Genomic DNA, 72,089 nt, shown 5'->3' with positions numbered 1-72,089 from the left:
ACACATTGCATCTTATTTAATCCTCACCATCATTACATGAGGTCTAGGTTTGTTGGGGTTTTTTTTCCAGGATTTATTTATTTATACATACAAGAACCAGGGTATAGGCCAGAAATTTGGGGGAGGGAGTGAGAGGATTCACCAGAGACAGAGTGGGGAGCAGAACAGGCAGACTAACAAAATACACTGCTGAGGGGAGCAGCAGGCGAGTCAGGAGAGGTCTGCTGTGCCATGTGGGTTGCTCCCTGGCCAGGGATCGAACTCGTGCTGCAGTGGCTGCGGACAGCTTCACAGGTTGCATCTTAACCCCTTGCGCCACCAGGGAGGCCCCGAGGTCTAGGTGTTATTGACCCCATGCTGCTGGGCCCCCTTTCCTACCTCACGTGAGCTTATCCACTGAAGGGCTCATCTAGCTGATAAGACTTGAGTTTGACCTAGGTGCTCTCCTCTAGGGCTGTGGTTCCTGGGCCAGCTCCCTCCTATTGCATTAGGCCTTATATCTTCTAGGCTAGCTTTAGGGGTCTTGAGAAATCATTCTCCTGATGCGGCAGGAAGAAGCCCCTTGGGTGGGCTGGGTGGGGAAGGGGATGATGGGTTTTTTTCTATCAGTCTGTTCCTCCTCAGAGAAACTGGACCCACCCGAGTCTCCCAGGGTAGCCTGAATTAGTATCTGTTCTAGAAACTTGACCAAATATTCTCTCTTTCTTGCCAGCATAGAGGATCCAGTGGACATGATGGGCCAAGCCCTCCACTTGTGTTCTCAATCCCCACGTCTCCCTCTCTGGCACAGCCTTGACTCCCTCTCTCTGCGTCCTCCTCCCGCGGACTGCAGCTGTGGTGGAGCAGAGAGCCCAGATACGAGTCAGGAGCCTGGGAAGCAGATCGGCTCTGTCACTTACCAATGTGTGACTCTAGACAGGGCCTTTCACCCAACGAGGCTTCCAGTTTGATTTCCCCCCACTCTTGCCACTTTTGCTCTATCCAGTCTTATCTCCTGCCTGAGGAGTATTTAACAAAGTCATTCACCAGGTGGCTGGACACACAAGACACTCCTGGGGGAAGCTCGTGTACACGGGCCCTGTTCGCAAGCATCTGCTGTCTCCTGGGACAGGGAAAACAGGCAACTACGTGACAGTGTCCTGAGACCTGCAATCCCAGAAGTCAAAGGCTCTGCGACAGCATGAGGAAAGGCATCTCCTCCGGCCTCGGATGCCTGCAAAGGCCGCACAGGCAGCAACGTGAAGCCGAGGGCCTGGGTGGGTAGGAATCAGCCCTCTGAAGAGGGGAAGAGGCTTTCAGGCACAGGAGCAGCTGGCACCAAGATGCAAAGATGAAATCGTCAAAGGTCTAAGACCTCTCAGAAATCTTGGCCATATGTTTCGAAATAAATTATCAGAAAAAAGAGCATTCATGCAATAATAGCAATGATTTATCATTTCGGTTTTTATTGTGCAGTTTTAATCATGTTGGGAAAAGTTTTAAGAAAAGCCTTCTTGCCTTAAAATGTTAATGGCTTGTCTGTCAGCTTCAAAAGAAGAAAAATTGCTAATGAGAAAATTGTGCAGTCAGTGTGAACTCACTAGAAGAGGCGGTGAAGTCTCATCAGATCCTGGGGCTTGGGCATGTCCTTCTCTCTCCTCAGAACCTGCTCAAAGTTACCAAGAGGACAAAATCATGATGAAGACCAAGCTGACTTGCAGAATCCAGTGGAATCTCGAGCCAGTGTGATACTAACAGACTGAGGAGGATAGATGACTTTCCAAAATTGTACATGGAATAAGAATTCCTTCTACCCCATAATGATACATCCACCGGTCCCATCCAATTTATTCCTCCCATGGTAATAAGCAGGGCCATTAACAGAAAAAGCAGAAAGAGAAGAACTGGATGAGTCAGGGCGGGGGGGACTGCATCTCTCTGGGAACTCCATCCTGCTCCTTTCTTCTTCTTGGGCCTTTTGGCATCTTGGCATTTAGCAATTAGCCATCCTAGGCAGACCCAGCCACACAGCAATGTCCAAGAAGCAGCTCCATGATGAACGGGCAGCACAGAGGAGTCTGTCAACAGACAATGCCCATGACCATGGTCTCTAAGCTTGGCTGTAGGAGCTTTAATAAACCCAAAGCCTAGATTTGAGATCACTAAACTCAGAATCTTTGAGACTGGGACACAGACAACAGTGTTTTTAAAAAATGAGATACATTTTATATCTTTGAAATTTGTAGATCTTAACACATCTTAATGTGTTTTTTTAAAAATTTATTTATTTATGCATGCAAGAGCTGGGGTACAGGCCAGAGGTGTGGGGGAATGAGAAGATTCACCAGAGACAGAGTGGGGAACAGAACAGGCAGACTGATGAAATACACTGCTGAGGGGAGCAGTGGACGAGTCAGGAGAGGTCTGCTGTGCCACGTGGGTTGCTCCGTGGCCAGCCAGGAATCGAACTCGTGCTGCAGAGCCTGAGAATTGCCCCATAGGTTGCGTCTTAAACCTTGCACCACCAGGGAAGCACTTAATGTGGTTTTGACAAACGTGCACTTATGGAGACTGCAACCCTATCAAGAAGGGGACATCTCCAATTCCAGAAACTTCCCTCTTTCCCCTTCCTAATCAACCCCTCCCCACAGCCCTTAGAGGTCAGGATGCAACCATTGTTCTGAAATTTTCTACCTTTGATTAGTTTTACTTGTTCTAGAATTGCATATAGACAGAATGATACTGTTGCAGAAATAAATTCTAACCTTTTACCCAGGCAAGGGAAGAACAAGTGGTATTTCAGGAATAGTGAGGTCAGGAGAAGCTTTATTACTCATGCATGAGGTCTCAGACCTGAGTAGCCCTGTAAGGTCTGAGCACCCACCTAGAGACAAAGGGTCACTTTCATACATAACCATCTTACATTGAGAACTTCGGTGAGTGATCACAAAAGTTCTTGATAAAAGGGGGAAAATTGCAGATATCTGCGGATGGCCTGGAAGATCAATCAGCCTGGCCAGTTGGAGATCAATCAGCCTGGTCAGATGGTCCGACCATGTTAAAATGTCACCTCCTTTAGATGTGCTTATTAGGGAAGCAAACTTGTTATTTGCAATTGCATTGGATTGTTTACTGCACCAGGCCTAAGACACTTTAGTAGGAAACAGGAAAGATTTTATTTGCTTAGCAGTTCCCTTTCAATCAACACGAACACTTTTGTGTCTGGCTCCTTTTACTTAGCATAATGCTTTTGAGACACATCGATGTTTTGAACACATCAGTGAGCCATTTCTTTTTTTAAAAAAATATTTTATTTTATATAATTCTTATGTCATTTTTCACTTTTACAGAATGTATGCGTTTTCATTTTGGTTATATTCCCCATACAATTGCACCCCCCTTATTTTGACCCTAATCCTTCCTCTCCCCCCACCCCATTTCTTTTCTGTTGCCTACATCTCCTCCACTGTTTGGCTGTATACCATTTATTTCCCCATTCAGCAGCTGACTTTGGTTGTTTCCAGCTTGTTGTGATCCTGAATAAAGCCTCTATAAACATTCACATGTAAGTCTTTGTCAGGACATATGCTTTTATTTCTCTTGATTAAATATCCAGGAGTGGGATTGCTTCCATCAAAAATACACTCATGTGTCATTTGACCAAGAAATGTGTCCTCAGGCAATTTCATCATTGTGTCAGCGTATAGAGTGAATTACACAAACCTAGGTGGTACAGCCTACTACACACCTTGGCTACATGGTAAAACCGTCATATATGTGATTTGTCTTTGACCAAACATTATTAGCAATGCCTGACTCTGTGTTTAACTTAGTAAGGGCCTTGCAAACTATTTTCCAAATTCCAACTATCCCATTTTACATTTCTACCAGCAAGGGATGAGAGTTCCCATTGCTCCACATCCTTGTCTCCATTGGTATTTTCAGTTTGTATTTTTACTGAACTTTTTATTTTAAAACAGTTTCAGATTTCAAGAAAAGACGCAAAATTTATGATAAAGTGAATCCTCATATATCACGCAATCCACTTTCTCATATTATTAACATCTTACATTAGAATGGTACATTTGTTAAGGTTAATGAACCATTATTGGTACAAAAGTTCATTCTTTATTTTGTTCTCTTTAGTTTTTACCTTTTTCTTTTCCAGGAGTTCACTCACAACACCACATCACATCTCATTATCAGCTCCCTTAAGCACAGCTTTCTGGGGTCTCTAGCATGTCTCTTTAATATGGTTTTTCAGAAATCCAGTATGTCAATGCTATAAGACTGTGAAAATCTCCGTTGATCTCATGATCCTCCAGTATCTGTGTCCTGCCAGGTCTCTCAGAGTCTTACTTTGTATGTGGACAGCTCAATGCCCAACAAAAGACTTAAGGGAACTCCATGAATATTTCACATCAGTATTTTTAAAACCCCCTAAATGATTCCAATGTATATTTAAAGTTAAGAACTATTGAGCAACATCTAATCCTGTTGAAGCAAAAAACAAACAAAAAAACACCCTGGTACCAAAGGAGAATTTGCAGAAGCTTTCTGCAAGGAGGTCTGCCCCAAGATAAAGTCATGAAAGATGTTGGATTTAATCTGGGAGATGTGAACAGAATCTAAGATAAATCGGAGACTAGTGTATTTCCTCTCCCTTAAAATGTTTGCTCTTACTGTTTGAAAACATTCCTATAACCTAAACTAAATAACTAAAGTGGTATCTGTTCAAGAAGAATTCCTGGTGCACTGAAGCCATCAGGTAGAGAAAATTAGATTAGTCAGATTCCAAACTCAGCCTTTAAAGAGAAATAAGTTTGCATTCCTGTCCTCAAAGCAGTTCCTTGCCCAGTTGAAATTTCAGTGTATCTTTAGCTAAATAAAATACATTTCATTTTGTGATAGGTCCATGGAATGACAAGGATATATTCAAAGTGACTTTAGGAACAGATATTTCTAACTTTGGTTCTGAAAAGCTTTAAAGAGGAATAACTTTTGAACTGGTTTCTTTTAAGAATATATTTAAGAATATAGTATTTTGGGCCTCCCAGGTGGCGCACGGGTTGGAGATAGCGCTGTCAAGCTGTTACCAGCCACTGCAGCAAGAGTTCGATCCCTGGCCGGCCAGGGAGCTAATCCACATGGCACAGCAGACCTCTCCTGACTCACCCATTGCTCCCCTCAGCAGCGTATTTCAGTGGCTCTGCCTCTTCTGCTCCCCACTCTGTCTCTGGTGAATCCTCTTACCTCCTGTGCCTCTGGTCTACACCCAAGTTCTTGTATGTATAAATAAATAGATCTTTTTTTTAAAGAATATAATATTTTGAATATATTGAAAAAAATTTTGGGGAATCCCAGTGTAGCAGGCAAAAGAAAAAAACAATATTGTATGAACAGACTCCATCCTATCACTTTTTCAGGAATCCTTCTGCATGAAGTTAAATGCAGCCTTTTATTTTTTATTAATTTTTTTAATTTAAAAAATATTTATTTATACAAGCACCGGGTATAGTCAGAAGCGCGGTTGGGTGAGAGAACTCACCAGAGCCAGAGCAGGGAGCAAGGAGCAGGACAGACTGACATACACTGCTGAGGGGAACAGCAGGAAAGGTCTGCGCACCATGTGGGACCCTTGCCCAGGGGGCGGGAATCAAACTGGCGCTGCAGAGGCTGTGGACAGCTTCGCAACCCAGGGCTCAACTGCTGAGCCACCACCACTGGGGTGGTCCTAAAGGCAGCCTTTTAACACCCAATGATGACCAGGTAAAGAATGTAACAATGAGTACCCAGTCTTGCGTCAGTGCGGTGCTTTCTCTAGAAAGGAAGAGATTAAACCTGCATTGCCTTCCTCTAGCACCAGCATAACTTTAGGTCCAGACAGCTTAGAAACAGAAGCTCCTCCTATCAAGAATAATTACATTCTTAATGCCAATGACTCGCTTTTCCTACCTTTATAAACTAAATTCAAACTTGTGCTTATTGGAACAGCTCACACAGAGTAAAATCTGTCTAACTGCTTCTTGGGTTCAAATCTTCACTTTACTAATACACTAAATTCTTTGTCTAGCTACCTTGAAACTTTATTCCCGGTTAACAATAACAATGGTGAAGAAGGAGGCAAAGAGAAAAAGGGCAGAGTATTCTAGGTAAAGAGAACATAAGCAAGGAAGAATAAATAAAACACGAGGAAATTTGGGAAGTTGAGTGTGGAATGAGGTAAAAGCGTAGTTTATAGAACGGCAGATAAAATGCCTTTTTGTCATTTTTGGAATCTGTGGGTTTGGAGAGCGGGGTCCTTGTGTTAGGGGGAAAAGGATGTCCCAAAGCAAATTCCATATAGGCTTTGTGGACTCCACCCCCACCCCAGGTCAAAGCCAAAGACACTGGGAACTCCAAATCCCATCACCACCAAAGGGAAGGTGGCTGGGACCTGAGGGTGGGGTTAAGCAGCCAGGTGGATACAAAAGGCAGACACGTGGGCTTTGGGGGGCTCTCCATTTTGGCTCTCCGCCAGCTCACAGCGTCCGGCCAGCTCTGGGAGTGACTTTGGATTTCCAGGTCTTCGGATCGGGTAGGACGCATTAAAGACTTTATTTCCCTATTTTCTCCCTGAGTTGTATATTTTCCTTATTTCTTTTTCTCTTGTAAATAAACCTTTTATTAACCCTTTTGCGTGTCTGTAGTAGAGTATTCATAAGTCCCTTTAAAGCGCGCGGGTGAGGCCCCACAGCCAGGAACCCATGTTAGGGGGTGGAGTCCACAAAGCCTATATGGAATTTGCTTTGGGACATCCTTTTCCCCCTAACAATTGGGCTCCCTCTGGGAAAGGTTTCACCAGAGCTCCCATTTCAGTGACACGCGGCAAGTGCCCCAGGTGAGTTTCTCCACGAGCCAGAGACATTAGTTATATTTAAAGAGTAGGTTTATTAAGGAAAGGGACATAAGAATGAAGGACACTGGAATAGACACAAGTAGGCAGGAAGAGCTGCCCTGAAAGGGACAGGTTTGCTGAGAGAGACCCTCAGGGCGGCCTCCGCTGAGGGAGGTCAGTGGAGAGAAGTCCCAGCACGTACAGGTCACGGGAAGGCAGGAAGCTGTTGCCCTGCAGAGAGAGTTGGTGAAAAGAATCAGCCTGTGCGGGGACTGCACTGATATAGTCCTCTTCTGTTTGGGAGGGGCCACTCCTTATGAGGATTCAGTTAGTTGCTGATTTTGGGTAACTATGCAGAATCTGAAAGGAACCAGAGATTCCACAACGGGCTCAATCTCCATATCTTTACCCTTGGGCCTGTGCTCTAGACACTCCCTACAGCAGTCTGATACCTGCTTGGATCCCATGCTTTGTAATCTGGGCATTGACTCCTAAGGAAATTGGTTTGTATAGCTGGGTCAATGGCTATGCTAATCCCTTCTACCCCCACCTCCAGCTCTTGGCATTTTGTTTTAATATGTGATCTTTTTTTTATAGAGGCATGTTTATTTATTTATTTATTTGTTTGTTTGTTTGTTTATACATGCACTGGGTACAGTCAGAAGCGCGGGAGGGTGAGAGAATTCACCAGAGCCAGAGCGGGGAGCAGAGCAGGCAGAAGGACCGAAGTACACTGCTGAGGGGAGCAGCGGGCGGCAGGAGAGGTCTGCGCGCCATGTGGGACCCTCCTCTTGTGGCCAGGGAGCAGCCGGGGATTGAACCTGTGCCGCAGAGGCCGCGGGCAGCTTTGTAACCCAGCGCTCAACCACCGGGGAGGCCCCAGCTCTTGGCATTTTGTGAACTAGGTTTCAGGTCCTGTGCCCACCTCCCCTTCAGTCTTTTTCTATTCCTGTCCCCCATTACCTTCCCCCTCCCCCCCATCAGGTGAGATGAATTAAATTTTGAAAATAAGACAATTATGTATAAACACTTCCTGCTGATTTGTAATGGCTCTCATCTTAATTGGGGCTGGAGGCAATCCTTAGCAGAAGTGTAACAAATGTGTATCATAGTGGGGGAATCTAAATGGACAGTGTACCGGAACGGAGATGTCTGACTTATGAATCTAAATTGAAGAATGTGATTTCACTTGTTACACATGACTTTTTAGCATGAAACTTAGGGAGACACCTTTATACACATGGTGGTCCTCCCCATTGCTTTGTATATGGAGACACTACAGAAAGGCAGAATCACTGCCTCACTGGGAAGCTTATGGATCAGAGACACTTGGCCAGCTGTGATTTAGAGATCTCCCCACGGCCAGAAACCACAAGTCTGAGGTTGCCATTCACTATACATCATCCTTTTGAGAATAGTCCTTTCATTTCTCTTACTCTCAGTTCCCTCCTCTCTGAAATGGGCACAGCCAAAGCCTGCTTGCCCTGGTGTCCCCTGAGAGTCTCAGGAAAGACCAAATGACCTACTTTGTGTGGAAAAGCCCTATAAGGTTTACAGCTCCATTGTGATGCAAAGAGTTATTATTACTAATAATAAACAAGAAGAATGTGTGACAATGACCAGAATTTCCTGTTGAGACAACAACTTCACGAAACCATTAAAAAAGGTAGGATGTTTGTCCACATCTCCACAATGAGAGTTATGTGCTGGTATTGTTTCAAGGGTCTCCAGGGAATCAAGGGTTTCGTAGCAATACAGACAGAGCCAATTTGTCCTAAAGATTTTTGCTCTTTAAAATCTGTTCAATAACATTTTGTGTCTTCCTAAGATTTTCCTACAATCCTGCCATATCTGATGAGAAGCAGGGAGTATTCAAGTTGAATTTTCCCTCTCCAGCTAGTATCTTTCCACATGCTGGGAATTCAGGTCTAGAACACTCTTCTCTAAGGCACCCCTCAGGCACCATGCTGGGGCCCCCAGGAACATTTATTTCCTTAATGACCTTAGAAGTTTCTTCTACTTAGCAAGAAAAAAGCGAAATGAGAGCCTGACAAACCATTCTGCTGGGGCCCCTTTGTTCCCCTTTTATTGGTTCAGGGTAAGAGGGTCACATGTGGATACCAGTTGGCATTTTTGTAAATTTATTAAAGAAGTGAGTGTGGGCAAAGGCCTCAAGGGTAGACACACTTTCTGTCAAAAATGCAATAGATTCTAGTTGGACGCATGGTGCCTGGTGGTGCCTGTGATGACTGTGGGCTGTCGTGTTCATTTCCTACCATCCTACACAGTAGCCCACTGCCCTGGCCATACCCTGCCACAGAGCCTGTGGGTTCTGGTCCCAGTTGGTAAGCCAAAAGCTTGCATTAAACTGATTCTCTTTCCACATTTTCACTAAAATGATCAAACTACTCTTGTAGTAGGGAAGGTCTGCATTGCTACCAGAAACTTAGAAAGAGTTCACTATTTGGCCGAGATTTTACAAAGTTTTCTCAAATTTTAATGTGTCCATGAATCACCTGGGTATCTTATTAAAATGTAGAATCTAATTCAATATGTCTGGAATGAGAACTGTCAGAGTAGAAAGGAAATGCCCCCAGACCTCTCTGGGTTCTTTTGTACTTGTGGAGTAATTAAATTAATATCAACTTGTTAAGGGGAAAAGGATGTCGTAAAGCTAATTCCATACAGGCTTTGCGGACTCCACCCCCACCCCAGGCCAAAGCCAAAAGACACTGGGAACTCCAAATCCCATCACCACCAAAGGGAAGGTGGCTGGGACCTGAGGGTGGGGTTAAGCAGCCAGGTGTGGTATAAAGCCAGACACATGGGCTTTGGAGGGGTTCCCCATTTTGGCTCCCCGCCAGCTCGCAGCCTCCGGCCAGCTCGGAGAGTGCCTTTGGGTTTCCAGGTCAGATCGGGTAGGACGCATTAAAGACTTTATTTCCCTATTTTCTCCCTGATTTGTACATTTCCTCAATTCCCTTTCCCTTGTAAATAAACATTTTATTATCCTTTTGTGTGTGCCTGTAGTGGAGTATTAATAAGTCCCTTGTAAGCGCGCGGGTGAGGACCCACAGCCAGGCAACCCGTTTTATTTTATATCGGGGTTGCCCTATAACAAACTCCATAGGTGAAATATCAGTAGGAGAGAAAAAATTTTAACTGTATATAGGGAATCTTCATAGATATGGATTCCAAATGGCAAAATGGGGGTTTATATCCTGAGGACTGGTATAGGGACCTGCAGCTTTAAGGAGAAAGAAGAGGGACTGACATGAGGAGAGGGTGACTCATATGATAACAGTAGCAGTTGCTCTGCTGTCAGATGTTTGCCATATAAACAGGTTTCTCTAATAAGATAAGGCTATTTCTGGTAATTACCCTCATTCTGGGTAAGACCCCCAATTTTCATTCTTCTAGGTAGTTAAAGGAGCGGTATAAGTTTCTTTTGAGACAGCAAGGCCTTGATTGACCTCATGTCAAAATAATCCACATGCCAAAGTGACATGCTTTGGTAAGGCCAGTTCTAAACATCTTGGGGAGGGCTATCCTTCAGGCCCAATAATTTGCATTTCTAATGAACTTTGGAAGCTGATATTGACACCCTATTTCCTGACAACCACAGTTTGAAGAACAAGAAATCAGGAGACAATTGAGTGAATTTTTTAGAATGCAAAGCAAATTGATAAAGACTTAAGAATGGTGAAAAAAAAAATTGAGAGAGCCCAGAGCTCTCATGGAGGTTCTATAACAAGAGAACAGAGGAGAGGGAAAAAATTATATGCATGTTTCAATTTTAGATAAGCGCATTCATGTAATTCATCATATCAGTATAGCAAAACAGAAAGATCACATAATTATTTTGGCAAATCAGCACAGAAAAGTTCAAAAATGGTCCTAACGGCTGCATAGGTAGATGATAGCAGGACAGGCAGATAGATATATAGATGCTAACACTACTGTTTCCGGATCAATGAGAAAATGATATATGGGGTACAACTTGCTAACACTATGAAAAAAATAAAATTAGATACCTATCTATTTAGGTGCCTACATACCCTTCTCAAATACTAGATGAATTAATGCTATAAGTGTAAAAATAAAACCATAAAAATATGACAAATATGTGTATGTGTTCACATGACCTTGAGTTTGCAAGGACTTTTAAACCTGCTAACAAAGATGGAACCAAAACCAAACATATAAATTGATTTGATTTTTTTAATTTTATTTATTTATTATTTTTTAAAGATTTATTTATTTATTTATTTATTTATTTATACATGCACTGGGTACAGTCAGAAGTGCGGGAAGGTGAGAGAATTCACCAGAGCCAGAGCGGGGGGCAGAGCAGGCAGAAGGACCGAAGTTCACTGCTGAGGGGAGCAGCGGGTGGCAGGCGAGGTCTGCGCACCATGTGGGACCCTCCTCCAGTGGCCGGGGAGCAGCTGGGGATCGAACCGGCGCTGCAGAGGCTGCGGGCAGCTTCACAACCCAGCGCTCAACCGCTGCGCCACCAGCGAGGCCCGATTTGGTTTTTTTTTAAGATTTATTTTATTTATTTATGTATATAAGAACTGGGGTGTAGGCCAGAGGTGCAGAGGGTGAGAGGATTCACCAGAGACAGAGTGGGGAACAAAACAGGCAGATTAACTGAAATACACTGCTGAGGGGAGCAGTGGCAAGACAGGAGAGGTCTGCTGCACCATGTGGGTCAGCTCCCTGGCCGGGGCTCTAACTTAGGCCACAGTGGCTGGATAGCTTGATAGCACTGAGACTTTAACCCTCCCTGTGCCATCAGGGAGGCCCCACAAATTGATATGGTTCTTAATTTTAAGGGTATGCATAATTCTTTTAAAAAGGCCAAAATTGAACTGGAATCATGAAGTGAGTAGGATCAGGAGCAGACTCGGCTAGACTAGCTTAGATCTTCATTAGGATGACTAAGAGGAGTTGGTAGATGACAACAAATTCACCCCATCATTTTGTCTGTAGGCTAACATCAGTTAGGGTCAACGTGGATGAAACTTGGAAGCACTGTGCTAAATGAAGTCAGGCCTATAGGCCACATGTCATGTGATTCCTTTTTTATGAAACGTTCAGAACAGGCAAATTCATAGAGACAAAAAGCAGATTAGTGGTTGCCAGGGACTGGGGAAGAGAAAATGGGGAGGAACTGCAAATGTACAGAGGATTTCTTTTGAGGATGATAAAAATGTTCTGTAATTAGAGAGTGGTCATGGTTGCATAACTTTGTGAATATACCAAAAACCATTGAATTGCCACTTTACAATTTTTACAAAGGCAAGATTTATGATAGGTGATTAATACTTCAATTTTTTTTTAAGTATAGGCTGCAGCTCACTATGATGAGTGTGTTCAGTTCTCAACTAATCCTGAAGTTGTCTCTAAAGACTGATGAATTAAAAGAACTCCCTTCAGGCATCTTTGAGACATGGTGCCTGAACAAAACTAACTCAAGGGATCTTCACATCCTGATGGCAGGTTGGGTTAACCAGGGACGTGCTTCCACACTGCCGGATGCAGGACCCAAACAAGGGCCTCTCCCATTTGGATGAGCCAACCTGCCACCCACCATCAGGTTAGATTTAGTGTACCCCCTCCAACAACTCAAAAAAACCCCTCTGCTTTTAGTTTACAAATTTGACCAAATATATGCTGAACCTCCAGTGGGTGAATTTAGCCATCTGTGGTTACAGAGCATTTCTGAATTTGGTTTCTAAACTATGGCCTTGAACTCACAAGCACTGGGATCCTCTCCCAGAACTCTATCCACATCATTTTCCAGCAACCTGGGTCAGTGGGCCTTGTGTCAATCTGTTATCATGTAAGTTACAGACATGGCTTCTTAGAGCCAAAAGGAACCTTAGAGATTAATTATTCTAACCACCCCAACTCCCTCCTCCTACAGTCATTATTTAAATGGATGAAGTCCAGAAAGAAAAAGGAACCATTCCTAAATCATCCAACAAATAAGTGAAGAAACTAGAATGAAATTAAATTTCTGGGTCCCAGTTCTCAAAGCACATGTGGCTGCATATCCAATTATTTCTGTTGCAATATTGGCCTTAGAAACACCACTTGCAATTAAGTAGTCTCCCACACAGTGAAAAGCAAATGCAATGGCACAAGACCACAGCAGAACAAGGGACTTAACTCCTTCGGGATGTTCCTGACAATGCCAGCAACTTGAAAGCCACACTCAGGCCCTTCAGGCAGACACTGCGGAAAACGTGCACCTTCCCCAAGTTTCCTATGATTAAGTGAACTCAGCCGTGTTCAAGGCTGCAGATGGAATTAGTAGGAGGGACCCAACTGTCTGCAGAGCCATTTTTATAGCCTCATAAATTACTGTGGCAGAAAGGAAGCATCTTTCTCCTAGTCTCCCTTTTCATGCAGCAGTTACTCCTATGATGTCAGACACTCTGTGGTTCATTTCATTCATTCATTCATTCATTCAACCAATATTTCCATATATCTATTATGTACATGACCCTGTGCCAGGCATTCAGACATAGAAATGGGTCAAGTATAAACCTGCCTTCAAGGAACTCCTGGTCTATTGGGAGATAGCCCTAACTGAAGGGGAAGGGAAGAATCACACCACTATGGAGACACAGAGGAGGTCAGGATTCTGGTTCAGGGGTTAGGGAAGCCTTCACAATGTTTATGACAATTAAGCTGCATCTGTGAATTTTTCAGATGGCAGAGGAGAGGGAAAACTTCTCACCTAGGAAGAGGTGAGCAAATGCCAAAACATGATGGTCCCTGAAATGTTTGGGAAGGGGAGAGGATAAGGGTCTCTGGAACATGGCATCTGGAGCTGTATTATGTTGGTCTGTGCCCACTGAGTCTCCATCAATAAAATGGGGTCTCTTGGGGTAAAACCAGGGACTGTGCATTATCCCATCATCCCCTTCTGAATTTCCAGCCTCTGGCACAGTGCTCAGCACCTAACCAGAGCTCGGCACATTTTTTCCAAGTAAATGAATAAGTGAAAGGAAGAGCAAAGGAGCTTTATGTGCTAACTCTCTGGCAGACAATGTACTGAGTGCTTTACATCCATCAGATGATGTCAAACTCACATCACCCTTATGTGTGTGGTATTATTATTATTTTTTTAAAGATGTATTTATTTATGCAAACAAGAACTGGGGTACAGACCAGAGGTTTGGGGGTGAGAAGATTCACCAGAGACAGAGTGGGGAACAGAATGGGCAGACTGACTGAAATACACTGCTGAGGGGAGCAGCAGGTGAGTCAGGAGAGGTCTGCTCCACTATGTGGGTCACCTGGCTGCGGATTGCTTCATAGTGCTACGTCTTAACCTCTTGCGCCACCAGGAAGACCCACGTTCATTGTTATTATTATTATTGCCCTTTAACAGAGCAGATAACCAAGGCACAGAAGCACGAAATCATTTGTCCAACATCACACAACTAGTAAGAGGCCTGGCTTCAAGGCCAAATATCTGCCAGACAAACGTTCTCTCCTATTTGTGAATGACCCTTGAACTCTGTCTCTGTTGCAACTCTAGGAGCATGTGTCTAATCCCCAGAGTTCACTCCTTTTTCACCCATAGTTTTACTTTGGCCTATCCCAGTGGTCCTGTGTATCTGATGCCATATTCTCCTCTCTGTAACAGTAGCTGTGTCTGGACTTTTCTCGCATAAATGCTTCTCTTTCACTGCAGTGGGGATGAAAGTGGGGGTCAGTCACAGAGGGTCTTGACTGCCAGGCTGGATTCAATCTTAGAGATGATGACAGATTTAACATCAGTCACCAAATGATTCAGGAAGCCCGTGTCCTAGGTGCTTCCAATACTGCCCAGGGAAATGAGCCTCCCATGGATTTAGAAGGCAGGATGGATTTTCTGGGGAGAGAAAAATAGAACAGAAAACTCTTTTGCTCTATGTCAAGGGTGCAAAGCCACATATCAGACAAGTGGTAAGTAAGGCAAAAGCCCTAATGGGTTAAAGTTTTCTCCATGGAATAGTCTCAAGCATCTGGCTCACTTCTATGCCCTAAATTTGGAATTAGATATCCACTTCCTCCTAATCAAGATAAGTCCTGGGTCAAGATTCCAAGCAATTGTGCTAGATCATTTAATGGCCTTCCTCTTGGAAACCGTGAGCCAGCCATAGGGAAATTCTCTGGTCAAGGCAAAGAATAAAGGTCAACACCATGTCGCATCCTGATGCCTTTTACAGACTCCAGGAGCCATCAGAGAAATCAATTCCAGTCAAAGGAGTTGTGAAATTTTTTTAAAAAGTGGAGCCAACATTTTAAGATTCTTCAGGTCATGGAAAATATACACTAGGACATGAAAACAACATGGAGTGTCTCCAATTACAAAATTTAATTCTCATTGTTGTCTAAATAAAACCAGGCCAATTCAATCAGGGGGCTGTGTTCCTTAACCCACCATAAAATGATCTGTTATGAAGTATTAATGGAAAAAACACTATTACGAGTTATTTCTACTTTTCCCGGCTGCCCACAATTTTGTTATTAACCATGCGTTCTTTTTCAAAGATTTTCCACCCAACTCTAAAAGCAATACACATTTACTGCTGAAATTTTGTAAAATAAAGAGAAAAACAAAGAGATAAAAATCAACACAACCCTCCATTAACAAGTCACACACTTATACAGAGTGACAGAGTGAGGCTACACTGTCTATAGAATCTTGTTTGCTTTTCGTTTAGCACTTATCAGTAGCATCATTCTATTTGCCTTCACATATGTCATTTTTTTTTTTATCAGTTACATCAGATTGTTCAAGGTGAGTGTGCCATGATTAATTTAACTAGCCACCAGCTTGTGGACAGCCAGGTTATTTCAGTTTTTTGATTTTATAAATGAATATGCAGAACATCCTTATACAAATACCTTTGTCCTAATCTCTGTGGGTTTCTGTGGAATTACTAAGCCGTGGGACATGAAAAATTTAAGTTACTTGATAGATAGATATTGCCAAATTGCCTTCTATTTATTCCACACATGTTAACAGGGTACCCAAATAACAAGCAGAGTCCTGGGCAGTGGGGGTCCAGCAGCGAATAAGAGATAAAGGAGTAAGTGATTCTTTGACCCTGAGTAGGTGCTTCCACCCTCCTGAGCCTCAGTTTCCCTACCTGAGATACGGATATAAGTCCTCTTATACTTCACCCCAATGTCACGTTGATCAAATAAAATAATAGAAATAAGTGTTTCCTAAATTGTAGAATGCAACTCAGACACAAGAGTACAAGATTATCACTAGTGGTCAAAGAGGGCACATCCGCAGTAACCCCATACGGAATCACCTGAGCGCCAAGCTAGAGGTCAATGGACCCATAAATTTAGGAGGTGCAGATTCACTAATTATGCAGATTCACGTAGACATATCCCAGCATATTTTATGCAGGAAAAAATGTTTCTCTCTGTCATAATTGTCACTCTCTCCTCACTGTCGCTTCATCAGGGCTCTCAGATTAAGTCCAAGCCCCCAAAACCTGCTCTCGAGCTTGAAATGTTTACTTCTCAAGGGTAGCTGCCCCCCACTCCCACCCAGATCACCCTCCCCGCAGCAGAGAATCAAATCCTCTGCCAAAGTCCGGGATTCCTGACTGAGATGTGGGCCCAATGGAGCACCTCCAAAGAGATATGAGAGTGAAACAAGCCAGTCACAGAGGCACATACTGGGTGACGCCACTTCTATGACACAGCCAGAGTCACTACATTCATAGGCAGAAAGTACAATGATGGTTGCCAGAGGGCAGAGAGTTTCAGTTCTGTAAGATGAAAAGACTTGGAGATGGATAGTGTTCATGTTTGCACAACATGAATGTGCTTAACACCATTGACACATACACTTTAAAAATGTGCGTTTTAGGGGCTTCTCCGGTGGCACAGCGGTTGAGCGCTGGGTTGCGAAGCTGCCCGCAGCCTGTGCTGCGCCGGTTCAATCCCCGGCTGCTCCCCGGCCACGGAGGAGGGTCCCACATGGCACGCAGACCTCTCCTGCTGCCCGCTGCTCCCCTCAGCAGTGTACTTTGGTCCTTCTGCCTGCTCTGCTCCCCGCTCTGGCTCTGGTGAATTCTCTCACCCTCCCACGCTTCTGACTGTACCCAGTGCTTGTATAAATAAATAAACAAATAAATCTTTCAAAAAAAAATACAGATATGTTTTAAAAAAAAAAATGTGCGTTTTACCATCATCATCATCCTACTGATAATAAAGAGGTATTGAGGCAGTTCAGGGTAATGTAGTTATAACTTTGTCTAACCACAGACTGTACCACAACTAGAGTGAAGATTACTGTGAGCTGTAGACTGTGGGGAATAGTGATGCGAGTTCCATGACTGTCATAGATGTCCCTCCAAGATGCAGAAGGTGGACAGTGGGAGCTGTTCTATGTCGAGGGAGAGGCTATCTGGGAATTCTCTGTACTTCCTGCTCAATTTTGTTGTGAACCCAAAACTTGTTCTAAAAACTCAAATCCAATTTTATAATAACGAGAAGAATAATAAAGAGGTGTTGAGGACGTTTGTGGTACTTGTCTGAGTTCCCTGGCAATCACCCCACAGAGGGAACTTACTGTCTCCGCCCCCCACCACAAACACACACACACACACACACACACACACACGCATGAACACATAGCCCTGCCCAATCTTCTCCAGCCACATCAGCCAGGAGAGCTGGTTCCAGTCATTTAGCCCGTTTGGGTTTCACTCTGGAACTTTTAATGTTCAAATGAATATTTCTTCTTGCTGTGAAGCCGTTTCTCATCCCATTTAGCTCTTACATAAGATACTTTGGATCTGATATACAGGGGAACAAATTACCAATTTTCCTCATTTTGAATGAACTAAAAATAACGATCCTCTCAATTTCCTGGAGCACATAAAGACTATTTGGAAAGGACAAAGGAAAGAAAGACATGGAATATAAAAAAAGGAATTGACGTTCCTTTGACAAAGGAACTGATGTTCAAAACTTGACTCGTTCCCTCAGCGGCTGTGTGACCTTGGGCAAGTCCCTGTCAGTCCCTGGGCCTAGGCACCTCATCGACCAAATAAGAGGACTACACTGGAATTTCTGACCTCTGAGATCTCTTCAACTCTGACTCCTTACTTTTCTGAGAAGCAAGACGGGTGTTGAGGAATCTTCTTTCACCAGTTATCTAGTAGAGGAATCATTTTTATTATTCCAAAATTTCTCCAAATTAATTGTGATGTGATCGGTGTGGTAAGAAATCACTGAAGTCATCCTTCCTCCTATTCCTGGTCTAGTGTCCAGAAATAGTCAAGTGCATTCACAATCTCCACTTCCTCATTCCCTCCGACTCCCCTGCAGTCTGGTTGCTGACTCCCCACTCCTTTAAAACTGTTCTTGTCAAGATCACCATAACCTCTGTGGCTGAATCAGCAGACATTTATCATCTTGATCTTCCTCCCTCAACTTCTCAGAAACATTTCTTTCTTTTTATTTTTAAGATTTCTATTTATTTGTACATACAAGAACTGGGGAAGAGGCCAGAGGCACAGGGGGTGAGAAGATTCACCAGAGACAGAGTGAGGAGCAGAACAGGTGGATCTACTGAAATATAATGCTGAGGGGAGCAGCGGGCAAGACAGGAGAGGTCTGCCGTGCCATGTGGGGCAGCTCCCTGGCCAGGGATAGAACTCATGTTGCAGTGGCTGGTGAGAGCTTGATAGCGCTGAGACTTTAACCCCTGTGCCACCAGGGAAGACTGACCCTCTTCTCTTTCTTAAGACTCTCTCCTCCCTGGGACAAAAAGGGAAAATAACTTTGCCCTCCCAGAGCTCCCGAGTGTCAACACCAGGATTTGTACCCACAAAGTTGGTGTGAAAGCCTGGAACCTCAGTGCTGAAGGCACCACATCATTTGTAGTGAATCACCTTCTCATTGTGGACATTTTTCTGCCAAAGTCTAAATTCTCTGGGTAATTCCTTCTCTCACTCAACAATTACTTGTCAAGAGCCAGGCACAGTAGCAGGCAGTGGGGATATAGCAAGACCTGCCCTCCTGCATTTATAATTCCGTGGAAGGTCAGGCATTAAACAGGTAAGTATTTATACACTTACTAGTAACTTCTATAGTAACTAACATGGTGCGGTCTTTGAGGAAAAGCACCAGGTGCTATGAGGCATGAGAACAGGAATGGGGTAGCAGGGAGTGACAGAATGCCAGCAAATGCCACTTAGGAAGAACGACATTAATGGTAAGATCTGAAGGAGGGGAAAGAGTCAATAGAAGTGGGTGGAAAGTGTGAGTATGCCCCAGACAGAGGAACCAGCCCCTGTGGGGGTTGGCATGGGGCTGGGGATAGGGGCTTGGGGGAGGCAGTGTTTTGAAAGGGGAACCTGGGAATTTGGCATTGCCAACAGCACCTTGCTTTCACCCTACAATGTTTTGGAGTGAATTTGTGAAAGCAGCTAACCCTCCCACCCAAACCCCTAGCTATCCCTCAGCACCACCACTGAGGCCAAGTTCAAGGAGGTCACGGCTGGGCCACTGAAGGGCCTGAAAGGGTGAGGAGAGCAGGGTGTTGGGTGGCACATCAGGTAGAACTGACACCTACAGATGCTACCCCAAGGAGGCATATAATTCATGCTTTAGAAAAAAACATGCTACTGAGCTGTAGAGACTGGTGGGCAGGAGAGGGCCAAAGGGTAGCTCATGGAGGCCAGTTCTTTCGTGCTGACCCTGTTTATTTTCAACAGGCATAGATTTGGAACTACCTCGCCACAGAAGAAGGACAAAAACCCTCTGTCCCAGATGCTCTGTAGAGATTGGGAGCTCCTAAATCATGAAGTCCACAAAGGGCCCTCAGAGGGACCCTTCTCAGTGCACACATGAGGGAACAGAGGCTGGGAGGTGATGGACCTGCCCCTGCAGGGCCACACAGCCAGCAATTGGCACAGTAGGACTCTAACCTCGCCTGTCTGTCTCCGGAGTCCTCCTCACTTTGTTCAAGAAGTGCCCTTAGCTGTCCCCGCACCCTCTCACCACAGGCCAAACCACTTTGTTTTACAGATGAGAAAACTGAGGCCCTGGGCCCTGGAGGCCCTTCTCTGCCCCTTCATCCTCCCCAAGCTACCTCTTGGTTGGTGGTAGAAAAGAAAGTGCCCCCGAAATAAAGACCATTACTACTGTGAACATAACCATATCCCTGTCACTGGGAGCAGCCCAAGGCCATGTGAGGAAAGCTGCCTGCCCTGGAGCAGCTGCTGTGGGAGCTGAAGCATTTGCCCCCTCCCAGGAACATAAAATTCAGGAACGCGCTAGGCAGGAGCTCGTGGGAACAGTCCTGTGCTCCCCTCTCCAGGGGCCGCCTCAGTCACTGGTTATGCTCCCAGCAAAATTCTTGTAGAACATCTGTATTGTGCAGGGAACTGGTCCTGGGGCCAGCTGCCACAAGGGGCTGGGCCAGCGTCCACCCATTCAGGGGCTGTCAACTCTGACCCCACAGAAACCATGTTTCTCTGGGTCCCCATTCTGACCCTGGAAATCTGGAGTGAGTTAGGGGGAATTTAGACAGATGTTGCTCTCTCCAGTTTCCTGTGGAAATTAAGTGAAACCAGGAGACAATCTCATTCAGAGGAGATGAGATATGTGAGGAAAACGGAAGAAATAAATACATGAGGTGTTTGTTTGCAAAGCAGTTGTTTCTTCCTTGCTCAGGGCTCCTCAGAAGGAAGTTAACCTCTAGCAGGGCACTTAACAGCAAAGCATGTCCTTGGCCAGGCCCTTCTTCCACCCCTCACCCCCACCCTGGCCCCCATCCTCAGTACCCAGCATACTGAGCCTGGAATTCCCACCTTGGGGGCTCTTGCACACTTCTGAACTTTTGCACAGGGTTTTCCCTTCCTTACCTTCTCTTTCTGAGGAACGTCTACTCAATCCTCATGGATCAGATACCTCCTTCTCACCTTCCCAAACAGAAGTGGTGGTTACTCCTCTGTTACCACCCAGCACCTTATAAACCCCTCTACAGTGACCTGGTTAGACAGATTTGGAGGAGAGTTGGCTATTATATCTGTCTTCTCTGCTAATCTTCAGCAAATGCTGTGCCTTAATCTTCTCTGTACTCACAGTGCCAAGAAGAAGACCTGGTACAGAGGACGAACCCAAAACATGTTGGAGGATTGGATGAGGGAAGGAAGACATGGAAGAAAGGAAGGAAAGAAGTAGAAAGAAAAGTTTCTTGTAAATGCAAATTCTTTACTCTTTCCAATTGATTTCAGTTAACACCTGCCTCATAGAATTAACTGTCTCAACAAAACTCTTTCATTAGGGCCTCCCTGGTGGTGTAAGGGGTTCAGTACTGCACTATGAAGCAATCCGCAGCCTCGGCAGCACGAGTTTGATCCCCGGCTGGCCAGGGAGCAACCCACATGGCACAGCAGACCTCTCCTGGCTCGCCCGCTGCTTTCCTCGGCAGTGTGCTTCGGTCAGTCTGCTTGTTCTGTTCCCCACTCTGTCTCTGGTGAATCCTCTCACCTGTACCCCAGCTGTTGTATGCATAAATAGATAAATCTTAAAAAAAAAAAAAAAAACTAAACCCTCTACCATTAGGCTGGACTAAGGCTGAGCTGAACAACATAAATAATATCAGCTTGAAAGAGATGGAAGTTCATTTCTCATTCATGTGAAAGCCGTACTAAATATGGGGAGGCTACCCTTGAAAGACATCAGGGGCCCAGACCTTTTCCATCTTGTTGCTCTGCCATCCCAGGGTACTGTGAGGTCCAGAATGCCTACCACCATATTCACAGGCACAGGGGAGCCAAAGGGCAAGGGGAAGCACATTCCTCCCTGGATTTCAAGTATATCACCCCTCAACCTCCAGGGCTATACCTAATGCAAAGCAGGCAGAATTTATGACCTTGCGCTGAGTACCAATGTGCCAAGGTATAAGTTCTATTTTTATGAAAAGGGGAAAATAATAGATTTTGGAAGCAGCCAAAAATCATTTCCAAACTAATAACTAACAGAAAAAGTTTTTTATATTTTGAAGCCTTAGCATCCTCTCATTTTCATTGTAGAGTTGAACTTCTCAACAAATCTGTGTGGAAAATGAGACTCAAGGATGGAAAAGCCTTTCAGCAAGGGCATGAAACCTGAACACAGGACAGAAACCTGAACAGGGTGAACCTGGGATTTTAGTTAAAACTCTCCCAAGTACTAAAAGAAGGAAAACAGAAGCTATGGCTAGATGGTTGTTTAAAGGGAACAGATCTGGAGATCAAGGCTGAGCCCTGACCCAGCGTAGCTGTGGTGATATATGTCTGTCCCTGGTGCCATGTAATCAAGGCTAACATCTGGAACAAACCCGGTGAGTGGTCTGCTTTCCCTGCCTGGCCAGGCTGCCCTGGGATGCCATGTTCTTGGGTTTAGGAACACTAAAAAGCAGAAGACTGTCTGGAGCTGAGAAGGGCTGGGAAGGGTCTAGATGCCCCATCCTGTGCAGGAAGAACCAGCTGTACTTTGCAGAGAAGGGGAAATCTAGATTCACATTTACATAGACCATGCCACCAAGTGGGGCAAAAGAGAAACTGAGACCACACCCCTGAAGAGGACACCTCTTTGTGGGTTGTTCCATGTCAGGCAAGAGAAGACATAGGGGCTTCCCTGTGGCTCAAGGGGTTAAGTCTCAGCATTATCAAACTATTACCAGCCACCACCACATGAGTTTGATCTCCGACCAGGCAGCTGACCCATATGGCGCAGCAGACCTCTTCTGACTCTCCCACTGCTCCCCTCAGCAGTGTATTTCAGTAGATCTGCCTGTTCTGCTCCCCACTCTGTCTCTGGTGAATCCTCTCACCCCCCCACATCTCTGGCCTGTACCCCAGTTCTTGTATGCATAAATAAATAAATCTTAAAAAAAAAAAAGAGAGGTCAGGCTGGAACTGAGGCAGTAGTAGCAGGATGGGATGAGGGGTACTGCTTAAACAGAGCCCAGGTCTGAAAGCCTCTCAACACTTGTTGAATGTGGGGATTGGGTCTAAAGGTGAACCCAGGTTTCGCCAAAGTTTCTGCCAGGTTTTGGTCACAACAGGTTGAAAACCCACTCAAAATGATCTTTAAAAAGTATTGGTTAGTAACACTGAACAGAGTGGGTGGAACTCACTCACTTTTGGTACATTTGAAAGCAGAGGCTCAAACCACATCACTATTGTAGTCTCTCTCCATCTCTTGGCTGAGATATTCTGCACTGGCTCTACTCTTGATAGCTCTTCCTGCATTGTTACCAGACGGCCCCCAACCTTATGGTCACAAAATGGCTGCCAGCACCTTGCTGAGCTATATCCTTCCAGGTTTAAAGCCAATAGAAAGAAACCAGGCCTGGTCTGCAGGCATTCCCATGAAAGTTCTGAGGTGCTCTCTGATTGGACCAGCTTAGGTCACATGCTCATCTATGAAACAGATGCTTATGGTTGTACTAGTTGACTTAGACCTGATTCATCAGTTTTGATGGAGCCATGTAGGGCACAGAGACTAAGAGGTGAAGTGGTATATCCCAAAGAAACACTGGGATTCTTGTCAGAGTAAACAGAAATAGATGTCACATTTTTCCAGCTTTGTGAATAGCCTGGGAGGGCAAACAGCAGATTAGGGAGGAAAAGAGGCATCAGATTAAAATGTTTTCTGTTTACAGGGTTGATGGGATGATGGGAGGGAAATGTTCTTTCCTTAGCAGGGGTAAGGCTGGAGAAAGATCTGGGAGTTGTCAGTGTGTAGGTGGTGAGAGAGGCTTAAGACAGCAATAACACTGTGAACTTGGAACCATTCTGGTCTCCCTGCCTCAGAACAGCTCATCTGATCTATGACAGGCAGTGGAGCAGCCCCTTAATCCTGAAGTGAGCAGCACCCAGCCTCTGTGTTACAGTACTACCTCTCTCTTTTGTCTGTTTGTACCTTCTGCTCCCTTAGTTGGTATCAGGAATTAAATATTGATATGATCTGAACCATTGATATGATCTGAGACTTAACCTTGGTGACAGGTCTCAATGACTAAGCCAGGGTCCTGTGGGGCTGACCAGCATGTGCTGAGAATCACAGGTCAACAATTTACTAGGAGAAAGATGGACAAACAGCTCCAAATGTTCTCCCATTCATTTATGCAGTGGCACCTATGACAGCTCTAGGAGGGCACCCAGATTGGATTGTGAAAAGTTGCTCGGTAGCCACCTAAGCCTTGTGGCATGACCTGTATCTGTGTCCTGGTGGTTTCACAAGGATAGTAAATGTCTCGGTGTCCCTATAAGCAAGCATGGTCTCTAACTTCATTATTTTTCACCTAGTGGCTCCTGGGCCACAGCTATTATAAAAAGCTCTAACAAAGTGCCCACCTGACATCTACTTGCTCCTCCTTCCTTCCTCTCAAAACCTTGAGTTTGTTTAGGATGGTCATGTGCCAGCAAGAAAAAGTTCACTTCTTACCTCCTTTGCATCTAAGAAATGTCATGACACAGGACTGGACCATGAGATTGTGTTCATGTGGATTATTACTCAACAAATCAGTCTCCTCCTCTGCACCTTGGATGGGGTGTAAGGACTTACCCACTGGTGTTGCTGGGCTCAGCTATGTGACTTCTGTTGGAATGCTAACAGTAAAAGGAAAAGCAGAGATCTTCAATGTGCTTGCAAAATTTGGCCTGCTTTTTGCTTTGATGATTCCCCTTGACAAGAGCCTTCCCTGAGTGGCCACTGCTTGCTCAGCCTGGGTCCCAGAACTAGTACCCCCCAGCTGACCTAGAACCAAGGCCAGATGATGCAAGCCTGACCAGCCCAGGTCAACTTGTTCCACTGAGCATGGGGTGGTTGTTACAGAGCATAACTGACCAATACAGAGATGGGAAAGAGATTCTGGGAAAGCTCTTAATAGGGACTGATGCTTATTAAAAGTTAGTAGGTCTTTTGCCATTTACCTTTTCCTTCTCGTTTAGTGAAGACAAACTGAATGCTTGTAAGCCACCTTACAATCACAGGGTGACAAGGAACCACTGAACATGGCTACATGGAAAGACCGCAAGAACTTCCATCCCTAATAGCACCACGAAGCCCCCATATCAGGCCTGAGTACCCGACTCGAGATGTCCTCTTTTGGAAGAAAGAGAAAACCTCCAATTGAACCAGACCATTGTTTTCAGGTTTCTGATACTTGCAGCCGAATAGAGTTCCTAACTGATAGATGCAGGTAACTGTCCCGTGGAAGCCACACCTGTGTTTGAGGTGGCTTGGGGAGCTCAAGAGTGTCCCATTGAGTCCCCAGGGAATGCGGTTCTTAAGCATGTTGCTGTGGAAGACCAGAGACGCTGAGGAGTCCGGGGTGAAATGCGGAAGCCAGAGGCCATGAGTGGAGAGAATGCGCATGGGAGGCAGGGACAGTCCGGGACAGTCCAGTCCAGCTGCAGCAGTGAGATGTAGGAGCACGAGGAAGAACACTTTTGAAGGGATTTTCAAGGGATTTCAAGCAAACAAGAGGGCCTTGACCTTGCCAGGGGAGGTTCAGTGCAGGATTGGGGAAGAAGCCAACCCACACAGCGTGAGAGAATCCCAGCCCTCTGTGGCTCGCTGGTGGGGGATGGACACCCGAGGAAGATGATGCAATGGGAGGAAACCACTGCCCTGCGGGGCCAGCTGCGGTCTTGTCTGGTTGCGAACACCATTTCTGCTCCTTGCCTCTGGGGCAAGTCTGAACTCTTCAGCTTGGCGGCCAATGGCTCCAAGAGGTGCACCCAGCCTGGACCTGGCCTCCCGTCCCCATCCTCCTCCCCCACTCCACTTTCCAGAAATATTGCTCAGCTTTCCAAGATGGCACAGATGGCACCCCTCCCCTCCATGCTAACGACGAGATGAGACTTCCTCCGGCTCCTCCCATCGCCCCGAATTGCCCGGAATCACAATGACCTGGGTCCCCTGGTTCCCGCTCCCAGGGTGGGGACAGTGTCTGCGTTGCCTGGCACATGTAGCCTTGATCACTGGTCGCAGACATGAGTTCCCAGGTCAGGGCGTCCTGTGGGTATCTTCGGCTCCATGTCCAGCCCCGTCCACCCGCACACAGCCTACTTTCGAGAACTCTGGAAGGAAGCTGAACAATCAGCAGAGAATTCGAGGGCTTTCTTCCCCTCTCCCCTCTGGAGCCTTCCCAGAGAGCAGCTGCTTCCTTTCTCTCATTTTTAGAACAAGAAGACACAATTGTGACCAAGTTTAGAAAACAACCAAAAATTAAAATAAAATACAACCCATATTTTACAATCCATTCTGACAGCTCCACCCACCAAAAGAAATGTCTCTCCTGAGCCATGTGGGTGAGGGAGCAGCAGCAGCAAGGCAGACAGTCATGGACAGATGTGGGTTTAGAGACTGGTGGGGGGAAGGGACTCCCTCAAAAGACAGGCAACCCCTCCATAGCAATAACTGGTTGGGATGACGAGACCCCAGGGGAAGGGTGGGGCCAAGCATAGGGCAGAGGGGTCCAAATTCCAGAAAGCATCTTCTTGATGTCTTGTTTCTGCCAAGAGCTGGAGAGGAAGGATGCTTCTGGAAGCCACCTCCAAGACCAACCACAGTGTATGGGCCTCTCCTTACTTAACATGAAGCTACTTTTAGCACATTGTTCTGCTGTGTTTTGTGAGGAACAGAGAGACCCAGGGAACCAAACAAACAGCGTCGTCCACCTTACACAAAAACAATAGCAACCAGGTACTAGAGGAGGGGGGCTATGTGCCAGGCAATATTAGAAGGGTTTTTCAAAATATTCTTGCCAGGAATTCTACATGAGTCATGTTGCCTCAGAGAGATTGTCATCAACAAAAGGAAAGGTCTCTGTGGGGCAGCATCAAGGAGATGAATCTGTTAGAAAGAAATGTAAAGTTTTGCTTTGCAAATATGGCATTCAAGAGGCAGTTTTAGGAAAACTATCAGGAAAGCTGGTTGTATTAGTAAAGATAAAGAGGCCTCATTGAGGGAGGTGATAATCTCACTGAACTCAGTTCCCACCTGCCCAAATGGGACACATTCTCTCTGATCCTGATTATTCTCCTCTAGATTGGAGCTGGAAAACACCTCCTTTTTAAGGCTGTCGACAAGGTTAAGATCTCTCAGTGCAACCTGTTGCTTGTAGTGCACCCATACAGAGAGTAACGGTCATAGTTGTTTAAATGTTGGCACTTAAAATGAAGTTGAGGTTTCATCCCAGAAGTGGGAAGAATCTGGGGTTACATATTGTCTTCATGTATCTGAACCCCTGATGTGGGCAGAAGAAGACTAATTTTTCATCTCAGAACCATAATCACTTGGCAATGGCTAATACTGAGCCAATTTCAGCCAAATAAAAGAAATTACAATAAAGAAAAAAGATGGTGCTGGCTGGTCACTGAACACTTTATTTTTTCCTTTCTTTTTATTCTTGTGTGGTTTCCAAATTTTCAACTGAACATATAATAATCTGGGAAAAAATTAAATGATAAAGAGAAAAAAAAAAAGCCATGTATCAGGAGTACTGCGGTAGGGACAGGAGATCTGATTTGAGGTTTAACCAATGTGAATGTCATTTCCAAACTTCAAAAAACTGAAGTCCATCCCCAGCAGAGGCAAAACAGCAAGAATATCCTTGCCCTTGACATCAGAGGACAGAACAAGTACTCTGACAAAGTACCACTGAGTCCAGTGCAGGAGTGCAGATCCCAATTGCTTCCCCAGAAAGTGACACCCAAGGTTTTGATGACCCCATGAGGTGAGGTGGGGAAGCCATTTCCCTAGCACGGAGGCCAGTCAGGTCTCCCTCTCTGGGTAACTCACCAGCAGAATATAGCAAAGTTCAGCCTTCCTTGAACTTTTTTTTAAAGATTCATTTTTTAATTTATTTGTGCATACAAGAGCTGGGGGTGTAGGCCAGAAGTGTGTGGGGGGTGAGAGGAATCACCAGAGACAGAGTGGGGGGCAGAACAGGCAGATTTACTGAAATCCACTGCTGAGGGGAGCAGCGGGCGAGACAGGAGAGGTCTGCAGTGGCATATGTGGGTTGCTCCCTGGCCGGGGATCGAACTCATGCTGCAGTGGCTACTGATAGCTTCCTAGTGCTGAGACTTAATTCTTTGCACCAGCAGGGAAGCCCTTCCCTGAACTTTTAATTCAGAAAACAACCTTGACTTGTGTTTTAAGAAGCAGGACGAGGAGGCAGGGGCAGGTGATGGGATGGACCTTGGAACTAACTGGTAGCACAGATGTGGATTCTGGTCCCAGGCCCGTCTCCCCTTGCCCTGCAATACTGGGCAAGCCCCTTCCTTCCCTGGGCCTTGGGGTCCCCATTTACAGATTCAAGAATTTGAAAAGGAGTTCTATGCTATTTTCCAGTTCAGAATCAGCATCTGTGAGCCACAAGCCCTTGGCGATACTTTCTCGAAGTCTCCATGGCCCAATGGACCTCAGAAGTCCTTCAGCCCCATTGTTCCGCCCCTGCCTTTAATGAAGCCACATCTGGAGTGTATCTCCTCTGATCCCTGTTTTGTGCAGTTCCTCACAGCTGGATCCCTGTAAATCAATTTGTTCTGCAGACAAATTCCCAGAAATGTCCAGAAGCATACCCAGAAAAGGCAATTTTATTTCCCTGCAGTTTCTGGTTCCAGAAGGAGTGAGCTGAGCCCAGTCCACTTCGGGATGGGGTGCCTGAGTCTTGCAAGCCTCATGGCTGACTAGGGTTGCAGAGCAGCCCGGTTCTTACTACTGTCCCCAACCTGAGGGCACAGGAGTCTTTGGTCCCCCTCCCAGCCCCTTCCAGGGAGCAGTAGCCCCACTCAACAGGGAGAAAATGGACTAAAATGACCCCCAAGTCCCCTGCTGCTCTTGGCTTCAACATCTTCCAGAGATGAACTAATTACGAGCGTAGAGTTGAAAAGTTAATTTCTCAGCAGATGGAGGGGAACAGAGGACTGGGGACCCTCCAAGGACTTTGTTTGCTCATTTGCTCTGCCAAAAGGCAGCCAACGGCACAGAATCCAGGATTTTGATGAAGAGCAGCCATTCCACAGGCAGGGTTCCAGGAGTCTCCCTATTGTTTCTGACGGCTGCTGTGGTCTGCAGGATCTCTCTGGGATAGAACAGCTCAGAATCTTTGGTCACTAAATGGCCCCTGAGCCTCTATTCTGTTGAGTTCTCTGTGCTCCCAGTTTACCCATCTCATCTCATTTAACCTTCACGAACACCAAGAGTTAGGAACCAGCACTACCTCTATTTTACAGATGAGGAATTGTGGCTCAGGGGGGTTAAATAGCTTGTCCAGATTCACACAGCTGGCAAGTGATTGATCAGAATTTATATCCAGGTCTATCCTTCTGCAAATTCTGACTTCTTTTACATGTATCCTGCGGAATAAAGCCAAACCCAAGTCCTTAATTGATTCCCTATTAACAAGAATTTGGACTCAGATTCCATTTGGGAGAATTGTTAGGGATAATTTTAACCAAATGCACTTAGCTTAAATGCATGTCCTTAGCTTAAAAAGCCTACTAATGTTCAAGGTTTATAATAAAATCACCAGTCCCCTGTCCCAGCCCTTCCCTCTCCACCCATGCTCAGACCCAGCCCCCAAAAGGAGACTGTACCGTCAGTATTTCCAGCTACTTTTTCCAGTGTTTGCCTCTGTATTTCAAATAACACATTAAGTCCGCTTTCTTGTGATTTTTCACTTTTTTCACTTTCAGACCATTCTTATTGACTTCCTGTTATGGAAAATAAAGTTTCTTTTACATCATTTCTCTTGCTCTTACACACACACACACACACACACACACACACACTGCCCCTCTTCACTGACCCACAACCTACCAATGTCATTTTATGTCCTCAGAGCACGGGCCAGCCTAAGCTAGCTGAGAGCTCCCTGCAGGGATGCAGGATGGAGTGCTGAACTTTGATTAAATGCAGCGCATCCTGGATCATCATCCCCTCCAAGAACTTCAGCAAAAACCACATCCCAAAACAATGATTTGAAGCAACTAGACTGGCTAGCAGTGGGGGAAGAAGGGGCAAGAAAGATTCACAAATGTATGGGTCTCCTTTTGAATCTCACAGGGGCAGAGAGAGCACGCACACTGGGTGGCCTCAGAGGGGATCCAGAGCAATAGTGGAAGCTGCAGGAAAGGATTTTAGCTTCATAAGAAAGAAAGAAAAGGGGTGGCCTGTGGAGGGGGGAGCATTACAAGGGGAGGCCCCTCACCCCTTGGTAGGGGTAAGATGGGATTCCCACAGGAAGAGGGAGTTGAACACATGACTTCTCAAGGCCCTTCAAATTCTATAACCCAATAATTTGCTTCCTTTTATAACAGTTGGCAATTGGAATCCACAGAGCTTTGCAATCACTCTTCAGTTAATAACTTGAGCTGCCTGACAGACACACCCTCTGGCCATTTCTTTTTAGGATGCTGAAATAACTGCCTTAAAATTTTGATGAGCAATCAGTTTCACTGACCCTTGACTTGTAAAAGAAGGCTTGGGATGATTCACAGAGGAATCATGGCTTGCAGATGGGACAGAATTCTTAATCCCAAGGGTTTAAGTGCTCTGAAGACAGATAAGTGCCGGATGGAGCAACTGCAGATGATCTGGCCACAGACCGGGGCCTCCCTGACTTTGCAGCAAGATTCTTAAGGGAAAAAAAAACAACAAAGAAATGCACCCCCCCCCCGCCCCCCACCGCCTTCCCATTCTTGCTTCTTTTTAAAGAGTGTGGGTGTGGGCAGAATGGACTTGCACTGGACACATGCAATGGAAAAGGCTGGAAGCCCAGCAGGTCCGTGCTGGAGCTCCATCCTGTCCTGCTTCCTGACGTGGCACTTTTGAAAAAAACGTTCTTGCCCAGACATGTGAATCAGCTGTGACCTCCGGTGCTCTCCAAGTGGGAAAGTCTCCTGTTAATTCTCATGCCGTCACTGGCAGCTTGGTGTAACTGGACTAAGAGTGAAGGGAGGGGCTGTGGTCACAGAACAAGAGCTGCGTGACTCCAGTGAGTCACCTCCCCTCCTCTCCGAAGGCAGGACAGGGCAGTTACATCTGAGCTCTGGACTAAGACAGAATGGGTCCAAATCCCATTGATTAGCTATGTGACCTTACACAAGTTCCTTACCCCTCTGAGCCTCAGTGTCTTCACCTTTAAAACAGAGTGAGGAGGGCCTCCCCTGGTGGCACAGTGGTTGAGCCCTGGGCTGTAAAGCTGCTCTCAGCCTCTGCAGCCAATCGGTCCCACATGGTGCGCAGACCTCTCCTGCCGCATCCGCTGCTCCCCTCAGCAGTGTATTTCTTCAGTCTGCCTGTTCTGTTCCCCGCTCTGGCTCTGGTGAACTCTCTCACCCCTCCTGCACTTCTGACTGTACCCAGTGTTTGTATAAATAAATAAATAAATCTTTAAAAAAAAAACAGAGTGAGGAGGAGATGATGAGAGAGGAGAATGAGCATCTGAGAATGGATAATCTGAGAATTAAATACACCTATTTCTACAAATGCTTAAAGCCGTGCCTGCTCATGGGGTTATTATTAACATTATTGTTGTCATCAGCTGCTGCAAGCAGGAGACAGAAATCTTCAACCTTATAAGGTCAAACAAAGCAATAACCTTGAAAACAAAACTCCAAAGCAGTGCATAAGTGTGGGAAAGCTGTTGTATAGCACATTACATGTCACAAGCTCTAAGAGACTCTAAGAGGCCAGGATTTCCAGCCCCACTTGTCAAATAAACATTGCGGCTAACAAGAAGTCATGTGGCAAAGGCTTTTGAACTTTTTAATAAATAGGTAACTCATTTTATTTTATAATTTAATACAGCAAAGTCAATTTTTGAAGATCTGTTTTTTTTTTTTATTCTTTTTTTAAACATTTATTTTATTTTTTAAGAATTGGGGTACAGGCCAGAGATACAGGGGTGGAGGTGAGAGCATTCACCAGAGACAGAGCTGGGAACGGAACAGGCAGATGGACCGAAGTACACTGCTGAGGGGAGCAGCGGATGAGACAGGAGAGGTCTGTCCCGCCATGTGGGTTTCTCCCTGGCAAGCCGGGAACCGAACTTGTGCTGCAGTGGCTGCAGATTGCTTCATAGGTTGTGCCTTAACCCCTGCGCCACCAAGGAGGCCCAAGATCTATTTTTTTTAAAGAGTACCAATTTAATACTTTAAAACAACACATGCTGGCCAAATTTAGAAAGCTCATTACTAAATAGCATGATAGATACTGACAAGAAAAATGCTCTCTCTAATTTCCTGTGTGATCTAGGGCAAACCCTGACCTCACTGGTCTCAGTACCCCAACGCTAAAATGGGCATAGGATGATCCCTGGGTGCCTTCCAGGTTTGCGCACCCTAGACCTATGATTTGGAGGATTTTTTAGAGCAATCCATTTGACAGCACCTAAAGCATTATTATGTTTCCTGAGCTGACAACACCATCTAGTGTGTGCAAGAAAGTAGGACACAGTGACCCACTCCCCAGGTGCTTATTTCTCTCTCTTTTTCTCACTCAAATATCCCGCTACTCAAAGCATGGTCCATGGCCAGCAGCATTGGTATCAATCATCTGGAGCATACGATAAATGCAGAATCTCAAGGCCCAGCCCAGATATCCAAAACCTGAATCGGCCAGGTGATTTGTGTACAATCAAGAAATGAAAAGGACCACTTTAATAAAGGAGAAAATGGAAGCCAGTTAGCACAGGAAAGTAAGTTTAACATACTCAACCCATAAAGAATTTCAGAATTAACCCATGTAAATAAATACTTTCCAACTGACATGGAGTCTGTTGTGTGATGAAGGTGCAGTTTCTTGGGAATTTTTGCAAGTCTTCAGAAAGGAACCTGTTCGAACAGCAGTAGGCATCTGATGACAGGATGATACCCCCGAGTCCATATCAAATGCAGTACATTTTCTCTATTGTTATTCGTTTAATAATCACACCGATATGTGGCAGGCTGAATCCTAGGATGACCTGTGGGATTCCTGTCACCTGGAATGCATGCCCTGTGTAATTCCCAACCCTTGCATGGGCAGGAACTGGGAATAGGATGGATAGCACTCCAGAGAAGAAACGTTGCGGATGTAACTAAGATCCCTAATGCATTGACTTTTCAATTTATGCAACAGGTTATCCTAATGGAGTGAGCTCTTAAAAGAGACAAGAATCAACAAGACACTCTTCTACTGGTTTGAAGAAGTAAGCTGTAAAGTTGGTGAAAGGGGTTGCCTGGTTGGGACGGCCTAGTGGCCTCTTAGAGATGAGGTCCTAAGGGTCCTTAGCCCTGGTGTCCCAGGGAATTGAATTTAGCCAACAGGCAGGGAGCTGGGAAGAGGATCTGTGTATCAGATGAAATCACAGTGATGCTGGACACCTGCCTTGCAGTCTTGGGCAGAGAGTCCAGCCCAGCCATGCCCAAACGTGACCTACAGAAACTAAAAGCAGCTAAGTTACAAAGGCTTCAAAGCAACTGTTTTAAATATATCCCAGGAATTCAACTATATTCAAAGACCTAAAAGGAAATGTGCTCACAATGAGTCAGTATATAGGAAATCTCAACAGATAAACACACTACACAAAGAGCCAAATGCATATTCAGGATTGAAAAGCACTACAATTGAAATAAAATGACTATAAAAGCTCAGATTTGAGCTGGCAGGTTTGAGAAGACAGAAGCAATCAGTGAACTTAAGACAGACCATTACAGAGGGTTACCTGGAATCAGACAAAGGAAAAGCATGGGAAATGGTACACATTTGGGCAAATGTATGACACATGTATTTGTATGTATGTTTCCTTTTTTCCTACTGTTTAAATAATTATACCATTCTATTGTTGAGTTTATAACATATATGGATGTAATATACATGGCCATAAAAGCACAGAGGAAGAGGTCGGAACTATACTGACACAAATATGCTGAATTTTACTGGAATTTATTGCAATAGTAAATAGTCAGGAGCATACTAGGGGAATCTTTAAAATACACAGCCAAGAATTTTTTTTCTTTTTTTTTTTAAATAAATTTTATTTTTATATTCCCCATACAATTGCAACCCCCTTATTTTGACCCCAATCCCTCCTTTCGTCGCCCCCCCTAGTTTTTTGTTGATTTTGATTTTCTCTTTCTTTTTTTTTTTTTTTAAAGATTTATTTATTTGTTTGTTTGTTTATACAAGCACTGGGTACAGTCAGAAGCGCGGGAGGGTGAGAGAATTCACCAGAGCCAGAGCGGGGAGCATAGCAGGCAGAAGGACCGAAGCACACTGCTGAGGGGAGCAGCGGGCGGCAGGAGAGGTCTGCGCACCATGTGGGACCCTCCTCCAGTGGCCGGGGAGCAGCCGGGGATCGAACCGGCACCGCAGAGGCCGCGGGCAGCTTCGCAACCCAGCGCTCAACCGCTGCGCCACCGGGGAGGCCCGATTTTCTCTTTCTTATAGTTATTCATTTTCCTGGTCCCTTATTTAAGTTTTCTAGATTCCTGCTATGAGTGAGACCATCCGGTATTTTTCTTTTTCTTTCTACAGCCAAGAAATTTTGGGGGTCAAAGACAGGCTGCCCCAGATTATGTGTAAGTGGCCTGAATAAGAGAAGATTCAAAAGTGATGTTTTGCCTAACTAGCTCCCTGAAAACAGGAAATCGCTGGTGGTGTGGGAGGTGGGAGACGGCCTTACAGCCTTATCTTTATCCGCCCAGGCTGGGGCCTGCCAGGTCTCTTTTCTATGCGTATGTTGATAAAACCTGCAAAATTCCCTTTTCTTTAAATCACTGAGTTCTTTGTTCTGTTTTTGCCTCTTAAACTTATTGTCTCCTTTCTAGAGACAATTTATCATCACAGGAACGACCAGAAGGCAGATTCATATTCATATTCCGTGGGCCCCGTGCCTTTTCTCTTCTTGCTCTCTCATGTCATTTTAATTTTCCAGTCTTAAGAACCTAGAAGGGCAGAGGAAGAGTAGCTTCCTCCCCAACAAAAGTAACAGAGACCACTCTTACCTCCATTATGCAGGTGAGGACTCGAGTCCTGGAAGATGAACCACCTGCCACAACCTGGTCTCCCGCCTCCGTGAACCAGGACTGGAGGTGACGCAGGCCTTCCAGGAGTCAGGATGCACCCGCTGGCTGAGGGCGCACACCAGGAAAGGAAAGGCTCTCCCACTGCTCTACACTGTCCCGCAGTCTGAAAATATTTCCCTCGACATCCTTCACCAAAGGAGATTTAGGCTGTGTCCTCCCTGCACTCATTACAGATTTTGTCAGCATTCTCTGTCTGCTTGAATGGTCTTCCCAGGCCCTGGAGGAGTTGATGCCCTTCATCCTGCTCAGACTAACACTGCAGAAAGGGCAGGGAGGACAGACAGGACAGGACTTCTCAACCCCAAACTCAGTGCCAGCATCTTGGCTGCTCTGTAAATAACCATCACAGGAGGGAAGCTCCAGCCCCACAGAGTGTTTATGAGGAATGAGCTACCAGGAAGGCACACACCATGTTCCTGATTGCTGAGGACCTGCTGAATCCCGCACAGGTTAAAGGAACAAAATTAGTTAATATTTATGTTTTGAATAAACACCCGTGGGCATTTGTGGTGCTTCCCACTTGACAGAGCATTTATGAATCTAGAAATATAATGAGCCTGATGGAGGACAGGAATAAAAAAAAAAAAAACCTGAAAAGGAGGCCACAAGACCAGAAACTTGGCTCACACAAGGAGGTGGAGGTAGAAGAAATTAGCATAGCCAATGACCCACCTATGGAAACCACACTCCTTAGGTGCCAACGCCTAGATCACAAAGCATAACATCCAAGCAGGTATCAGAGTGCCCACCCAAAGGTAAAGATATGGAGATTGAGCCCATTGTGGAATCTCCTGTCCCTTTCAAATTCTGCATAGTTATCCAAAATCAGCAACTAACCAAAGGCTCACAAGGAGTGACCCCTCCCAAACAGAAGAGGACTATATCAGTGCAGTCTCTGCACAGGCTGGGGCTGTAATCCCACTGCCCACCTCTGACTATGCAGGTGCCTCTTTCACTCTCTCCCTCCGCAGGGCAGCAGCTTCCTGCCTGCCTGTGGCCTGTACCATGCCCGGGACTTCTGTCCACTGCCCCCCCTCAGCAGAGGCAGCTCTCCTCAAGGCCACCCACCTGCAGGCCTCTCTCAGCAAACCTGTCTCTTCTGGGCAGCTCTTTCTGCCCGCTTATGTCTCTGCGAGTGTCTTTTACTGTTTTATCCCTTCCCTAATAAACCTGCTCTTTAAATATAACTAATGACTCTGTCTCAATGAGAAACTCGCCTGGGGCACTTGCCGCGTGTTGCTGAAACGGGAGCTCTGGTGAAATCTTTCCCAGTGAGCCCAAGGGCCCTGCACTCCAAACCCACTGACTCCAAAAAACGACAACAAGCCCGTTCTGTTCACCATTAACAAAGATCTCACCTGCTCCGTGTTATTTAATCCTCACCACCACCACACAAGCTTGGCTTCATTACCCTCATTTTACAGATGAAGACACTGGAATTCAGAGTGTAACAGAGTTGTCCCCAGGGAAAGGGAAAGTTCCAGGTTCTCTGCTCCAGCCAAGCCGGGCAGGGAGGAAGGAGAAGCTGGAGGGGGAGACTGGAGAAGGGAGGGAGAAAGATGGGGAGCAAGATGGAGGCCTGGAGGAGGCACATGGAGCAGAGAGACATGTGAAGAAGCTGCACTTGCTTTTTAGTCCTGGACTGGTTGAAACAGATGTGGGTGAGAGACCTGTGGGGAGGTAAACAATGGCAGCTTTTATCCTGATTTTGATTTTGCTCTTTTCCTTCCAGACATGCTGAGCCCCTTCTGCCCTTTACTATGGGTTCCCACAGGGAAGTGCCTTGGACTGTGGCAGGCTTTCAGGCCTCAGTGGCCCTGCTTTGGGCCATCCCTGTTTGGCTGGGCATTTACCCATGAAGGGATGGGTAACTGTGTGCTTGATTTGGAAACTATATTCTTTGTCTTTTCTTTGTATTGCACACTGATTGTATTAAAGTTCCTTCCCACTAAAGGTCCTGCACACTAGAGTGTGTTTTGCCTTGATGCAGCGGATAGCAGAGCCTATTTAGATCAGGCAGGTTTGGGGGTTCTGGGGTGCCCCCTCATCCTGCTCTGTAACAAGAGCAGTTAAGACACAGCAGACTGATCTAAGCCCCATCAACTGGATGACCGATCCGTCAGTGAGAAGGATCCCTCAGGGAGGAGGATTCCTCAGAGCAGAGGTGTGCAAAAAAGAGCCTGAGACACAAAGAGATACTTTTTAATCAGTTGTACATATATCTTCACCTCTCACATTTGATTAGCTGCAAAAACACAGATCTGCAACGTTCTCACATTTATAATAACTCATTCATATTGATTCCATCAAGTTGACAAGATCTCAGTAGTACACAGGGGTTGTTTACAAATCAGAATCACTGGGAGAAACTTTAGCAGCTACTGCTACAGCACAAAATCAAACATTGATTTAAATGACCAAATATCATTTATGAACAAATTCGAAATCGAATTCACAGAAAACATGAAAATTTCTTCCTGACACTCTTGTATGATAAAAATGACATAAGCATGTTTTTAAGTTATAAAGGTAACTATGCAAAGCAAAGATTCACACCACAGCTAGGCACGTTGGAAGTCCACTGTGTGTGCAGGAAGTTTAGATGCTGAATTGTTCCTTCGAGGCTTCAGCTTTGGTTAGTCCTCTTTGGCTAACATAAACATTAACCACCTTTCTGAGTTTTGACTATGGCAGCACACAAGACCAAACAGCATTTGTTATTAAATAATCTAGAAGATTCCAATGACCTGAAGGAATGAATACAACGTTCCTAGAGTCCACATATTACACTGGGAGAAGCCCAACTCGACTTTTGAGGTATTATCAGTTTGTGCAAAGTACATGACGTGAATCTAATCTCCACACCTGTAAATGTCTTCCTACCTGGCACTCCTTGCAAATGCCAACATAAGACATTCACCTTTTTTGCCAGGGGGAATAAAAAGGCACGGTAGCATAATATACTTGATAGAAAAATATTTAAAGGTTTTAATTCTCTGAAAGCTGAGTTAACGTTTTATAATTACCCTTAGAAAACAGGGTATTGGGGAACAATACTAAAGTTTGCAAAATCAGTATAAAGTGTATTCACATTGTTATTAGATCCAGCGTCACTTTCACAAGTGAAAGGCAGCCACGCTTGGTGGGTGGAGCTGAGTCTCTGCCGGGCACAGAGTCGGGGCCCTGCTGCCCCTCTGGGCTGTGTGGTCACACTCTACGACATGCGCTCCTTGAAGAACCACTGCTGATGATCTGAGTAGGTGCAGTCTCGCAAGACGGGTATGAAACTGTCAGTGAACATCTTCTTCTCAGCCTGGACACATTTCTTAGACTGTCCATGAAAAAAAGAACCATCCTACAAAAGATTATATAGACATTGGGTATTCAAGAGAATGACAAACAACCCCTCAGATGGTATCTTTTTCCTTAAAACATGTTCCTAGGAGCTCAGGGTGAGTGTTATCACGTCAGGAAAATTTACTGAAGGGTAAGTGCATTGTTGGAAGGCACCTCAGGGCTGTCAGGGCAATGAGAGGGGTGCTGGCCTCTCCTAGGAGCCCTTTACAGCATCCAAAGCCACTTTGTCAACACCAGTGGTGCCACCTGCTGGCTGCTCTGGGCATCAGTCAGACCCAGCATTTCCCTACTGCTTTTCTTCCAAGAAATCGTGACCAAAGATCCTTTATTAATGTCTCTCACTTCTCTTAGGTCAACGAATTTCATCCCCAACAATCTGCCTCTCTTACAGGAAAGTCAGGAGAGATGGATTTAGTTCCAGCTTGGTTCAGATCAGCTGGGTGAGGCGGCAGGCCAGCTAGGGGGAAGTGGGTTCTACCCACCATGCCAATTCCCAAACCCCAAGAGACGATGACCCTCTTTATTGCCTCTCTCCTCTTTCCCAACTGCTGTGGAGTTAATTCAGCAAGTCTCTCTCCGAGTCCTGGAGTTTATCTTTTCCCTCCACCTCTCTGTTGTAAGCTGTGCACACCCAAGGAACCTACATGGCTGAACAGCAAACAGGCAACAGCCTGTTTCAGGGAAAGAAACCTTGGAAATAAAATTTGATGCAAAAGAATCTCTATAATATTAATCTTGCAAATCCTCAAAAGGGGTGACAAGCTGCCTTTAGAGTATTAAGAAAAATAATTAAAAGTATCCCTTTTACCCTTTAAACAATCTTACTTTTCCTTAAATGGCACCTGAAATCAATGATAAAATTTTAATGACACTCATGGGCTTACAACGGCTTCCTGTTGGAAGAAAGCAGAGAAGGTGAGGGCATCACAGAGGGGTCACCTTGGGGGTTACAGAAGTATTCTTCCCTCTTTTTATTTTTTAATATGAGATAGACAGCACTAGGGTGCTTGGCTTTTCCAGGTAGTCTCCAGAAACTTCACTGCTAATTATAACATATTCTACAGAAAAGCATCTTCCATCTTCTTAGACTTAAAACGAACCCATTTATAAGCAGCAGATGACCTGGAGCCAGGCTGGGAATGAAAGCTGACCAAGGAGACAAAAGAACTAATTTTTCTTTCGAATTCTTTTCTTTGGATTTTAAATGCCCCTATGTACTTCAGTGCGCCAAAGGCTATGGCTGATTTATGAGTGCCCTCATGAGCTGCCTGCCAATGTGGTGGGGCTAGAGCCTGCAAGCCTCAAGTAAGGCCCCTCTCCAAATCAACAATGATATTCTAACGGAGAATGGAAACCACCAGAGAGGTGCCTTCTAGGATATTATGCTGCAAGCAATAAGGACAATTTCTGGCCATGCATCGTATCCTTACTAGAGTTAGGCAAGGCTGCTGTTACTGTCGCCATTTTAGAGCTGGGAAAACCAAGCATTCAAGAAGTGGAGTGTCTTATGCCTAGATCTCACCTGACAGCCTCGCACTGTGGCTATTTGTTTCACTGATTTAAACCCTATTTCAGGGCCTCCCCGGTGGTGCAGCGGTTGCGCACTGGGCTGCGAGGCTGCCCGCACCCTCTGCAGCGCCGGTTCCATCCCCGGCTGCTCCCCGGCCACCGGAGGAGGGTCCCGCATGGCGTGCAGACCTCTCCTGCCGCCCGCTGCTCCCCTCAGCAGTGTACTTCGGTCCTTCTGCCTGCTCTGCTCCCTGCTCTGGCTCTGGTGAATTCTCTCACCCTCCCGCGCTTCTGACTGTACCCAGTGCATGTATAAATAAATAAATAAATCTTAAAAAAAAATTAAATAAAAAAAAATAAACCCTATTTCATCCTGCAATGCATTCAGGACCATTCCTATTCCCACCCCAGTACAGGGGCCGGTGTAAGGGAGATGGAAAGACCGAAAGGGGGCCTCCCCGGTGGCGCAGCAGTTGAGCGCTGGGTTGTGAAGCTGCCTGCAGCCTCTGCAGTGCCGGTTCCATCCCCGGCTGCTCCCCGGCCTCCACCGGAGGAGGGTCCCGCATGGTGCGCAGACGTCTCCAGCCGCCCGCTGCTCCCCTCAGCAGTGTACTTCGGTCCTTCTGCCTGCTCTGCTCCCTGCTCTGACTCTGGTGAATTCTCTCACCCTCCCGTGCTTCTGACTGTACCCAGTGCTTGTATAAATAAATAAATAAATCTTAAAAAAAAAAAAAGAAAGACCGAAAGGGAGTCAACAGGGAGGAGAGAGGGAAAGTGCTAGTTACAGAGGCAGGAGGCTGCAGGGCTCCAGGGCACCCAACCATCCCCCCAGAGCACCCCCAGGGGGTCACATCCCTGGGCCCCTATAGGACAAGCCAGAGGGAAGCTTTACTTCTATGCTCCCCCACCTCAGCAGCCCCTGGGACCCAGAAGACAGCAAGGAAGTGTTAGGGGGAAAAGGATGTCCTAAAGCTAATTCCATACAGGCTTTGTGGACTCCACCCCCACCCCAGGCCAAAGCCAAACACACTGAGAACTCCAAATCCCATCACCACCAAAGGGAAGGTGGCTGGGACCTGAGGGTGGGGTTAAGCAGCCAGACTGGTATAAAGCCAGACACATGGGCTTTGGAGGGGGTCCCCCCATTTTTGGCTCTCCACCAGCTCACAGAGTCCAGCCAGCTCTGAGAGTGCTTTTTGGGTTTCCAGGTCGCCAGATCAGGTAGGACACATTAAAGACTTCATTTCCCTATTTTCTCCCTGAATTGTACATTTTCCTTATTTCCCTTTCCCTTGTAAATAAACCTTTTATTAAACTTTTGTATGTGCCTGTAGTGGAGTATTCATAAGTCCCTTGTAAGCGCGCGGGTGAGGACCCACAGCCAGGCAACCCGTTCAATATCGGGGCTGCCCTATAACAGCAGGAATGGAGTACTTGCTCACCTCCCGCAGGAAGAACTTCTGATTCTCTGGGGCAGTTTCCTGGCAGAGATGCATGGTGAGAGTGTCGGCTCCCGCTTCCACAGCTAAGCAGGCCTCTGGTTGGTTGGTGTTGTAGCGCAGTTCATTCTTGGATGTGTACTCAAAAAACTAAAAATGGAGCAGCGGACATGCGTCAGTTACCCTCTAACACGGAAAGTGGGGCATTCACTGGATGAGAATGAACCTGGGGTCACAAGAGCCCATCAGTCTCCTCCAGAATGTGCCCCCTCATGTGGCAGACCTCTTGGCCATGAGCAGCAGATGCAAACTGGGGGCTATTCTTATGCCCACCCCCTTTGCTAGAGTGAGGGTGGTGTCTGGATCATCCACACCCACTGCGCCTAGCCCTGGGTTGGGGTTCAGTAGGGATGGGATGGATCTGAGGACATGCATCTTGAAGCTTTCAGCTGGAAGAATACCTAAAAAAGATGGAAGAACCAGAGTATGAATATGAAGTTGGAGGGACCTAAATTGTGAAAGTTTACTGTTGACCATAAGGTGGCTTAATATTCAAATGGAATTGGAATGACTCCAGGTTGGAAGAAAACTTGAGTTCCCTTCATCTTCAGGCATTTGATCCTCTCAGGATGGTCAGGCTTTGAAGGTCCAGAACCTCATCTCCTGGCTCATCTGGATCCTTGACTGGCCTGGCGGTGAGGGGCCCATTTGCTTTCCTGGGCTGGGAGTTCTGTTCTGCCCTCAGACCCTTCAGGAGTTGCTCAGTATGAAGCATAGCACTTAACCCAGATAGATCTGCCCAGGCCCCCAGCGAAGGCAATTACCCTAAACACTGCTTTGATGTGGGAGTATGCAGCAAAGCCTCTAATTCCCTGTAAGGACTAATTCTAAGGAAATCACCTGAAATGCAGATCTGTTGTTTTTTCCCTTCTCAACACCCCCCCCACCCCCCCACCCCCCCCCCCCAGGATTAGTGGCATAGGTTTAAAATTGCAAAACAGGAAGGTAGGGAATCTGTTAATATAACTACATGACAGGATACAGAGGCCAACAGAAATGATAATCTCAAAGGCTGTCTAATAATAAGCACGGCGACGTCAGCAGAAATAACAAAATATAAAACATATAAAAACTATTCAGAACGCATCAGACAAAGCCTGTGCATAAAAGAGATAGAAAATATGTCCTTATTTTAATGGTGGATGTTCTGGTCCCTTTAGCTCATTACTTGCTTCTTTTTATATTTCCCAAATATTCAATAATGAGCATATGTAACCTTTTTTTTTTTTTTAAGAGGCATGCTTTATTTATTTGTTTGCTGGTTTGTTTGTTTGTTTTGTTTATACAAGTACTGGGTACAGTCAGAAGCTCGGGAGGGTGAGAGAATTCACCAGAGCCAGAGCAGGGAGCAGAGCAGGCAGAAGGACCGAAGTACACTGCTGAGGGGAGCAGCGGGCAGCAGGAAAGGTCTGCGCGCCATGTGGGACCCTCCTCCGGTGGCTGGGGAGCAGCCGGGGATTGAACCGGCGCCGCAGAGGCCGCGGGCAGCTTCGCAACCCAGCGCTCAACCGCTGCGCCACCGGGGAGGCCCAGCATATGTAACCTTTTTAATAAAAAAACCAAACATTTAATTTTTAAAAAACACACACATTTCCTCTCATTTCCCTCTTTAGAACCCACACCTCGATCCTTGAACACAGAGCCTCCTGACATCCTCCCCCAGCCTGAGAATGTCAGACCTCAGAGAAGCAGCAGGTACCTGGTTCTGGCCCATCCCATGACAGGGGTACAGAATGACCTGGTGTCCCACGATCTGGTTTTCATTGGGAGGATTGTAGTCAAAGCAATAGCCACGTAGTCCCTTGCTCTGGAACTAAATAAAACATAAAGATGGTATTTTAGTCCACATATATATGACAATATATTCTACCCAATGCTCTGAGGGTAGTAAACGGATTGAGAAGAGTGCCCACCTCATGAATCAGACTCAAGGGTAAGAGCCCCTTATATTTCTAGTTTTAAAAATACATGTACAGAATCATGACCCCTATTTTAAGATGAAAAACATGATAAGCAGGGAGACTGACCCTTTAGTCTGGAGAACTCGTACCTCTTCATTTATCATTAGTACAGCCTTATTACTACACTAGTCCCAACATAGCTGAGCTGTCACATGTACCAAAGAGCTCCTGCTATTATGCAACTGCACAGAACACCAAATTGAGAGACCCAGCATTCCCTAGATCAGAGGCCCACAGTTCTAGATTACAGGAACAGTGTAATACAGGTCCTGCCACAAGTGGACATACCCAGGTCTTGGATCCAGGACCTCTGACTCCAACCAAATACCCTCTCCTCCGTCAGTCAACACTGTCTTCTCTAATGTCACCTCTAAGTTACCTTGTGGCTCTAAAACCCTTAAATCACTGTAAGAGTAAAAACCATGGGAGGTTCACTCTCCCTCCTTGGCCAGCTAGCAAAGGAAAACTTTAAAAACTAGGAGGAATCTGAATATGGGCTAGATAGTCAATGATACCATGACATTACTGCATGATGAGGGGTGCTGGTGGTGGAAACATGCACCGAAGTATGTAGCAGTGAAATAACACGGTGCCTGGACTTTGCTTGAGAAAAAGGAAAACAAGGGAGGGTGGGATAGAGGAGGAGGAGAGCCAGAGAGGCAAAAATCTTGATAATTTCAGTATCTTGACCACAGGCTTCATTATGCCATTCTTCTATGTTTCTTTGTGTTTCAACACTTCATAGTGAAGACTGAGTTGAGTGCATTCATAGCCTGCTTTGTATGTATCGAAGCTTCCAGATGAGACAACCACACTCCCTACCCACAGGACACAGCAGCAGAGACCTCGTTCCCTTGGCATGGTTCTTCACAAGCCAAGGCACAGGACATCTGAGTTGGCTTCATCTTAGAAACATTGAGGCTTTCTAAATAACAGAAATGACTCTCCTGCCCCACTACTGCTTTTGTGGATGCCCAAGTGGGAATTATTAACTAGTCTGTTCACTGAGGCTTGAATTAATGTGAGAGTGTTTAAGTGAAAAATAGGAAACAGAAACACAAATGAGTCAGAGTTTCCTCATCTATAAAACGGGAGGCTTATACTTTGCTAATCAAGATGGCATCTAGTGCTCACCTTCCAGACCAGAGCCCCAGACACAAGGGGAGAAGGTAGAAGAGTGAATGAAAAGGAGGGAGGGGTTAGAGGAAAAGGTCCCCACAAGAGCCTTTTCTTGCCCAGGACTTGTCCATCGACCTGGAGGCCAGCATGGCCTGCCCACCACACGTGCGCCTTGCTCACCATCCCGAAGAAGCCAGGCCTGTCTTCAGGCACATGCAGTTCTGGATACACATTCTCCAAAAACCACCTGAAGTCCTTACACTGGAGCTTCTCACGGAGCTGCCGCCTCTCTGTCACGTCCCCAAAGGGTTCCTGAGAAAATAACACAACGGTGAGCCCCTGCAGGTCACAGCATTCCTGTCACAGCCCCTCACCCAATGCCCGTTCGCTAAGGGTGGATTGCGTGCCATGCCCTGTGCAGGGGATAAAAACCAGCCCGAGAGAGAGCTGCAGCTCTCCGGCAGGACTGTGGCACCATCATTTCCCAGGTGCTCTCACTAGAGGGAGGAGCCACCAGGTGCCCGAGGCAAGGACACCAAGCACCTGCCTACGGAACCAGAGAGCCAAATCCTGGGCCTACCCCAGCCCACAGGACCAGCACATCCCTGAGCTAGTGGCCCCAGGTGTCACTGCTCAACCACTGACATCTGAAAACGTGCTCTCAAACACAGGCACGTGCTCCGGATGCAATCATGAATGGAAACTCAGGTGTTCGACATATTGAGTCTAAATACACACTTCTGACAGTAAGAGCAAAATGCTGCAATAATCAGCAGTTGTGAAAGTTAGTTTTATGTACAAAACTAATAATTAAGAGCTTTCAGATACTAAGCGAGCATCTACTTAACCTGGCAAATGTGCGGCCCCAGGAGCAATGCTGAGGGATGGCGTTACTCTCCTGGCGTGGTTCATGATATTAAACCATTCAAATTCAACAAGTTAAATATTTGGCAAAATAGTAATAGTGAGTCAAAGTGTCAGAAAAAAACATTCAGACTTCTAATTTCCCGGAAGGTCATTCTTTGATGAATCACCATGCTCTCATTTTAATACTGGACCATTGAGCATCCAGAGAGATGGTAGAGGCAGAGCCCCTGTGACATATTCTTCAGGAACCTTCAACAAGGGGGAACTGGGGTTCCAGACTGGATGACAGGAAAGAGCAGATGCTTCTACCCTGCAGCCTCAGGCAGGACAGAGGAAGCAATGACCCTGGAGCTCAGAGACAGAAAGAATCAAGGGGGAGGCCAGGGAGCAGGGCCAGGTGTCCAGCAGAACAGAGAGCAAGGAAAGTGAGGTCTATCGCAGTGCACAGGCGCCAGGCCCAGCTCTACCCACATCAGCTACCAGGCCATGGGCACGTTCCTTAATCTCCCTCTCTCCAAATTTCAGTTTTCTCCTATACAAAAATGAGGCTTTCAGAGCTAGCCTGGCAGGATGCTGAAAGGGTACAGGGAGGAGACTTTCATCAAGCAGCTAGAAGAGAGTCTTAGAGCAGGCCTTCTTGCAAGCCAGGTGGCCCTACTAGTTATGTGAATGCACAGGAAATGGACGCCCTGTCCCAAGGTGTGCTGGACTGCACAGGGGCAGCATGGGGGGTTGGGTGGGAAGGGTAAGGGGTCTGAATCCTGGGATGTTTCAGGAAAGAAGAGGCAGATCCTGCATGCTCAGGAGCCCGAGGGCAGAAGCAGAACAAGGCTGGAGGCGGGGGAGAACAAGTTTGCTGAGATATTTCATCTTGAGGCTCATGCCTCAAGATGGCCTGGAGCATGGGCCAGTCTCCCACAAGTCAATGGGAGTGAGGAAGGGGGAGGAATTGTCTCAGCACAGTGGGTGGTCAGCATCTATGGGGGGCAAACCACGTGGCTGAAACCTCAACACTCCATCACTCTCCTCTCATGAACTGCTTGGCCAGGCCTCCCCCAGGGCAAGGTGGACCTGCACCTGTTAGGCCGTGGGCCCCACCTTCAACACCTGCCACACCTGGTAAGGGGAGCAGAAGGCAGGGTTGACTGGCCCACTGGCCTCTTCTCTGTCTGGAAATGGAAGCAAAACAGACTCTCATTTGGGAAGAAGTGGCCTCTGGGGCTCGTGGACAAGTCAAAGGGCCAATAAGCAGCTCAGGATGGAGACCCCAGACCACCAGCTAACGAGGCAGTCATGCCCCTGAACAACAACTTCAGGATAAACAACTGCACCTTAATTTGTACACTGTGTGAGGACTCAGTCCCACATGACAAAGGGATAAGCCTGCTGTTCCAACATCGGAGGAGGGATGCATAGCTAGCATGTGAGACAGGCGCTGTCAACAGCCCACAGCCCACGCGCATTGTTGGCTGAGACTGCATTTGCATGTTTGCCTATTTGCTAAAATGTATTCGTAACCTCAAAATCAATACTTGTGTTGTCTTCTCGTTTTCAGTCATTTGCAGACATGTTCAGAATGTTGAAATGTTTGAGTCACCAGCGAGTCTGTTCCCAGCTGAGGTCTTGTTTCAGCTCTCACACAGTGAACAAGTGTCCTGTGGACAGTTGACCACGTTTTTCAGATTTCTGGGCTTTGTGCTGGGGGTTTGAGTTGAAAATGGTCCCCAGGCATAGTGTTGAGGTGCTGCCTATAGTTCTTCAGTGCGGAAAAGCTCTGATATGCCTTTTGGAGGGACCAGGTCAGTCAGACAAGCTTCACTCAGGTATGAGTTACAGAGGGACCCTGGCTGTGAGTTCAATATTAATGGATTAACCATACTAAATAAGGTAGCTTTTAACAGACAGACAAAAAACCAAGTTATTTGATTGGCTAGTTGAGAAATATGTGACCTGAGGCTCACAGGTATCTAACCCTGCCTTGCCCTAGAAGCAATAGCTCAGTATCCTCTAATTCCAAGTTTGCAGTGAATAGAAAGTCTATTGCTGTGAGCAAAAAGAATCAACTGTATATCATTTGTAAGTGAAGGAATGTTTCCTCATTCTTGTGTCATGACTTCCAATTCCTATTTTATTTTCAGAACCACTTCTCTTTGGTACAGAGATCAGAATTAGCTGTTTCTGTTTGGATGAAGCTAGATGGGGTGCAGGAGGGTGGGGAACTCACCAAGCGGGCATGAGGATTGCGATGGTAGTAGAGCTCTTTAAATTCATCCATCCACACTTCGGCTGCACGGACACTGTTGGCCAAAGCCTTTTTGCGGGAGTAGGGAGCTTGCTTGGGGAAAACGTGGCCGACGTGAGAACATGGGTGTGTCTCCAGGATCCCACCGCATTGCCAGATCTGCGCACAGAGCAGAAGGCCAGTTCGTGAGTGGGCAGTGTGGGCTGTAAGTCCACATGCCTGCAGCAAGGAGGCCGGGCACACGGCTGTCATGATGAACACTGCCAAGACATCACCCTCCAGGGGGCAGGAGGCACATCCCCCACACATGTGGGACAGAGAACACAGTCAAAGAGCAAGAAAGCAGCCCAAAACAACCCTCAGAACCCAGACCCCCAGTCCATGCACTGAAACTCATGCACTTGACTCACAGGGGTGCCCATAGTTGACCTTGCTGAGAACACATTTAATCATGTAAAACAGGCTGATTACCTGATCTCCTAGCCACAGAAGATAGGAAAGCAGCGAGTAAGAAGAGAGGTTTGGAAGGGAGAAAAGAAGAACTTCTAGAGGCAGGCAGAGCAGCCTGACACCTAGGGAAGAGGCAGAAAGACCATTAAAAGCACTCCCCAAAACACCATGGGCTGAGCCATCTGGGGCCATTTCATGCCGAGGCATATCGCTATGGACACTCATCATCCCCAGCATGGATGACCAAGGACGGCAAGGGCTTGAACCGTCAGCAGAAGGCCACGTGTTGTCTAGTAACTTATTTTTACCAAGGAAGGAAGCCATATAATGCTCTTTTCTCCTCAATAAAATGTTATTGAAATTTTCAACTTTCAATGGAAAGGCAAGAATATTCATGGAAGGTTTTGATACTTAAAATGCAAGACATAGTTAATGGGACAATCTACCTTTGGTTGCTCAAAGGGGCACCTTGAGTCAGAAAGAGCAGAACCAGTAGGAGGACTCATTACAAAAGCAGACTCCTGGTCCCAACAGTGCACCTACTGAATCTGACTTTCTGGAGAACTTGTCTAGAAATCTGCCCCTTTCACAAGTTTCCTGACCATTCTTATAGGTATCCAAGTCTGAGAGTCACTATGCTAAATAATGAGGTTACTTCACGAGCAGCTAAGCAAATCCCAGCTCCTATCGATGGGAGAAGATGGCAGGGACCTGTATTTCTATTAGTCTCTGCAATTTGCCCTTTGAGTGACCTTGAGCAAGTCTTGTCCTAGACCAAGCCTTAGTTCCCCCTCCTCTGTAGAGTGAGAGAAAAGAACTAGGTGCCGTGCAAGGCCCTTTCCTGCCCCAAATCTATTAAATACACACACACACACACACGTATGTTTAGAAGTTTATATAAGACAAGCATGTTTATAGGATGCAAGGGCCATTATATTCTTTCAGGACCAATGGATCAAGTGCCAATAAGGAGGCAAAGTTCACCAGACCTTCATAAAATCCCATCAGAGAGAAGGAGAGCAAGATTAAAAATGAACTAACAACTATAGTACTTACCCTAAAGGAGAATTCGAGGTTTTCTCCGCCCCAAACTTCCATTCCTGTATCATAAGACCCCAGATATTCAAAGTATTTCTTACTCACAGCAAACAGTCCACCAGCCATCGTTGGAGACCTAGAAAAGTATGATACCGTGTTTCAATGCCAGCAGCGGGACACCATCACGGTTGGTTGAACTTCCTTGCTTACAAGCGGGTGGTCCACTCACCATCTCATAGCCTATGGAGTTCAGGCGCTGGGCCTGGTGCTAGGCTGGCCTGCCCTGGAAAGCCCTCAGGCATCTCACCAGGCAAGCACAGGAGCCTGTGTGATAACTGTGTTAACTAAGGTCAACCCAGGGCCCTTTGTCAATACCAAAGAGGACATGGGGCAGAGGTGAGGGGTCAGGCTAAGTTTCCTGAGAGCAAATCTGCAGGACCAAGGGAGGTTAGCCAAGATAAGGAGTAGAATAGTACTCCGAGAAGACACCAGCTAAGGATGAGAGAAACCCTTGTACTTTTAGATGCATGGACAAGGATAGATGAAAGAGAGTGTGTTCTTCTTGAGGATGGCAGATTCTGGGCTGACATGGCACAGTCACACAGTAAGAGTAGAGGTACTCACTGATGCACTCAGAGGCCAGTGAGCAGTGGACCATAAAAGGCAGCTCTGGCAGCTCCCCCAGGGCCCATTCCTCTCCTGCCTGAGTGGTGTGCCTTGCAGCACTGGCCTGCTTCTTCAGCCAGCCTTGTTTTCTCCCTACCAGACTCATCCAAAAGGCAGCACTGCTTTCAGAAATAGCCCAAGGCTTCTATCCAATCACAGCAGAAAGCCGTAAGGTCAACACAGAGATACAAAAGAATAAATTTGGAAATACATAACATTAACAGTCCAACAACTTAAAACTTTAAGATCCTCCAGTAGCAGTTCTGGGCCTTCATAAAGTATTAGTTTTGTCACTCCAAGCTCTGAAGAATCTGAGAAAAGTACAGCAAGATTCCTTATAGGAGGGAAGGTTCTAAAATACAAAGCACTTTCACCTATGTCCACCTGAAAAGTCTAGAAAACAGGCAAGGTGGATATGCCTGATCTATTTCTCAGGTAAGGAAACAGGTCCAGGGACAGAGTGGAAGGAGGGGGGGGGGGTGTCAGCTGGCCACATCACTCAGCATGGGGTTGGGGAGGTCATGGGAGTACATGTCAGTATCACAGTGGATACGTGGCCCTGGATAAGACCCTCCCTTCTCAGTGCCTCAGTTTCCAAACCTGTTCAGTTCAGTGAGGAGTTGAAGAGAATGCTCCCTAAGGGCTCTGACAGAAGCCTAGGCACCACCCTCAATTCCTCTCTGCCCCAATTCCTACTCAATTTTTTCAACATCTCTAGAATGTACCATCTCCATCCATCTTCTTCCGCACTATCATTCCTGACCTGGAAGACTGCAAAGCTCCTAATAGAGTCCTTCCTGCCATCCTGGCCCTTCCAGGCCCCTCACCATGTGCATCCACCACATTCTTTAAAGAATACAACAGACAAAGGTTATTTCCAGCTCAAATGACTTCAATGGCTTCCACCCTCTTATGGGAAAGTTCAAACTCCTTTCTTGGTTTCAAGGCTGGACACGACTTGACCCAATCCATCTCTCCAGCCCCATCTCTTGACACTGTCTCCATACTTGGTCCATTCTAGCCATCAGTGGGTCATCTCAAGGGAGGAAGAATTAAAAATTCTATCTACCAAATGTGGGTACAGATCACAGACACCCTTTCTGGCTCAGTACTCCAGTAGTAAGTACAACTGAAGTCTGACTTTTGTTTTTCTTTCACATCCGTCTTCCATTCGGTCATGAACTTGGAAGAGGAAGAAGAAGCCAGACTATTCAACACCTCAAGAAGGTCAGCAAGTATGAAAGTTCCCCTTAAGCTTATTCTACTTGAACCCAGGCTCAACAACTGGCTAAGCTGGCTCTACGACTCCAAAGTCCACTCACTTCCCCCGCATCAAAAGGGGGCTGACTGAGTGTCCTCAAAATGATGAACATAAAATTGACATATGACCCAGCAAATCCACTCTAGGTATAAGTCCTAAAGAACTAAAAATATGGAGTCAAACACAGAGCAGTACACCAATTTCAAAACAGCAGCAATATTCAGAATAACCACAAGGAAACAGCCCATCAACAGATGAATGAGCATGCAATGGAATATTATATATCCACAAAAAGGGAAGAGTTCTGGAGTTCATAATGAAAATATGTTGAGGGAAAGAATTCAAACAAAAAAAGGATAAATACTGTATGATTCCACTTATATGAGGTATCTAGAATAGAGAAACTCATAGAAACAGAAACAATAGAAATCACCAGAGGCTGTGGTGGGAAAAAAGGGTATAGAAAGAGTATCCATAAGGGATCATGAAATACTTTTGGAAATAAATAGAGGTGTGGGTTGTACAACATCATGAACGTGCTTGATGCCACTGAATTGCATACTGTAAAAAGGTTAAATTAGTCAATTTTATGTTGCACATGTTATCACAATCTTTTTAATTAATTAATTATACTACTATAAAATCCATGTGCAAAGCAAAGATTTTTAGTAAAAACAAGGAAGGGGAATGGGCTATAGCTAACCATCCCTCCAGAGGGCTGGCAGGTTTACCCAGATGCAAAGGCAAGCTGACCTGATGACATCGATGGGGGACCGCATCTGCTTCCTCTCCCTCTCGGGAACCACGTGCCATGTGAACACCAGCCTCCAGTCGAAACCGCCGATCTGGGGTTCTCCGGAGTTACCCAGGTACTCGAAGGTGTTCCAGTCAATCACATCAATCACAGGGCACACCACTGCCTTCTCCTCTTCATGGATCCTGCAAACACCCAGACACCCAATCTCTCCATGTTGCCTAGAGGTAGAGGACATTTAAGAAATTTGGGGGTGAACCTTCCTCACACTATTACTAGGAAATAGGAACTCCAGTGTGAGAAAGGCCTACTACTTCTCTCATTCCAGGTGTCTACAGCCATGTCAAATCATGGGGCGCCAATCTTGGGAGGGGTATATGGGAGGCAGGGAGCAAAGAGCCTGCAAAGTCCCACAGCTTTAGGGCCACCCTGGTGGCGCAAGGGGCTAAGCACCCCACTATGAAGCAATCCACAGCTTCTGAAGCACGAGTTCAATCTCCGGCCAGCCAGTGAGCAATCCACATGGCCAAGCAGACCTCTCCTGTCTCGCCCACTGCTCCCCTCAGCACTGTGCTTCAGTCAATCTGTCTGTTCTGCTCCCCACTCTGTCTCTCGTGAATCCTCTCACCCCACGCATCTTTGGCCTGTACCCCAGCTCTTGTATGCATAAAGAAATTAATCTTTAAAAAAAAAAAGTCCCACAGTTTTAATAGTCTCTCATTCTATCTATGGATTATTCTGGCTAAACATGAAACCCTCTATGAAAATCAAGATATGTAAAAGTCAAAAGTAAATTTTAAAACAGAAAGCAGATTTTCATCTCTCAAGATTGCAAGAGGCTTTGTCATTTAATCACAATGAAACATATTAAAGTCTAGAAATAATGATCTCCTTATAAACAGAGAAACACCCAGACCAAAAGGTCAGCTTTGGAGTTAAAATATAATTATTTTTAAGATTATATTTTTATTTATTTACGCATACAAAACTGGGGTACAGGCCGTAGGTGTGGGGGTGAGCAGATTCCAGAGACAGAGTGGGGAGCAGAACGGGAGGATCCACGGAAATACACTGCCGAGGGGAGTAGTGGGCAAGTCAGGAGAGGTCTGTTGTACCATGTGGGTAGACCCCTGGCCTGGTTGGGGATCGAACTCGTGCAGCAGTGGCTGCTGACAGCTTCACAGTGCTGAGACTTAACCCCTTGTACCACCAAGGAGGCCCAAAATATAAATTCTAATACTACCCCTTATTTGCTGTAGGACATCAGCCAAGTCATCTAAACTCTCACAGCCTGTAGCCTCATGGGTAACACTGGAAATAATAACTGTTCATAAGTGAGCGCAAGGCCTCCCTGAGGAACCTGTAAGATGGCTACTGCTACTCATGCCTATTACTGTGAAACATTACATAGACTGGAAGATGCCTATGTGATGCATCTATTCTCCCCGGAGTCCCTACTGCCAGTCCTGTCCCCCTTCAGCATGCTCTAGACTGTGTTTCTTTGTATTTGACAACACAGCAGAAAGATGAACTGAGACTTTCTCTGGGTTGTTTGAGGGATAGTTATCTAAAATCTAAGATCTATAAGTCATAACAGTCCTACAAAAGAATGGTGTGAGGAAATAGAGATCAACCACACGTGAGTCATAAATGTCCTTAGAATAGCACCAGAATGATAGAGGCATGACAAACACCACGCTGGGGTAAGAATTAACTTCAGGGGGAATTGCATGATTCAGAACACATGGTTTGCGCTGGAGACTCAAACCTGTGAGTTCACGAAAATGAGGAAGCTGGAAACTGAGTATCCACCAACATCCCAATCTTTAAGTCAACTGAGGGCATTATTAAAAGGTTGAAAGGGGGGCCTCCCTGGGGCACAAGGGGTTAAGATGCAACCTATGAAGCAATCCACAGCCATTGCAGCATGAGTTCAATCCCCCGGCTGGCCAGAGAGCAACTCACATGTTGCTGCAGACCTCTCCTGACTCACCCGTTGCTCCCCTCAGCAGTGTGTTTCAGTCAATCTGCCTGTTCTGTTCCCCACTCTGTCTCTGGTGAGTCCTCTCACCATCCACACCTCTGGCCTGTACCCTAGTTCTTATATGCATAAATAAATAAATCTTAAAAAAAAAAAAAAGGTTGAGAGGTCAGATCCAGGAGGCAGGTTCAAAGATGCTGCAAGCCATAGCAGAGATGTCCAAGGACTTGTGACTTGCAATTGAGCTGTTTAAAACCATGGGAAGCCTAATTTTCTAAGAAAAGGAAAACTGCGGGAGCCAGCATTGGCAGAAAGGACTCTTAATCCTGGTTAGAGAATGTGCAGGCCCGGTGGCAGCATGCCCCATGGGGGCGCTACCCACCTCTGGGACACAGCCGTTCTTTGCTGTAGGGCATCTGGCAGCTCTGGTCCCAGAGCACACAATGCCAGAAGCACTACCTGGTTGACATGACAACCAAAAACATTTTACATCCCCAGAAGTCCCCACAGGGAAGGATTTACTGGTCTTGGTTGAGACCATCTGAGGGTCAGTCTGTAGTCTAATGTATCTTAACTCTGGAGCATACCTAAGTCCCTAGGATGCTTTAGAAACACCCAGAAGTCCAGGCCTCATCCCCAGAGATACAGATCCAAATAATCTGCCCATAGAATTAGTAGGTCTAAAAGTTCCCCAAGTGTTTCTAATGGGCAATCAAGGATGGAGAATCCCCTCACTTCCAGGTATGGAGCAAAGGCTTGTCACTTGGAAGGGCTGCCTCACTTTCCAAAGCAGGGCTAGAGTGGAATTCTAGGCAGCATTAGCATATCAGAGAGGGGTAAAGTGGCTGCCCCATGCCCAGCAGGGGTGGGAGCAGGGCAAATCTACCAGCCCAGGTCCAGAGGAAGAACTCTGTCCCTATGTTCTAGATAATCTCAGACTCTGCCAGCAGCCTGAGGAACCCTGAGTCCTTGCTGCCGGTGAAGCCTATCAGAGCTGAGGGGGAGAAAGAGGATGCAGTGGCAGTCACAGGGGACAAGGGCCTAGGACAGCAGGCGGAAGCTTGGTTTCATCCAGGTAGGGAAGCAAGTGGATGTCAGCTCTTCCATATAATCAAGCAGCCAAGCACTGGGGGCTATGGAAAGCAGTTTGTCAACTACAGAGACCCTGATCCTCCAGCCTTTCACTCCGTCCACATGGGGAGACCAGAGATCCCCCCCCTCCCCAGTCCTTCCTCTCCCACCTGGAGGAGCTTGGGGTTTGCCAGCCTAGCTCCTGACTTCTGTGATGCAGAATAAGGATCATGGGGAGGGGGGGGGGGCGTGGTGAAAGAAGCAAGAGACCAGAACAAAGTCTGGTGAATGTGGTTTGGGGACGGGCAGTTTGGGACTGTCAGAATAAGCTACCAGACATCATGGGGCATGGCCTTGAAACAGGGTCACATTATGTTTCACGACTCCATAAAAAAGTAAATTGGAAAGTATATTTTACAACTAGATAGGTATCAAAACAAACATAACCTAGTCTAGATAATTATATATTATATTCTTTTTTTCCTTCTCATTTTATTTATTTATTTTTTTGCTTAAAATGTTCTTTTATTGATTTGATAAAATTTGGAAAGTATAGAAATAAATTACAAAGAAGAGACTAGGAACCCTACAAAATGGCACCACCTGAAATAATCCTTAGAACATCATTTTGCTAGTCTCTCATTGCTGTATGCACATACTTACACACATGAGCATTATATATATGTACATGCATGCAGAGACATTATTTTTGTTCCTAAAATGTATATTTTTGTTGTTTTTTAATATTTTATATAAAATAAAATATTATATATATGAATATATATGAATATATATAAATATATATTTTTATATATGCATATATATGAATAATATATATTAAGATATATGAATATATATCTTAATCCTTCTCATTTTAAAAGAAATAAACATGAAAAAACTTTTTTGGGAGTCCCTTAAAGTTTCATGGGGCTGAAGCATCATAGGTTTTGGATGTAATGGATTAAGTCAGCCCTGCCGAAGGAAATACACCAAAAAGTATATTCTCTAGGAGTGTGATTTGATAGTGGCAATATTTTTTTTTAGTGTTTTTTACAATAAACATGTATAATACACAGTAGTAAGATCAAATACTCCCACATTCTGGCAAATTCTAAGCACTGTCAGGTATTAATTCATTTAACGGCCTCCAGCCTGATGAGGTTGGGGCTATTACACACCCACTGGTGGAAGAAGGGTGCCCAGGGGTGGGGGCCGGGGGCCTCCCAGAGGTAGGGGGCACCTCATCTTCCCTTGGCCTCTCATGCCACGTGATGGATTTGTTTCTGAGTCCATGCAGTGGAGCCCCTCCACGCACCTCTGCAGCAGTGGCTCCAGCCAGCCCTCATGGCACTCACAGTGGCAGTCCAGGAAGGTCAGCACCTTGCCCTTCGCTGCGGAAGCCCCCAGCAGCCGGGCACGCACCAGGCCCTCCCGTTTGGTGGCCCGAATCAGGCGCACCTTGGGCAGCTCGGCCAGCTCAGCAGCCAGGCGCTCCTTCAGGTGCTCTGGGGAGACAAGAGGGACAGCAACGTCAAGGCCAAGCATCCCAGACCCTGTCCCCACAGGGCTCCCCTGGTCCCTGCAAGACTCTGTCTGACAGGACTGCCATTGTTCTATCACTGGGGTGTCCTCACCTCACCCAGAACCGAGCCTGAAAGTGGCCCAAAAGCCCAGGAAAGCTAGGGTGGAGAAATTCCAGAATCACCATAGGCCCCTCATCAAAACACTGTGGAGCCCCTACACCTGCCCGAGGGTATTACATCAGCTTTGTGATGTGAGAGAGAAATCAATTTTTATCTCCAGTAAATCACTGTTATTTTGAGTCTCTGTGAGAACAGCCAAACACACCCGCCAATTAGGATGTACACACCAGGCTTTGAAGTCAGACAGACAAGGCAGAGCCTGAAACAGCAGATGCCTGAGTCCTGAAGAAGTGGAGCAGAGATGGTGATTTGGTGTGAAACAGGCTCTAGCAACTAAGCCCACAGCTCTCCCTGCTGCTACACCTTGACATCTCCCTCCCTTAGCTGCCCTCGCTTCAGCAAGTTGCCAAAGATCTGCTGGCCAACTCCTATTCCATCCACCAGGCAGCCCCTGCCCTCCTGCTCCTACCCTCACAGCCCTGCATAGGCTCTCCTCCCCTCCGGCTCATGTATAAGCCTCACCTGCCTCCCAGGCCCTAGCTGATCTGGCCTGCCCACCCTGTCTGCTCCCACATCACCCCCCCAGTGGGTGACCTGCCCCAGAGAATGGCAGCTCCTTCCAAACATGCCACTGCCAAGATGATCCCAAGATCATCTCCACGATTTTCACTGAGCTGCCTCCTCTGCATTCTAGCTTCAGTTTAAAGACCACCTCCTCAAAGAGGCCTTCCTGACCTCCAGCCAGAGGGGACCCTATCCCCAGGCTCCACTTGCTCTCCTGCTTTCATGTTTCATATCAGAGCTCTATTTTTGCTGCACAATGTTATATTAATTAAGCTGTGTTTCTTTATGTGATATGTTATGCTGTGTTCTTTCCATGTGTATTGGCCCACTCCACCCACATCAGCAGAATATGTGTTTTATGAAAGCAGGACCTTGTTATGCGTCCCATAGAACACCCAGTGCCTGGAACAGAGCCCGGCACACAGTCAAAACTCAAAAAATGTCCAGTGAATAAACAAAGGGCTGGCTCTCGGCTGCATGTGAGTTGCTGGATCTCAGGTCACTGGTCAGGTCCCTCTCAGTGGAACACCTCTCCCTGGCTCCAGTTCTCTGATGGGGTATCCCCTTTTATCTCATCTCAAACTCCACATGTCCAAGAGAAAGCTCTTCTCTCGCTCCTCGGCCTCTCATGCCACGTGTTGGGTTTGAGAGCCCAGCCCTGTCCCTCCTGGCCTGGGTGGTTTTTCCAGCATTCCCTTCCCCTCCCCTCTGCTACCCGACTCTAAGCCTCCATCTCTCGCTGGGCCACCTCAGCAACCCCCTGTAGTTTCCATACTCTGGTCCAAAGGGACCCCCACCCCCAAAGGCTAAAACTGCTCTCCTGCTTGAAGCACTGCCTGGCTCCCCCTGCCCTGAGGACAAGAGTCACACCTCAGCCCATCCAAACCCTTGCCCTTTCCCACCAAGCCACCTCTCTGCTACCAGGACTCCCTGAAGCAGCTGGCTCTCCAGACCCCCTGGACGCCTGCAGATTCTACACAATCCACATAGCATCAAACCTCACACCTTTTCACACTCTGTCCACTCCACACGGCACACCCTCCCTCCATATTTGCTGCCCACAAACTACTCAACTTTCAAAATTAAGGCAGCAAACACTCCTTCCTGAGCACCCAGGGAGCGAGTCCCTCTCCTCGTTTTACCCTAGCACCATGTGAGAAGTCCTCTTTTATCACATCTGTGTCCCCCTGCCTCTGAGACCCAGAGGGCAGGGACTGGGCACAGGAGAGCAGGAAGGAAGCCCCTCCTTACCAGGCCTATCCTGCACCTCCCATGTCATGTCCTCAGCCCGCAGGCGATGTCACAAGGACAGGTCCTCCAAGAGCTAGTGCTGGGGCTTACCTCTATCGCTGTAGTCATCCACGAGGATAACTTCTTCTAGCAAGATGTCTGGGGATGTCTCGAGGACACTGTAAACTGTCCGGAGGAGAGTTGACCAGGCTTCATTATAAAATGCAATAATAACAGATGTAGTGGGCAAATCATCATAATCGTATTTCTTTTCTTTGCACCTGCAAATACAATGCAACTTTAGAAATCAAGACCCTGCTGCTGACTGCATGGACCAGGCCCAGCTTGTGGCTGGGGTAGAGCAGAGAGGACAAGGCCACAGGCTCTCATAAGGAAAGAGAAATAATAATCCTCCAGAAGCCCCCACCTCTTGATTCCACTAGAAGCCCCAGCAGATTCAAGGCAGGGTTTTAAAACGATGCCCAATAAGCTTATACTATGGGATATTGTTTTCCAGCTTTAAAGTAATTTTCAGATTTGAGTAACATACAAACTAAGCGGCATCCAAAAACTGTCACTTCTCCCTCCTCAACAGCTCTTCTATCTGTCCACTCCCTCCCAATCCCACTGCCAGACCTTTGCCTAGACTGTGCCCTCTCCTCCTTTCTCTGCTTGGCGAACTCTGTCCTCTTTTGAGAATAACTCAAACTACTCTCCTGTGGGAAAGCCCTGGGGCCACCTGTCTGTGTAGATGCTCACTCCAAGGTGCTCCTCCAGGCCCCTTGAGGCCTCCATGTCAGCAGACCTCTCTCACGGTACTGTCTCTCCCAGCACCATCCCTGCAGAGGATGCTGAACAAAGGAGATGTGCGGAATACGTAGGCCAGAGTCAGCACTGGCACTTAAGAACATTCCAGAATGGCACTGAGTCCACTGTCTCTGGGAGTGAGTCCCAACTGGCAATGACAGGAACCAATAAGTTTCGTCTTTGTTTTGGAACGTTTTCTTTTTTTTTTTTTTTTTAAAGATTGATTGATTGATTGATTGATTTATACAAGCACTGGGTATAGTCAGAAGTGCGGGAGAGTGAGAGAATTCACCAGAGCCAGAGCGGGGAGCAGAACAGGCAGACTGACGAAGTACACTGCTGAGGGGAGCAGGGGGCGGCAGGAGAGGTCTGCGCACCATGTGGGACCCTTGCTGGTGGCTGGGGATCAAACTGGTGCTGCAGAGGCTGCGGGCAGCTTCGCAGCCCAGTGCTCAACCGCTGCACCACCAGGGAGGCCCTGGAAGGTTTTCTTTTACTTTGCACACAGGTTCCCTGGTTGATAGAGAATTCTCTCCATAGAGTGACTGATGACAAATTCTCCATATCATCCCAGAACAGGACAGTGCAATGGAAATCATCAGTAGGAAGGGACTGACAGCAAGTGAGTAGGAGGAGAAGCCCCAGAAGACACCAGAAGACCAGGGTTTGAGTGCTGTTCTGGCCAAAAGTTCACCCAAGGGAGGGACTGCATATAGACAAGGGGAGAAATGCTGAAGACCAGCCAGGTTTTCGGCAGAAAGGGATGGCTTACTGACAAGCGAGTGGTAGATGACAGAGAAGGAGTGACAAACAGGATGTGGCATGACACTAACACCTGCTGATGTCAGGGCACCAGACCAGTCAGTCTCCAGTATTTCCTGATTTCCCACTGCAGGCCGTATAGGCAAAGCCCATGTCCACCCAGCTTACATTCAGGGGAAAAATAACCAGGCAAACAAACATATCAAGAATTTCAGAAAGTGCTCGTGCTATGAAGACAATGAAAGAGAAAGCAACTAGCAAGGAGAGTGGGATGGGGCAAAGGGAGCAACCCCAGAACACGTCACCAGGGAGGGCTTCTCACAGGGGGTGACATTTAGGATGAGAGACTGAGAGTGAGGAATAAAAAAGTTGCTCTAAAAGCTGGGAGTGTTAGAGAAATTCAATGTCGTATCAATGTCTTTGATTTGATAACTACAACATGGTATCACAAGAGAATGACCTTTTTTTAAAGAAAATACATGCTGACATAATAATGGAATAAAGGATTATTATCCCTGTGATTCATTCTCAAATGTCTATATTACAGTATATAAAAAGAGAAAAATTCAGTAAATGGACAAAATAATGATGGGCAGATCTAGGTGAAAGATATGCAGGCGTTCATTGTGCTATTTCTTTAAAAATTTTCTCTAGGTTTGAATTTTTAAAATTTAAAACTTTAATAGAAAAGGAAGGAAAAAGTTTTAAGCTTGCCCAAACACCGAGCTGATTCTGATCTATAGGTATGTCTTTCCAGAAGCCCTAACAAAGGTGCTCTCCTACCTCATCCTTTCCCACTTCCTCCTAAGCAGCTGTCATCCTCTAAATATGTGTTATAGCAAATGGAAAACACATATATGTATGTGAACAAAAATATTAACAACTGTGTCTGGATTCAATAAACCCATTAGAACTAGACAGAGTAGAGAAAAGCTGAGTCTGCCCCTAGAAGGGCCAGAAAGAATTGTTTACACTGCATGAAAATGGCTTTTATGAGACTGAAAAATAAAGTTTTTCTCTTTAAAAACAGTTAAGCTAAAATGTAGTATCAAAGATGCGTTGGGACAAAGAAAAATAAATGGACATACGACAGAGAAGTAAGGTTTTCAAAAATAAAGTTTATTCAATGTAAGGAACTGTCCTTTCATCTGAAATCATATCCTCACCGTTTGGGATGAAAATCTATTTCTTCTCATAACGAGAACAAGTGGGAGGGTGGACAAAGCCCTATTTGACCAAACAGAGCTGAGACCATATGGCAGTCCCGCCTCAGTGTTCTTGTTTATGTGTTTTCACTGCTCCACGAAAACTAAAAGCTTCAAGCCATTGTTCTAGAATATCTAGGGGGATCTTTATTTGTGTCTGCTTCAATCAGAGGATGCTGGGTACCAATTTGACAATACATATCCAGTTTTAAGACGTTCCTCTTCTCTTTGATCTTACAGAAATGTAGTTACGATTTTCTCCTTAAAAAGGATAATCAGAGAAACCCTAAAGGGGGCATGGCACAAAAATTTTCCTGCACAGCATTATTTTTGGTAGCAAAAAGCTGTAAACGATTGCCATATCCAACAGGAAAGAAGCAGTTCAAAACTGCAGGGCACGCCAACATGAAGAAATACTACACGGCCACCCAAAATACAATACACTGTCAATAGGATATTCAATGATAAAGGAGAGTAGTCACATTAAAATGTTAGATCAACAAAGAAGGGCACAAATCTATAAAGAGCATTAGGGCCAACTCTATAAACAACGTGTGTGTGTGTGTGTGTGTGTGTGTGTATACATGCTCACATATAAACAATAAACAATATCGAGAAATAAGCCAAAAAATGTTAACAATGTCCATCTCTGAACAGTGGAGTTATCACAGATTCTTATTTCCTTATATTTTTTCTACATTCTGAAATTGTTCTACAATGAGCACGTACCATTCTGGGAATCAGAAAGAAAGATTACTTTTTAAAAGCTGGATCATATTTCTTTAGCTTCCATAGCAAATGACTTCATTGAGCAATAATTCAATATTCTCCCCTCGGCTTTTTTCTTGGCTTGGTAGTTTCTTTCTTTCTTTAAAACATTCCTTAAAGGCCTTCTCCTTCATGAAGTTCAATATATCCTGCCAGGAAATCTCTAAGAGTCCAGGAAAAATACTCTCCCCTTTTCCTGACAGACAGAAAGCTGTGCATCCTTCAATCAAAAAAGGATACATCACTTCAGGGTTCCAGTTTTATCTTGGGTACAAAAAGAGACTCAGGGACAAGTTCACAGTTCAATCTTAATAAGTCATCTTTACTTTCTGGTATAATTCAGTGCTTTGTGAGGGCAGGGGCTGGACTATGTGTCTGTATTTTTAGCACACTTTGTACTGTACCTGGTAACAATGGTAACACACACTGAGGGCTTACTATCAGCTGGGCAGTGTGCTAAGCATTTTACAGGCATTACTCCATTTAAACTTCCTAATGAGTGGTTGCAGTATCTCCAAAACACAATATCTCCAAAACACAATACATGTCTGTGAATTATATGTGAATAAAATGTCTCCTGACTTACTTTTATATTTAGGTTATACAGCAATCAATACATGATATATTTTAGGAAAAAGGAAGAGAATCAGAGACTCAGAGACAACCATTCTGAAACTGATAGGAAAAGGAAAAAAAGGAAACTTGTGCATATGTATATGTGAATAAACTATTGATAATACTGCATATTTTAAATATCTAAGTTGTTAGATTAAAAAGCAAGGTAATTAAATACTGGAGCAAAACGGCATACAAATGGAAAAGGAAGGTGATCAACATTAAGCATTCTAAGGCCCATAGCTGTGGACTCACTTTAGGCCTTACAGAGTTAACAAGCACATTCAGAAGGATCGCTAACCATGAAATGAATCATGTAACTTCCATATTAGTAGAAACAATGGAATGAGAAGAGAAGGGGGGTATAATCGCTAGCAATTCAAAAAGCAGCATGAAAAAAGAGGGGAAAACATTGAAAAAGAATAACAAAAAGCCTAAAATAAGATAGCATTACCACATCCTAACGTATCTGTAAACACAGTGAATATAAATGGACTTAACTATCTAGATTGTCAGTCTGGATTTTTTTTTTTTTAAGACAACACCAAACTAAGCAACATACTATTTAGAGACACATTAAAAAAAAAAAAAAAAGAATGAATGAATGAAAGTCAGAGAATGGGAAATGATATGAAAATACCCAAATTGAAAGTTAAAATGCTAATTCAAAGAAAGGCTGCCACTCCAGCCACCAAAAGATGGGTCTGATAAGAACTAATAAAATAGTCTGCAGTTAACAACCTTGATGAGGGAGCAAAAGTAACATGCCAAATGTCCACACCAGGAGTGATATGTTTCCAAAGATAATGTTGTTCTAAGAACAGACAAGAAGGCTGCCTCTCCACAAAAAGAGAAATCCTGCCAATCCCAGCAATGCACAAACACTTTCTTTGGCTGAATTACCTTTTTAGTGCTAGCTGTTCAGAGACTCTTTGCCCTCCCAGCAATCAACACTGACCCCTGAACTCAAATACATACCTGCATTATGGCGTGGATAAGGCTAAACTGTAGCAAGCATTCAAGGAAGACCAGCACCTGGGTTTTGTTGTTTTTTTTTTTTTAAAGATTTATTTATTTATACAAGAACCAGGGTACAGGCCAGATGTGTGGGAGGGTGAGAGGATTCAACAGAGACAGAGAGGGGAACAGAACAGGCAGACTGATGAAATACACTGCTGAGGGGAGCAGCAGGCTCAACAGGAGAGGTCTGCTGCGCCATGTGGGTTTCTCCCCCCGTCAGCAGGGATCGAACCTGCGCTGCAGAGGCTGCGGACAGCTTCACAGTGCGGCGCTCAAACGCCTACACCACCAGGGAGGCCCACACTTGGGTTTTATGTATACAATTTCCTATCCAGGGTCCACCACCCCTCTGCCACGGCAGAGAAGGCTGACATTCACCTGTGTGACAACTCCTAAGTACCTGGGGAAATGCACAGCCTCCAGGGCACTGTCACTCCACCTTTCCCTCCTGCTCAACAGGAAGCAAATGCGAATGACCTGACATTGATCATCAGCAAGCTTCTCTAATCTATGAAAACTGAAACTTCCTGCAAATGTTGGGTCAACATTAGCAACCATTTACTGTGACACACCTTATAGCTGGCTGTGATATCATCACTAGTTTCAAAAGCACTTAATCTGTTGCCAATCCCCACTCTGTCTAATTCTGATATTCTCTCACACCCTCAAAAGTACCCACCCCTAACATTCTGAGTAAGAAAGACACAGGCTCTAAGCTAGTTGCCTATCAGCCTCAGCCTGGGCCTTACCCCCAGAAATTCTATTTCATTGTTCTGGGGCAAGTCCCTGGCAACAATGCTTTTAGACGTTCCCTGTCTGGCTCCCCGCTGACATGCTGGCTGCTGACATTTCAAAGCAGAAGTTCTCCCTTCCTTGCTAAGTTCAAATGAGAGGGTATGTGAGCACATTCTGCAAAACTTGCACTTACTATACTGCCATACCTGGGTTCCTGCTCATCACATCTCTCCGCCTGGATTCAGTGCTGTCAAGAATACAAATACAGCTGCGCCCTAAACCACAGGCATGGGAATTGCCAGACGCACAGAGGAGCTGGGGTCTACACTCTTGCTGTGGCCTACTCTAGAACAGCAGACACAGATCAAGGCTTGTAGAAGCCAGGAAACAAGTCAAACAATTATCTACTGTTGTGCAAAGCCTTTTAAACTCAGTTAACTTTTTAACTCAGTTAAAAACATGTACAGGTTTGTATACATATCCCTATGTAAGTATATTCTCATCCCATGTTCATTTTGCAAGATCTATTTCTATACTTGAAAAACTCTAAAGATCCACAGCAAAATGTCAGCTGTGGTTAACGCAACCTAGGGTGGTAGGTTTATGGGTGAGTTTAATTTTTTTTAATTTTGGTTCTCTGTCTGTACTAAAATGTCTGGCATGAGTATGTATTGCTTTTATAATTAAAATGAGTAGATAACTGCCTCCACCCCAAAGGAGAGGAGAGTATAAAGATCTGGGTTCTCACTCAGCTCTGCCCCAGATGTGCATGTCAACCTGAGGACATGGCTTTTCCTCTTTGGCTGGACTGCTTGCCCAGTCAGGGTCTTCTCTCCCGTTCAAGGACTCTAATCACCCTCTGCTTATTGATCAGACTCCCAAGGAATGCTCCTCTCACTCTACCCCCACCCCTGATTGTGAACACATAATTTGCCATTCTGGTTTCTCAGCCTAAATTTCAAGACCCCGACTGACCCTTACCCCATGAACTATAAAAAAGTGTATCTCAGGCCTCCCTGGTGGCGCAAGAGGTTGAGCACCACACTCTGAGGCAGTCCACAGCCTCTGCAGCCCAAGTTCTGTCCCCAGCCAGCGGGGAAGCAGCCCACATGGCGTGGCAGACCTCACCTGTCACACCCGCTGCTCCCCTCAGCAGTGTATTTTGGTCAGTCTGCCTGTTCTGTTCCCTGCTCTGTCTCTGGTGAATCCTCTCACCTCCCCTCCCCACCAGATCTCTGGCCTGTACCCCAGCTCTTGTATGCATAAATAAATAAATCTTAAAAAAAAATACTAAAAAAAAAAAATTAATCTCCATAAAGACCCTGACCCTACTGGCCACATGAAAGTTATGCCTTAAGGCCTGGCCCTGCAAAGCCTGACACAGATCAACCTCACCTTTCCCTCCAAGAATAACCCAATAGGCCTTGTGTAAGAATTAAAAGCAGGCGGAGTTCACATTCCTTATCATGCTGGGTTTGGATTAACTTCCCAGGGTCAATACAACAGCAGGATCTATAAGCAAATCCTGATAGGACACAGGGCAATGGTGTCACCATGGAGACAGGATCCCATAAGCCCCACAGGTTATCCACTGTGTTTCAAAGATATTCACATCCTGGAACAATAAAGGAAGTTGGAACCTGGAAAAAGAAAAACTTTATGACTAATTCTGGATAATTCTCAAAGGCAGCCAGGGTATATTATTGGCAAAAGGGAAGGGAGTAGAAACTCAAAAGAACTGCGGACACAGAGGGGTCACAGGGGTTAGATGTTATACTAACTCCTAGGATGTGTTACTTCTACTCCTTCCCTAATTTGCATTTTGGGAAACTAAGACTCAGAAGTTAAAGAGCTTGCTGAAGATGAGAGAGTCCATCAACAAAAGAGCCAAGATTTTATCTCACAAGTGCTGGGGTGGACCCCTGGGTCTGACCTAGGCCTTGCCTGAATGAGCACCCTTGTGGTTTCAAACAGATAAACATGCATTCAGCCTTTTGGCTGACGTGAGGGATCTGCTCTCAACCCCACCGGAAAAAAGTTCTACACAAAAAAAGATTAACAGGGACTGTGTCTTAGGCAAAAGCATGAGGTTAGGCCTGGGCAGATACTGAAGAAAACTTGAGAGGTCAGTGAAGTTCAAGTCCAACCAAAGTTTGCTCACTGGGGCAGAGCTGGGGGCTTCCCTGCACAGGCACTCCTGTTCTCTCAGGCCTAAAATCAGCACAGAGCCAAGGGGGTCAGGAGGGACCAGTGCTCCAAGGCAAGTTCCACCACTCTCCAGCTGAAGGGCCTTGAGTGAGTCACTGGAACTCTCTGAGCCTATTTGCACAGGACTATGACACAGGTGGAAGAGTGACAGGTGTGTGGTGTACACAGCAGGCTGCCCCAGTGACCCTCCCTGGGCCGCCTTCTCCTCAAAGTCTGTAAGAAGCGTACTCCAGCAAGGACCTGGAAGATGCCCAGCCCTGGAGGAAATAGGCAGGAGGGCCTTGCTCCTCTTGCCAGCATGTTCCCTTCTCACCTAGGCAGAGGGTACAGCCTGCACAGGCAGCAGCTGGAACAGGAACTAGGCCTCTGACCACAAAGGCTGGGTCCTGCACCACCCACGGGAGAGCGCTGCCATGGACTCTGGCCAGGAGTCCTTCCCACTGCTGCTCCCTCCTGCCTCCACTCCCTCCAGCCTTCCTCCTGCCTAAGGCTCTGGAATCCTCTCCCAGTGAGAGAGAAGGAAGCTGGCTGCCTGGGACTTAGCCTTCCTGCCACCTTTCACCTCATCTGCACAGAGCGCCCTTCCCTTCTGGTTCATTCAGGGGCTCTTGTGCACAGAGATGAATGAATGGAGCAGCTTCACACCCCAGGAGTCCGAGCTCGCAGAGGAAGAGATGTAAGGCAGCAATGTGAGGGGTGCAGTGGAAGCCCCCAAAAAGGATCTCTTCCTAAACCTCTCTGCTTAGCCCTGATCTACTTTTCAGGGCTGAATGACAGATCTTATCAAGGCAGAGAGAGTCAAGAGACCGTCAAGCTTTTAAACTTTGCTGCTCCGGTTCCCTCCACCCCCCACCACCTGCGGCATGTCCTTCCACGCCCTCAAGAACCTTTCCAGGGCTCACTTTCCAGAAAGACTCCCTAAGACGCGCGATCCCCAGGTATTTGAAGACCCCAGTTCCACCAAGCCACAGCGTGGATGAGGAAACTGAGGCTCTAAGGTGCTCCTCCCCACACCTGCGGACTCACATCGGGTTCCAACGCTCCGGCAGGCGACGGTGCAGCGAGATGCGGTCGCTAAGGTAGATGTTGATCTGGTGCAGCTTCACGCTCTCCTCTTGCAGCCGCAGCTCCTCGCCCTCCAACCGCAAATGCACCGCCTCGCCCTGCGAGCCCAGAGTGTTCTCCTGCCCCGGCGGCCGCTGCAAGACCGGGTCGCGCAGCCCGCGGCGCAGGGCGCCCCCGGGTCTTGGGGTGCTCTGGATTCCCGGCTCGGCAAGCGTGGCCCCGCGCCGCTCCCGCCGCACCGAGCCCAGTCCCGCCAAGGCCAGCAGCACCAAAAGCATCAGCAGCGCCCCCCGGCCGCGCCGCCGCAGCCCCCGCGGGCAGAGCCGCTGCGCCGCGCACCCCCACATGCGCCAGCCAGCTGAAGCCAGCGGGCAGCGCACCCCGTGGCTTGCAGAGCCGACGGAGACCCGGATCCCGGAACCACAAGCCGCGCCGCCCCGCCCCCGGCCCGGCCCGCCCCACCTGCGTCCCGCCCTCTGCCCGCCCCGTCGGCCGGCTTGCTGCAGCGCGTACCCCCAACGCGGAGGGTAGAAGATCTGCCATGAGGACTTGCTGAGGCTTGCACGTTTTTCTTTGGGCTGCATGCAATGTTTACAAAATGCCGGTTGTAAAACCCTTAGTTTAGCGCCTGGCGCATCGTAAGCGCTCATGCACCCTGCAAGGAGCAAGGAATTTTACTGCCTTTGTCTCATTTGACCTTTACTCAGTTCACTAAGAGAGGCTTTAGGACTGTCAACTCCATTGTATAAGATGCAAAAACTGGGGTTCAGAGAGTTTAGTCCACACCAGGCTGTCTGGTTGAAACCTACTGACCCCACCTAAGACACTCAGTCTGAATCCCTTAGATAAAAGTCTCCTGGGGCCTCCCGGGTGGTGCAGCGGTTGAGTGCTGGGCTGGGAAGCTGCTCGCAGCCTCTGCAGGGCCTCTGCAGCCCCGGTTCGATCCCCGGCCACCAGCGAGGGTCCCACATGGCGCGCAGACCTCTTCTGCTGTGCCAACTGCTCCCCTCAGCAGTGTACTTCGTCAGTCTGCCTGTTCTGCTCCCTGCTCTGGCTCTGGTGAATTCTCTCTCCCTCCTGCGCTTCTCACTGTACCCAGTGCTTGTACAAATAAATAAATCTTAAAAAAAAAAAAGTCTCCTGGTTTCCTATTAATTCATATGAGTTCCTTATTCCTCACTTCACAGACATCTCCAAGAAATTCATGAAAGGAATGAACTCTTCCCTCAAAACACACGCATTTACACCCAAAACGTGATAGAGGATAAATTGTAGGCCATGCATTCCAGAAGATAAGTCCTCCTTGGCTCATGGTTTCCTTTGAGGGGATCGAGAGAATGAGGTGCTGGAAATATTTAACAGGATCAAGACTAGAGTGAGGCATGAGATACTCTACAAGGTTAGCTACAAACTCAGTAATTAAAGTAAACAATATTTAAAAAAATAGAAATGAATGCAAAAAGTTCATCATGAGCAATATATCACAGGTTTTTTTTTTTTTTTTAAAAAAAAGGTTTATTCATTTATGGTTACAAGAACTGGGGTACAGGTCAGAGGTGCAGGAGGTGCGAGGATTCACCAGAGACAGCAGGGAACAGAACAGGCAGATAGATCAAAGTACACTGCTGAGGGGAGCAGCAGGTGAGTCAGGAGAGGTCTGCTGCGCCATGTGGGTAGCTCCCTGGCTGGGGATTGTACTTGTGCTGTAGAGGCTGCGGACAGCTTCACAGCGCTGGGCTCAACCCCTTGTGACACCAGGGAGGCCTATATCAGTTTTAAATGCCGATATGATCTGACTCTGCTTACACATTTCACCTCTTTTCTTTTTTTTTTTTTAAAGATTTATTTATGCATACAAGAGCTGGAGTACAGGCCAGAGCTGTGGGGGGGGGGGGTGAGAGGACTCACCAGAGACAGAGTGGGGAACATAACAGGCAGATGGACCGAAGTACACTGCTGAGGAGGGCATTGAGTGAGCCAGGAGAGGTCTGCTGCGCCATGTGGGCTGCTCCCTGGCTGGCTGGGGAATCAAACTTGTGCTGCAGTGACTGAGGAAAGCTTCATAGGCTTCATCTTAATCCCTTGCACCACCAGAGAGACCCACAGTTCACCTCTTTGTCCTCACTTTGTCTTCACTAATCCCAGCCCTGATTCCACGTCTGATTTGATGATGATTACACGGCTATTATATACATGTGCAAAATTCATCAAGTTCTTATTTAGTATATGTGAGTTATAAAAGTTATATCTCAATTAAAAACAAACAAACAGAATAATTGAGAAAGGAGAAGTCTTGGCCTCTGGGACAAGTACCAAAAACCTCAGCTTGAGGGGAGAAACCCTGAGAAGTGACCCCAAACTCTGCAAGGCCTATCTCTAGCCACTGGGGGAGGAGGGAGGCAGGGCCTTTGCACATGCTCTTCCCTTTGTTTGAAATGCTCTTTCCCACCTGGCAACCCCTTACCCATCCTTCAAGGCCCTGCCAGAACCTCCTCCTCTGTGAAGACTTCACCCACCCCACAACCTTTTAGATGGGGATATTTCAAGATTGCCATTCTTTTTATGTATTAGTCAGGGTTCTATTAGAGAAACTGAAACAGTAGGAGATATATTGAGAAACTAGTTTACATGATGATGGGTGCTGGTTAAACAAGTCTAAAACCTACAGGGTAAGCCACAGGGAAGAGTAGATCAAACTCTCTTATGGACAGGACCTCCCTGGTGGTGCAGCGGTTGAGTGCTGGGCTGCAAAGCTGCCCAAAGCCTCTGTAGCGCCATTTCAATCCCTGGCCGCCAGGGAGGTTCTCACATGGCGTGCAGACCTCTCCTGCCGCACCTGCTACTCCCCTCAGCAGTGTACTTCGTCAGTCTGCCTGTTCTGGCTCTGGTGAATTCTCTTACCCTCCCGCGCTTCTGACTGTACCCAGTGCTTGTATAAATAAATAAATAAATATTAAAAACAAAACAAAACAAAACTCTCTTATGACTGAAGTTGATGTCCAGAATTTTTTACATTTTAGGGCAATCTTAGTTCTGGTCTTCAGGCCTACCCACTGATTGAACCAGGGCCACCTAGATAATCTCCTTTCCTTAAAGTCAACTGACTGTAGATGCTAATAATAACTACAAAATTCCTTGGCAGCAAGGAATTAGTGTTTGACTGAATATCTGGAGATTCAAACCTAGTCAAGTTGACACATCAAACCCCCCTCTCTATCAGTCCTAGGACCACCATAACAAAGGACACCAACTGGGTGGCTAGAGACTAATAGAAATTTATTTCCTCACATTCTGGAGGCTAGAAGTCCAGACTCAGTTCCATTGGCAGGGTCCTGCTCTCTCTCTCTGAAGTCTCTGGGAGATACCCTGTCCCACACTTTCTCTGTTTCTGGGATTGCTGGCAAACCCTCGACATTCCTTGACTTGTCTCACTCCAATCTCTGCCTCCATCAGATGGCCTTCTTCCCCTATGTGTCTGTCTCTGAATCCCTTCTACACTTCTTCACCAATCATATTAGCTTTGGACTCACTCTGATGACTTTACATTAATTTGATTCCATCTTTATGAAGTCCTTATTTCTAAATCCAGACTTATTCATCCAGCCTTATTTCTCTATAAGGTATCAAAAATTAGAAATTCAATATATCTTCTTCAGGTCTCCTGGGGTGGGAGCCACCTTGTAAGCCATAACACAACCCTACTTTGTTACAGTGCTTCATCCATGGATTACATTTATTCCACACCCTGGCCTTGTCACAGAAAGAATGAAGGGAGTGAGCACATGAGCTGTGGTCAGTGTACAATCCCAGAGCCTGGTACAGTGTCAGACACATAGCAAGTTTCACCTGAGGGCTGGCTCTGGTTCTTACACTCACTGTGTCTGTCTGAATTCACCCAGGAGGGATCTGATGAAGGGCATGTCTTGGTGAAGTGCAGGAGAAGTCATTACCAAAATAGCAACAGGAATTCTTCAGGTCTCCTTGCTGGAAGGATCAAAGAAGTGATCATCCAATGTGAGAATTTTCAAAATTTGTTTCTGGAAACCACAGGGTATCACCCAGGAAAGTTAAAAGGCAACTGACTTGGGTTAAGACTCCAGTTCTGGGCCTCCCTGGTGGCGCAGCGGTTGAGCGCTGGGTTGCGAAGCTGCCCGCGGCCTCTGCGGCGCCGGTTCGATCCCCGGCTGCTCCCCGGCCACCAGAGGAGGGTCCCACATGGCGCGCAGACCTCTCCTGCCACTCGCTGCTCCCCTCAGCAGTGTACTTCAGTCCTTCTGCCTGCTCTGCTCCCTGCTCTGGCTCTGGTGAATTCTCTCACCCTCCCGCGCTTCTGACTGTACCCAGTGCATGTATAAACAAAAAACAAACAAACAAATAAATAAATAAAATAAAAACATGCCTCTCTAAAAAAAAAATAAATAAATAAATAAAAATTAAAAAAAAAAAAAAAAAAAAGACTCCAGTTCTGCTCCCTGAAACCAGTGCATTGGCAAATTATCTGTTTAATACTTTGAGCTTCCTTATTAGCTTGCAGCACCCTCCTCCCTAATTAGCAGGGGAATGTTACCAAGGCCAAAGGAAGTGTGTTGTATGGCACCACAGCTGCTAGTAGCAGAACAGGAAATAGACCTGAATTAGAAGGTGAAGCAGAAACTGCCAACTGTCAGCCATGGTGTCAGGTACATGGCAGGGGTGGGCACACTGTAACAAGCATG

General features: G+C 46.2%; 1 protein-coding gene across 1 annotated transcript; it reads right to left on the bottom strand.

Annotated features, from left to right (window-relative positions):
• Positions 1–38,191: 38,191 nt before the first annotated feature.
• GALNT12 (polypeptide N-acetylgalactosaminyltransferase 12) lies at positions 38,192–67,912 on the bottom strand (the record flags this gene model as incomplete). The annotated part of the gene is made up of 10 exons (XM_084236965.1): positions 67,336–67,912; positions 58,301–58,470; positions 56,068–56,257; positions 51,700–51,885; positions 49,038–49,155; positions 47,514–47,690; positions 44,603–44,734; positions 43,042–43,155; positions 41,286–41,432; positions 38,192–38,332 (listed from the first exon to the last, which is right to left on the bottom strand). The coding sequence occupies exons 1-10, from the start codon at positions 67,719–67,721 to the stop codon at positions 38,192–38,194; spliced, it is 1,761 nt and encodes a 586-aa protein (XP_084093091.1). The 5' UTR covers positions 67,722–67,912.
• Positions 67,913–72,089: the final 4,177 nt, after the last annotated feature.

This window comes from Talpa europaea (assembly GCF_964194135.1).
Source record: "Talpa europaea genome assembly, chromosome: 7".
Taxonomy (NCBI): Eukaryota; Metazoa; Chordata; class Mammalia; order Eulipotyphla; family Talpidae; genus Talpa; species Talpa europaea.
Note: the sequence above shows the minus strand (reverse complement) of the source record. Positions and strands in the feature narration are given on the sequence as shown.